Source organism: Battus philenor, unplaced genomic scaffold (genome assembly GCF_028537555.1).
Source record: "Battus philenor isolate CCGP_79_NKW_IND1 unplaced genomic scaffold, ilBatPhil1.0.hap1 SCAF_13, whole genome shotgun sequence".
Lineage (NCBI taxonomy): Eukaryota > Metazoa > Arthropoda > Insecta > Lepidoptera > Papilionidae > Battus > Battus philenor.
Window position 1 is genome coordinate 11,874,042 of NW_027181675.1, and position 72,089 is coordinate 11,946,130.

The 72,089-nt window shown below is 31.0% G+C and overlaps 1 protein-coding gene across 1 annotated transcript; it reads left to right on the forward strand.

Annotated features, from left to right (window-relative positions):
* The first annotated feature begins 8,536 nt into the window (after positions 1-8,536).
* Positions 8,537-33,678, forward strand: LOC137933500 (kin of IRRE-like protein 1). The gene is made up of 13 exons (XM_068777459.1): positions 8,537-8,594; positions 9,028-9,149; positions 16,937-17,086; positions 17,771-17,954; positions 20,351-20,545; positions 22,253-22,447; positions 22,532-22,603; positions 22,677-22,797; positions 23,532-23,672; positions 24,864-25,048; positions 25,802-25,957; positions 26,049-26,147; positions 33,530-33,678. The coding sequence occupies exons 1-13, from the start codon at positions 8,537-8,539 to the stop codon at positions 33,676-33,678; spliced, it is 1,827 nt and encodes a 608-aa protein (XP_068633560.1).
* The last annotated feature ends 38,411 nt before the right edge of the window (positions 33,679-72,089 follow it).

The window sequence follows — 72,089 nt, forward strand, 5'->3', positions numbered from 1 at the left end:
TTTCTTACTTAAAAAATGGTCAAAATTTTACTTTAATCGACCTTACAATTTATGTAGCGTCTATAGAATTTTAAATATGTTATAGTTTAACAGGAAAAACTAATATAAATTAAAAGTAAATATTGTTATTAATCACAAATCTAATTTCGCGAAAGAGATATACTCTTTAATCTGTACTGGATTATTATTTTCTAAACGAGCTTCGTAGGTTATGTTATATGGGGCGCTGCAAATGGGAAGCTCTCACGGCAGTCGTCATCCCCTCGCCTATGATGCCGGAGGGTTCGCGGGACTGGCGCGATATATAAAATCACTAAACACTAACAGATTAACTTCTGATCCGTCGTTTTTAGTTTAAACGCTAAATAATTAATATTATTATTTAATTTTTATTGTGCACATTTTTTTTAAATTAATTATTCAATTAAAAATCAATAATGGGAAAATACTCACTATTAATTCGTTTTTTACTTACATATATAACCGCTGTGGAAATTGGTAAGTAATTAGAATAATTATTTAATCACGGAAATATTTTAAATCAAATATAAAATAAAAATATTTATTTTACATAAACAATTACGCAACAATTTACTATTGTAACTAGTTTACAAGTTTTTAATATTTATCTAAGTTCAGAATACAGCTGAAAGAATACGTTGTCTTCTTTAAGTTCGTATATGGTAAAGTTATCAAGTTCAATTAAGACAGATGGCCCTAGGCATGATAAGAACTAAAAGATTTTACAAAATATTTATTCCGAGACAAACTTTAAGAACTTATGGACAAATAAATACATATTTGTTAATAACGCATTAAATTCTTTTAAACTCTTTTTTTATCTTGACTAATTGTTCAAAATAATAATGATTTGCATTATTTATTAGTTTTCGCAAAATTTTATTGCAGACACACAGATTTTTTTTATTAAATTGCAGGCATAAATTTTATATATTATCGTGCCTTTTTAATATAGGAATAAGACAATGTATAGCTTCTCTATTTGCCTTTACTGTCTAATTAAAAAAAAAACCTAATAAAACATGTATTTATAAAATAGTTATTAATGATAAACGAATGAAGTCAGTTTTCACTGGATATCTCAAGACATGATACGTTTTGACAGCTCAGAAACTTCGCTAACCACGGCGCCTTTCAATGAAGGCTTTATTGCATATTAATAAGTGTCTGAAGAATATGTAGAAACCCATCTACATATTCTTCAGACACTTATTAATAAAGTCTACTAACAATGGTGACATTTTAATGTTTTTTCACACAATACCATATTATTATATAGTTGTATTTTTATACTTAAAATTGCAATTGTAATTACTTAATGGCAACAGCTTAATTTTCATTAGCCTTCATTTATTATTCTATATTTGCGTTTTTTCTCCCGCGAGGATATCCTCCATATGTTATAGCAACTAAAGAGTTAATTTAGACTTTTACCAGCTAATAATTCCACGGTCGACTTTAAAGGTTGTAGCGGAAAATTTAAGCACTTTGCCTCATCGTTTCGGCTGTAAAACCACTGCTAGATATAGGCTTTCCCCAGAAATTTTCAAATAAACCGGCTCGAGTCGACAAGCAACCTAACACTTTCGCATACTACTGTAGTTATAAAATTGAAGGCCTAGTTCCTCAATGACGAAGAGTAGAGCTGAAACTTCTAGCTCTTTGTAAAGTAATCAGATATGACCCCGATGCCATGTCACGGGGTTTGTAGACGGGCGTGGCATAACCTCTTCCAACGTCACAAGTCACAAGTCATTTATGAAGAGCTCTGACTCTCTCTCTCTCTCTCTCTCTTGGTAGTTTGGTTAATGAGAGCTCGGATTTTCTCTCTCTCTCTATCTCTTCATAGTCTCCTCTTGCAAGGTAATATTTACGTTTTATGACTTAGTTCTGCAAAATTCTTTAAAACTAGCAGCGAAAGATCGTTTTCCATTACGACGCCAAGTCAATACAGGTTAACCGAAGCTGTGTATTCCTGTAGAATGTGCTGCGCTGTATCTATTGGATACAGGTCTGCCCTTGTATCTTATACTGTATGTGCTCTGCTATCTTTTAATAATGTTAAGACGTCACTAGTCCGTCTATAAGATGTTAGAGTGAAGACGTATCCTCTTTGTTACCATAATCATGACTTCTTGATTTAGGCCTATCGTCATACCTTCTACCATATGCAGTCCTCCGTTTTCAACTTTTGGTCAAGGATATATTAGCAACTGGAAGAATCTCTGTTTTCTCTCTGTTTTAAACGACTTTCACGACCTTCTTTCTTTTTTTACCGTCCCCGATGCGGTCGAACCATAGCTACCTTAGCTTGGCGATTTTCGGCTACATACATACATATATATATTTATATAAAATAACTAGCTATGGACAATATCAGTTCTTCGTAAATTTTTTTTTTTTAGAAATCTCTTTTTTAGATAGAATTTAAAATTATAAGCGCGTGCTGCGTGCTACATTTACTTGCCTTGAACCATCCGACGGATAGATTTGAAAAATGAAAATCTTTTACATATAATAATAAAAATTTCGTATTTTTTGAAGTTAATCCTTTATGGAAGATTTTTTATTTATAATTAAATATAGAGGACTGGGAATTTATTCTTTTCGGATTCGATCCCGTAGAGCCATGCCAAATATAACTCATTCCGTTGCTTGCGACTCTTCGGGAAGATTTCCAAGCTATAAATATTTTTAAACTCAAACTAACTTTGCGATTATGTATAGTTATTTTTTAGATCGTCCGGATTTTTTTTTGGTTTATATAAAGATTTCATTTATGTTTAAATATACATTTATCCACTACGGGCAACGTAAGACTGGTCATCGTAGAAAAATTTGAAAGACGTCTATGCCTTACAGTAGGCGTTGCATATAAGCTGATATGATATAATGATTAATATTGTAAATAACTTTTAATTTTTAATTTCCTTTCCTCTGACGTAAATACCTATTGTTCTTTGATTTATTTTCAGTTCTATCATTAAGAATAGTTTTCTATCCTTCATATATTTTTTTTAAAGTGTTTGGATTCTTATTTGTTATGTTTTACATATGTAATGTTTTGTTACAATTACCTGACTTTGTGTACATTTACTTCTGTATATTACCAATACCTTTTGATTAGGCCAATTAAATAATTTAAATTATTGTTGATTGTTACTATATCCTTTCATCAAAATAGGACGCGTCGTTTTTACAAATTGGGGCACGAATCGCGAACAAAGCACAACACTGCTTCGTGAGATGAAATAATTTGACGCATTTACCACTCCTTAAGAGTACAACGATCATTATTTTGAGTTGCTATTTACTCTAAACGTAATTTTTTAATGAAAATTCATGACTTTTTAAAACATTTAGAAGAACTTTTCAAAGCGTCTTCTTATTTAACAAACCTTTAGTTTCTGTAATAAAACCCAAACATAAAAATTAGCAAACTATAGGATAAAACTTTCGTTATTGGTATTATAGAATTATGGCGAAAATTACGCATTGGTCTATCACGTCTTGGACGCCCATCATCAAGGTGAATGAACGACCTTGTTAAAGTCATGTGAAAATATTTGATGGAAACTGCTGCTAACTTGTTCTATTGGAAATTTAAACAACAACAGTGGACTTCCCAAACAAACCAGTTTTCAAAAAGGCTAACACTGTAGTGTGCAGCTAGGCTGTACTGTACTAGAGACTGCATCAACATGTTTTAGTTAAGTTTAAGTTATACGGAAAAGCGAGGAGTGCACTTGCTACTGTATCTAGAATTTCTGGACTACTAGAAAGCCTTCGATTCAGTTTAAACAGTGGTGGTTCTTGAATGCTTCCAGTGATTTTGAATTGACTATCGATACATTGAGGTGTTGAAGTTTTGACGATACGCTTTGAACTTCGTGCGTTTGACATTTGTTCACGAAGACTTGCTGCTGATTTATATTATCGTTAAACAGCTATATCAGTAATTTTTAATAGATCCGAGCTAGATCACAAAATTAATATTTTTTTTTATACATTTTACCAGTAAATACAATAATCATTTTGAAAGAAGCTACAATTTTTTTTTACCATTTCAATAAATAAGACTTCAACTTGTTGCAGTACAAAACTTGTTAAAACACCTAATTACTTTAAAAAATCATGCAATATTTTAATATTCTTAAATTTAAAAATCTGTTTTTTTTATGTTTCTGATAATATTCTTTTAAAAATTAAGTTGGCTTATTTATTTATTTTAATATTTAAATATATAAATTTGTCGTATTATATGGTAACAATTACATATAGTAATAAATTACTATCAGAAAAGCTGAGTTATTATTTTTAAACCTCAGTAACACGTGATACCGGAAAAAAATTCAAGTTTTTGCACCTATTCAAGTGTCACTTGAAAACGTTCTGTTTTTTTATTTTGATTCGATGCTCCTCGTTCAACATACTTGAATCTATCGAGATTTATGACTACATAACTCAGTTTACCGTAAAGAATAATATGTAATAATACGTCATTTTCTTCCCACGCCCAAGTGGTAATATTAAGTCATTATAATAGAGGAATTATATTGAACATAATTAATAGAGGAATTATATTGAACATAATTAATAGAATTTGATTACGGCGTAGGCGACTGCGGCAAAAGGAATAAAAGAAATAAAAAAACTTTTCTTAGTAATGATTAGATAATTGTTATATGGTTTCTGGGGAAAGTAATTTTTTTATTTATTAATTTTCATTTAGGCACGTCAACAGTACAACATATACATTTTGACATGAATCGTTATTCGACGACTTCGGTAATTATAGGAAATACATTGATATACTTAAGAAGTAATAGCAATTCTATTAAGTAATATTGATTCATCAAATTATTTTTAAAGACTAACGACAGTTGACGCACTTCATTTTAATAACGTAGCGATGGAAATCTAAAAGGAAAATTTAACATGTATCCTTATTTATACATAATTTTTAAAAACTATTATTTTTTAAATTGATGAAGGTTATTGAGTAGACCAATTCGGACCAAATTTTTATTAAAACCCTTATAACAAGCCACTTCAGTAATTTCTTTTAGAAGTAATAATTTATTAATCGGACGTCGTCAATCCATAGAACTCTCCCAAAGATATCTATGGTGGGATATACCATAATAGCTTCGCTTGGCGGGCTAGACAATCGCAAGCTCTGGAAACTTGTTTTTGTCCAGTAGCAATACATTATAATAAACGCACAAAGTGTAAAAAATTATATAAGATTGTACCCCGGGAGTAGAACCCGCGACCTACAATCGCAAGTCTCATCCTCTACCGCTAGGATATTGGTACAAAACAATATATATGTATAATGAGATAACTTTTTGATAACGATTTTAAGTTTCGATATAGATTTTTATAATTCACTATTTTTAGGGAGAACATGGGACAGAACTAATTTTTTTAATTTACCTGGTGATTGCTTATAAATGTTAAATCTTTAAATGGGCATATAAATAATTCAGTCAGTAAAAGGTTGAAAAAATTAACGCGTATTTCAAATTAATTAGTATACATATACTCTGAAATATGGTAGATTATTTTTTTCTATTGGGATACGATAGGCCTGTAACTTCTGCCAGTCAAAAGTTTGCAGGGGCAGATAGTAAATAATAATTAATTTTATTTTGCAGCAATACGAATTTTCATGCATTATTTTCATTACGTTGTTAATTATTTCTTAAACCATTGATTTTTGGATAGAGTGTATCATATATTGACAGTTAATGATGTTTCACACTTGTAACCAATTACACTATTTATTCAAATATATAAAATAAATTTGAAATATAATTTAGTAGTCATTATTTTCTAGCGGTAACGTCAAATAGCGGTATTAAATTAAAAAAAATATTGTCTACATACATACATACCAACTTTATCGACATATCTAAAAAAGTAATTATCAGGCATTTTATTCTTAATAAATGTTTTTGACTTAAAACACATCCTTCCTTAACTTCTAATAGAATCTAAAATAACAGTTACTATCATACAGAAATAAGTTAACTTCTTTAGGTAGACCATTCATCTTTCATTATTTAATATTTTAGACTTATTTTAATTCAACTTACTATCTTGTTCTTAATTTAAACAGATAATTATTTGACATTTTTTTTATTTCTATAGATTTTTATCCTATTTATACCATAAAACCTGAAAACATTAAGGTTTGTAATCAAAACATAAGAAACATTCTTTAAACAATATGTCCACTTTATTCGATTGATTTATTACAACACATAACTCTTAAGCGTTATGTTTCCAATATTAATTATGATATCCTACCTTTCCCTACTCGATAGTACATCGCGGAAGATTGAATGCACGCCGACAAATATCAAACTGGATAATTGTGGAGGAAACGAGATTATTAGATGAAGTAGAAGTGTAAAATTATTAAAGATATGGTAGTTTTCATCACATGAAACTTGTCAAAAAATATTTATAAATCTCTCCTTACTATATTTGCGATATTATTGGTTATTGAAAATTATGGATTTTTAAACACTCTGGTCTTTTCCATTTGCAAAATAGTGCAGTATATAGATCTATACATAAGTACCGGTTGAATGGTTGTAAGTGTAAAAGCTTCACGAAGCTACGAAACTACGAAGCTACGACGCTACGACGCTACGATGCTACGGAGCTACGCAACTCGAGCAACACCGTCGTGTGAATTGAAAAATTTCGATAACAAAAATAATACTAACAAAAACTATTTGTTTTTCTTGAACGTTTAAGCATTTTTTGTCGTTAAATAATTGTTAAATCTAAATGAACTATATGAAACCACAAAAAGATAAACAAACTAATATTACGTGGTTCAGAAGGGATAGAATAACAAAAAAAGAATGTTCCAAGATCATATGCACTAATGTGGTATTGCGGGGAGATTTGTATTTTTTTTTACAATTTGACGTGACACGGGTATGCCATAGCGTATCACGTAGTGCATCGTAGCGATCTTTCAGGGAGACCTATGCCTTGCAGTGAGCGTCTATTGGCTGAAAATAAGAAGAAGAAAAAAAACTTGATAGAACGAGATATCTATTGATAATTATTTGAATAAATAATTATAACAGTTAACTAAAAGCTGTTTGGAAAAAAAAAGAGCCTACAAATGTTTTTATTTAGATAACACGGTTTTAATTAGTCAACGGTTTTATTTTATTACATAATGTAATATATATTATATATATATTTTAAGCTATATTTCCTGACTTTGTAATAATAAAATAGTTGATGAAACTTTTATATCAATATACTATTTATGAAAATATCTAATGGAATATTACACAATTTTTTTTAACAAGTTCTTTTGTGGTGTTATTTCTGTTAAAGATTTAGATAATATAGATTCGACACTTACCTTTAAATTAAGGAGGGGGACGTTACTATTTAAAAACACAGTTCTAATGTATAATTTAGCAAACATTTGTAGTGAATATTATATGTAATATATCAACTGAATTTTATCGTAAGTTATAATATTTTTATTTAATTACTAGATATGGTAAAAAGTTTTGTAAATAGTAAGTTAATTAAAAAAATTAGAGTACACGTATTTTTGTTGTTTATTTATGATTTTATTTAAAAATCATATGTTTATCATACGCGTGTTAAATAACATTGTATTATTTTTGATAATTTCCTTGTATTAAAAAGATTTTCATATCTTCTAACAGTACAACTTTTATAAACATATAAAATTCTGAAATGGACATTACAATGGCCCTTCCTTTGACGAAATCGTTTCTTCAGTATCCAAGATTATTAAAGACAAGTGTTCGTTCAACTAACATAGTTGCTACAAAGACAGTAAAAATATTCTTTTTTAGAACAAAGAAGTATGTAAACTTGATATAACTTTATTATTTAACAGCAGTGGTAGCCCAACGGTAGAATATTGAGACTTGCGATTGTAAGTAGTGGGTTCGATTCCCCCGGTATAAAGTCTTATAAATTCAAACTTAATGCATGAATTATATAAGATTGCAGCTGCTCGCAAACAAGTTTCCAGAGGATGAGCAGCATATCATAATACCACACTGCAATCGCCAACCCACACGCAAATCATGGCGAATATGGTATAACTGCTTTTACAGATATTTTTGAGGGAGACCTACATCTTCATCATATATATATATATATATATGTATGTGTATATATATAAATATAAATATATATATATATATATATATATATATATATATATATATATAAATATTTGACGATATTATTTATATCTTAATTAACAGCTCTTGATCCTTTAATTACATTCATATTAATTATTTTTACGTTGATGATATAAGTTTTATCATGTCTATGTACAATGCCTTCAACATAATTTACTATGTGTGCTTCTGGACATAGGCCTCTCTTCATAAATTTCATACAGCGTTTTCCGATAACCTTACCGAGGTCATCTATTCTCCTAGTGGTTCATGCTGACCTTATAAATCAGTTGTCTCCACTACAAAGCGTTATGGCCCTAGCGACCAACTGTTCTTCTGCCACGTCAACCTGCCAATCCGATGGAATATGTCAGTTACTTTCGTTAATCTACTGTACTGTAATTACAAAACCTTTGTACGAAAAAATTTAACATATACAACTTAAAATAAAAGAAACACTTAAAATATTATATCTGTTGATATAAGCTAAAAAATATAGAAATGTGAAAATAATAATTAGCTGTTTGTTAAATTATTGACGTAAATTTTTTTTTGGAAAAAATATGATATAGCATGACAGGCGGGTTGGTGATCGCAATGTATTATTAGTACTATAAGACTCTACCACTGGACTTCCACTGCTCTTAGTATTTATTTCGTTTTCATTTAGAATTTGACGCAGTATTGATTTCGTTACGACTAATCGCTGCAATTGTTCGTTTTCATTTTAAAGACAAAATTGTATTGCAAGAGGTTCTACGAGCATGGAATCATCTTTCTCAAAATTTTAATTTTCTTTCAGTTGCTTTACAGCAGTTCCTAGAAGTACCTTCGTATACAGAAGTAAATCCGGATGAAAATGCATTGCTGAGATGCCGCGTATCTAATAAAAGGGGAGTATGCTCGTGGCAGAGAAACAATAAGGTAAAAAACTTCTTTTCTTAATATAAAATTAATTTAAAATTTCGTTGGTGACTGTACAAGTTTTGTAATAATTCTTTATCAACATTTTTATCATATTTGTACCATTATGAAATCTATATATATGAATGTATTTGTGTCATCTAAAGTGTTGCTGAAAGCAAACCTCGTAAAGAACAGCTCGTCTAAAGCGAAATTTTTTAAAGTTTTCATTAACACATAACAGATACAAACAGAACAAACATATCAAGGACATAAATGATTTTTTGCAAACGATAAGTAGATAATACCCCTGCCAAAATATACACGTGTATCACACCAAAAATATGGTTTACCATAAAGCATTACATTGAAAGTATAATCACATTATTACTAAAATTTTGTGCCGAATATAAAACTTATTCTTGTAAGAAAAGCTATTATATCTTCAATCATCTATTAGAAGGCAACTAATAGCTTTTGAGAGTAAAAAACCTGAAGGATCAGCTTGAATTAAATTCGAATCCACTCTCTAATTTTTAGACCACCATAATTATTTTAATCAAAACATTACTAGATAAAACCCACCTCCAAAGATTTATATAGGGACTAGTTGGAAGCGGTCTGCCATCTGCATCTACTTATAACCTTTAAAAGGTTGACTGTCCACATTGTGGGAGGACATCCTCACCTCTACTACACTAACGGGTCTGTGGTCACCACTCCAAAACTATAAGATAAAAACACAATATCTAAATAGCACTGTTATTACTTTTATATCGAAACACGAGTGATAAATTTAAAAGGTTCACTTTAATTATTGCTAATTAGATGAAATAAATTTAAGTTTGTTTTTTTTCTTGAGTGATAATTAATTGAAAATTGTTTAAAACTTTATTTAATTGCTTAAACGATAGTAAGTTATGAAGGCGCTTCGATATCAAAGGAGGTTGTCCGTTAACTATTTCGTATCTTCGTAGTTGCCGGTTAGCAAATACTCCCGCAGTCAGAGAACTGATATTGACCTTTCATTTTACTGTGCAAACCATTTTATTACAGACTGTTTCGGGTAGAATTCAACATCTTCCATAACATTTGTTTATAGAGTTCAAATAGCCAAACTGCGCTTGCCAGAGACCGTTTAAAATTAATATGAAATGTATGGACTCGGTGTTTAGCATTAGTCGGTCTAACATCTCCTGAGGATGCACCGTGGTGAAACACGTGTAGAGTAGATTAACGGTGGTAGTTGTGTTTCGCATTTTTTACCGCATTTATCAGCGAGCGGGCGGACGGTGCACTTCATTGCATGACTACTACTGCATAGGAAGTAGGTAGATATTAGTTCCTTTCTTAGTTAGGATGGACTTCCGCGAGGTAACGCTTGATTCTATTAGAGAGATGTATTTAGTCAAATCTACAGATACAACATAAAGTATATATCTCTTTTCTTCATAAAATAATTTCAGATATATGGATTTAAATTGTTATCAAGAACTATGACATCGAAGGCCTCAAAATCTAGTTGAAAGCGTTTTGTATCCATAGTCTTTCGATTTTGTGAAGGTGGTCTGTCCACCTTGTAAACGTTGGGTAGGCATTCTCAGCCGCGTTTGCCCGTACAAGATCTCCACTTTAGAACTTTACATTCCTAGAGGCTATCAACTTTGAGAAATATGAAGCCTACCCACTGTCACTTCAGTTTGCTAACCCTCTGGGTTATGTAATTTCATTTCTTTCGTACAGATCTATTCCTAATTCGATCTCGCGAAAAAATCTCGAGAATAACCATGGCTGCACAAAGCGGATTACAATTTAACCTCCGTCTCAGGAAACAGGTTTATTCTCTTCCTATGTTCTCTTTTTTTGATCTAAAGTCACATGAATTTTTATCATTTACAGATTCAACGGATTTGAACGAAAGTGCGCAGAAGGTTTTAAATCTAAATATCGTTCATTTACTAAGAACGATATTTAGGTTCGATATCGGAGTAATTACGGATTGGAAGAGACAGAGGCTTTCGTTCTATAGTGCAAATACTTTTAATTGCGATTTTTAGTGTAGTAGTTTTTTCATTCTCTCATTTATAAAAAGTAGAATTTAGAAGTAAATAGAAGTAGGAAACAAAGTGAGCCTTTTTTAATGACATTTTTCAACTTAAAATACAAGTAATAGGGTTTCTAATACGTTCTGATCTATATATATAGTCTACAACAAACTGCGCTTCTGCTTGTTTTGTAATTATTTCTACAAACTTCAATAACACCGTATTTGAGAAATTCATTTCAAAGCTCTATTATCACAATTAACAAATCTATTTCACAGTAATATGGTTATTTTATTGTTTTCTTTAGATGAACTTTTTAAGTTGACTAGATAATATCTGGTTTAGCACTATTACACAAGAGTTTTCTTATTATAACTATTTTTATAAGAGTTACTTTTAAACAAAGTATTTGTGAATCCACACATAGAAACCATTGTTTCTATAGTTTTCAGTATTATTTGTTTCTGTGTGTAAAACCGTACACTTAAACTTTATTAATTCTTACCGTATCGGAAATAATGTATATTTTGTCAGCTTGGTGTACCACCTTAACAAGGTTCATCTAATGTATAAAAAGCTCATTTAGTATTTTATTAAAAATACCAGACTGAATAAAAGGTGGAATCTGATAAAATATTCGATAGGAATTCCAACCCTGGAGAATAAAATCCACGCTAAAGGAGAATTATGAAAGTCTACAGTAGCCGGAATGTAGAATGCTTTTTATTTTATATAGAAAAATAATAGTTTATATTCAAGGTAATATAAACATATTTACAGTTGTACCGAGTAGAGGTAAGTAGTCTAAAGGTTGAGAACCGATTAATATAGCATGGGTTATTAGGTTAAATATTATATATATATATATATATATATGGAGCCTCAAATAGAGTAAAACTTATAAATATTTTACGAAACTTTATTAATAACTACCCATGCCCGCGATTTTATTCGCGTGGAATTCAACAAAAAATATATTTAGTTAATTAAGTTTTTACTTTTTGTATAAGAATTTTTCTAAAATAAAAGTAGCTTAAGTTATTCTTTATTACATCAGATACCTGTCAGCATAGGTTCCCTCAAAATCTGTCCAGCCATTACAGAGATTAGCCGGACTAAACCAAAACAGCTTTTTCAGCTTTGATCGGTGGTCATTTTCGATTAACATTTTGATTCATTACGTAAAACCCTTTTTTTATAATTAGTTATAGAATAATATATTAAAGAGGCAAAGTCGATAAAATAAATTCATTATAGAAATGCTCGTGGGGTCGCAAAAACATGTTTAATGTGCTGCAAGCGACCCGCGTGTTGATCATCCCTGCATGATATTTTAGTCTAGTGCGCGAGTGTGTACGCTGCCTATAGCTAAGTAAAAAAGTTTATCATTGCGGTAATCGAATTATATGCTCACCCAAAGCAATTTTTAAGTGGTTGCTAACTTTTAATAAGTCATTCTACTATGAAGTAACGTCCATACCATCCGATGGACTATTCATGCGTACACCGCCTGTGGTACACGCTGCCTGATAAAGCATTCATGCGTGGGTTACATGTAATACATATCTATGAGCCATTCAACTGTGGGCTATTGTTTGTACAACTATCGGAAACATTCCTTTCCTCTTCTTGATACAGGTTTTAATGTATAGTTAAATTCTAGATTTTTTAATAACATACTTTTTGAACTCTTCGAATTTTTGATTCACCAAAAATTTATGAATAGAAACAATTAATTTTATTCCTACAACCGGCATAAGTAAATTCAATTGTTTCTCCCTTCATTAATTTGCCATATCATTCGGGCGATACAATGTACAATAATTTATTGTTCTCTAGAAGACAAATATATCTAAACATCACACAAATTATTGACTCGGTGTTTGGCACTGGTCGTTATAACATTACTCCTGAGGATGTACCGTGGAGTGGTAAAATATGTGTGGAGTGAATTAACGGCATTTGTGTTTCGCATTGTTTGCCGCACGCTCATTTATCAGCGGGCTGGCGGACGGTGCACTTCATAGCACGACTACTGCTGCATATTTGAAGTAGCTAGATATTAGTTCCTTTCTTAGTTAGGATGGACTTTCGTCAGGTAACGCTTGATTCTATTAGAGAAATGTATTTAGTCAAATCTACAGATAAAAAATAAAGTATAAATCTCTTTTCTTCATAAAATAATTTCAGATGTATGGATTTAAATTGTAATCAAGAATGATGACATCGAAGGCTACAAAATCTAGTTGGAAGCGGTTTGCATCCATAGTCTTTCGACTTTATTATTAGTCCCTTTCTTAATCACACAAATAATGTCAACAAGTACTAAAGCTAGGTCGTTGTCACGAAATAACTATATAAAAAAGATTATTGTGACTTTTTATGCGGTGGAAATAGAAGTGAGACGTAACAGGTGGTGCAGAAGGAACTTTATAAATATATATTATATACTTCATCGTTTATGGACAACTAATTCCGTATATATCTACTTCATAAATGTCAAAGCACAGTGCTATTTGTGCCCACCTGTAAAAATTATGTCACGTTCACATTATGGTATTACTACAACTTGCTGAAAGATTTAGACTTATCAAAAGCGAACACCAGTTAATTTCAACGGACTTTCAAAGCAGCATTGGCAGAATCTTTGTCAATTGGGTTAGTTAGGGACAGGAGTCTTAACGGTGATGGTGGGCACCGATTCATTGCAAGAAGTCCTTCTGAAACCAGGACGTCAGATCCTTGTACCAAGCCTGGCCTCTTTTTACAACTCATATCACCCGAAAATCATACTATAAATCTATGCAATATTGAGAATTCATGTCAAAAATGAAGTCTACTTAAATCCATATCTCACTAAAAAAATTTTAATCCGCGTAAAGGTTACGGTACATAAAGAAACGTGAAATAAAAACTTATCGATAATAACGAGACGAAACAGAAAGTCAAAAGTCTCTTTGGGCAATGAACTCGTCCTTTTCAGTCATAACGGATTCCTTATTAAGTCGTTCACTTTGTTAAGACGAGCTATTGTGGGATGTTACGACTCCTCTCTACAGAGAAGGTTAGGGTTGAAAAATGTCTTTAAATCTTTTACGATACTAATTCAATATGCATAAAAGAATCATTTTTTTTTATAAAAATGTAAGCGGTTTTTATTAATTTGTGCATTTACTATTTAGTTCACACTTCACATTCGATCACTTGTCAGTGTAATTCTAATAAATAACACATGTGCTTAGTCTTGTTATAAAAAGCAAATACATTTTTTTTAATTTACATAATATTTTTTAGCATTAAATTATGTTAGTTTAACATAAAACTATTAAAAATTTATAAAACCTTTTTGAAGTGTAGTCCATTGGCAGCAATACAGTCATTTGAACACTAAACCAGTCTTTAATAGCAGCTCGCTCCTTTTTTATGTGAAAATTCTTCACTACCAATCGTAGTTTATTTTTATAGATTGTTTTAAGGACTCCAAATTATCGTAGTGTTAAGATCAAGCCTTACTCTCTGAAACTAAATCATTATCCAGTCGATTAAAACCAGGATTAGATGACGGTCAGTCTTCAGCTCTGATGATGTACAGAAATATGATGAAATATTATACCTTTTGAGAAAAATGTCATTTTAATTCAATCCCTATCTTAAGACGTAACAATCTAAAATAATTTTTATTTTTGTCGGAAACTTATTATTGATTATTCACAGCGATGTAAAAATACATTGTCGTTAAAATGCAGTTAATAATGTTTCATAGCTTTGATGTAACAGAATACTGAGAAAATTCTCTTGGAAGAATTTTGCATATTTCCCTAAGAATCTCGAGCTGAAAAGTTACGAAGCAAAGTCAATCCTTAACCGTCCAGGTATAATTGCTTCATTATGAATACATTAATGTTTACAATTTATGTAATAATACCATTGTGCTATACTATTCATGTTAGTTTTTAACATATTCATTGTCGACTGGATTTAGACATACGTTTTTAGATAAAAAAAATTGCCCAAAATATTTATTAAAATAATGAACAAACATTTTATAACAAAACATGAAACGCATGCTAACAAACTCAATGCTCAATCACTTACGAACTTAGATTAGAACCGATTTCAACGCCTAATATATGTGTAGATATTTAACAATATTTATATGTCTGTATATACATATCATGTCATATATGTGTATGTATATTTGATTATTCTGTGTACTATAATTATTTAATTAATTTGACACGACCATGCGCACTGAACATCACGGGCCTAAGAAAGACCGCATCTCTTCCGCAGTTCTGTCTAAATAGGTCTGCCTGCATGTGCAAAAACAAAACATACACATATACGAATACCATTCCGTTCGAGATATCTAAGAAAAAATTATATCTGTATGTATATTAATAAGTAATATGATGTTTTTTTTTGTGTATACTTCCATAAGATATGTCACTATAATTATTGTGTGTAATAACTCTATTTTTATTATTATTATTTTACGTCTTTATTTTACATTTGTAATGCAACCATCTTTCCTAAATGAAATAATTGTTTCACGATATGTCATACGCTGTCCTTTTATTCTCTATCAAAATTCTCGATAACTTTTTATAATCAATTAATTTTATAAATGAGAACTTCGGTAAAAAGCTTCAAATATTATTAGAAACATTTTTAAAAATAATATTATTATAGTAAACATTTTAATATATTTATTTATAAATATTAGAAACACAATTATGAAAATAACTATAAAATTCAACAAGCATAATTATTATAAGGACTGTCATTATAATAATAGATGACTGCCTGACAAGAGCATTTATCTTTTGCTAATAAATAAATAAAAATAATAAATAACCAAATAAATCAATTGTAAAATATTTAGTAGTTAATAGAAAAAATCAATAATAATTATAAATCGACATTAACTTTTATGTTTAAATGTATACACCGGTAATTTGAACCCATATCAATAATGACAAATACTAATCTGCTAGCCAACAGCTATTCAATTTGATGAAGTAAATATATTAATTAACTGTGGTATTATTAACATCACATATTCCTAAGTTATTAACTAAATAGATTAGCCAATTAGCTGAAATATCAAATCGGAGAGTAAACGTTCAACTCCGATTAAACTTTGCGGACAATTCATGCTACCTCACTTCGTATTTGGTAACTTGATCCGATTATTGTAAAGAGATTATATGTGATATATGTTGTTCTTGATCTTTAGTTATTCCACGCGGAGAAAGAATAATTTATTGAACAATATTTATAATTGTTATTGGAAATAATTTTCAATTTTCTGCAACTAAAAATATACATAACAATAAAACAGAATTATAACAAACACTTTCCTTAAAGATTCAAGAGCGGCTCTTATCTACTTCCATTCTTAATTTGATGAATTATAAGTTTTAGACAGTATGGCGTCTCTAAATTGGATAAAAATTTGAAATCTCTGTAACAATCCATTGGCAGTGAAGAATTTAAAAGAGTGTGTGTTATTAATAACTGGTCCCAACTTTTAAAGGACTGTATTCCATCCATCAACCAATGGAAATAATTTTAAATGAGCCTCATAGATTTTTATGTTATTACAATAAATAACTAACACGCTTTACAACCATAAAGTGTACGGCTACGGCTGTAACGATGATGATAATGGATGAAGGATCCCTTATCACTCGAAGAACAAAGTGAAGTACACATTTCTCTAAAATAAAACAGTTATTACAATTTGACTTTTATTTTTAGCCTGTAGGTATGCATCGAGGCAAGTACGAATGGGCGACCCCTCGTACAAAAATGAATGGCGACTGCACTATTCTGATTCGTAGTGCCAAGCTAAACATGGACAATGGCAATTGGCAATGCCAAGTAACTCCCAGCAACTTCGACATGCAGGTTATAAATGTAAACAATATTATAATATTTTATATATTTATTCTCATTATACACTTGTACAATTAACGAAATTACGGAATTTTATTAAAATATCGAATTACATTTAAAATAAGACTGCTTATTGGTTTTAAAACGACTCCAAAACAATATTATAAGAATATTCTATATATTTATTCTCATCATTTAACTAATATTTAAATCCCCTATCTGCAATTTAAAAGACGTTTAAGGTGGTTATCGCTCGCCATTACAAATAAAATATGAGAACGTTGTTATTGTGTTTAAAAGAGAAATTAACTATTATCAAAAACGTTTATTTATTTTTAATCTATAATAAATAGAAACATATTACATTTTTATTATATAGTATAGGTATTAAAAAACGAAGAATCCTTGATAATGCTTTCTGTAAATATATATTAAAAAAATATTCATATTTGTACGATTATATTCTCTACACTCGAAGAGTGAACAAAAAATAAAAAAATAATATACAGTAAAATATGTAACCTGTGTTTTAATTAATAAAAGGATTTACTACGAGCATGCTCTCTCAAATTAATATTATTATAAGACAATTACATATATCTATACCTATTTCAAATACAAAAAAATACACAATGCTATACAAAAATATCCAACTGATGTGTAAGATGTAAAAGATTAATTAGTAATCTATTTTAGGACGCGCTCTCTAGCCCTCCGGCAGCTCTAGTTGTACGAGCTGAACCAGAATCACCGAGGATTATCTTCAACGGAACCTTGGTTGAACCCAATCAGAAAATTATGTTGTCAGCTGGAACAAGAGCTACGGTCGTCTGTGAGGTCAGATATGGAAACCCACCTGCTCACGTCGAATGGTATCTAGGTAAATATTTCATAATAATGCGCTTTCTGCATTGACATTCTCCTAATACTTAACAAATTCTTATAACAGGTTGTCAAATATCTCCCTTCCACTTTTTTGCTCTTTATTCAATGCTTTATAAAAAGTGTTACAGTGATCGGATTTAGTTCAAATATGCGCCGTTTTGTTCGATAATCTGTTTCCATCTAGACGGCAACTTCATAATACCTCCCTCGTAGAAGCCCCCCTCCTTATTTGCGAAGAACTCGGACAGCAACTTTTCACAAACCTCTTTTGAGTTCAACTTTACACCACCAAGGGCGTTCGCCATGGACAGGAACAGGTGGTAATCACTTGGCGCTATGTCCGGGCTATATGGTGGATGTGATAAAACCTCCCATCCGAGCTCCCGTAGCTTCTGACGAGTCATCAACGAAGTGTGTGGTCTGGCGTTGTCCTGGTGGAACACTACACCCTTCCTGTTGGCCAATTCTGGACGCTTCTGGTCGATCGCCTGCTTCAAGCGGTCCAGTTGTTCGCAGTAGATGGTAGAATTAAGCGTCTGGCCATATGGGAGCAGCTCATAGTGGATGATTCCCTTCCAATCCCACCAAACACACAGCAAAACCTTCCTGGCCGTCAATCCCGGCTTGGCCACTGTTTGGGACGATTCACCGGCCTTCGACCACGACCGTTTTCGCTTGATATTGTCGTATGTGATCCATTTTTCGTCGCCAGTCACCATCCGCTTCAAGAATGGGTCGAGTTCGTTCCGTTTCAGCAGCATATCGCAGGCGTTGATTCGGTCCAGAAGGTTTTTTTGCGTCAAATCATGCGGCACCCAAACATCAAGCTTTTTTTTATCCAGCCTCCTGCAGATGGTTTAAAATGGTTTGGTGACTAACTCCCATCTCCTCGGCGATGCCACGAGATGCCACATGCCGGTCTAACTCGATGTAGTCCATGATTTGCTCGGTATTTGTCGTCACAGGCCTTCCGCCGGCTGGCTTATCCATGGTGTCGTTTTCGCCGGCTCTGAATCGTCGAAACCATTCCTCCGCGGTTCGAAGTGATAGGGTACCATCCCCCAAAACACCATTAATCTCACGGAACGTTTCTCTAGCGGATTTGCCTTTAACGAAGGAAAACTTTAAAATAGCGCGAATTTCGGCGTTAGTGAACTCCATGTTTACACGTCTATAACTGTTGAACGCAATATCCAAACTAATAATGCATAGCGTCGTTTTGTAGGTTATGTCAAGACCTTTCAAATTATGTATAGTATTGCCAGATACGAGCTCTGTAGCGCTTTGTACATAGCCGCGAAATTCAAAAGACAAAAAGGCGGAAGGGAAATATTTGACAACCTTTTATGTACATTGTAATAGAGCAAATAAAAACAAGAAACATCACAAATGAAGAAATTCGCACATGAACCGATCTAGTACGAAAAATTGCTATTCAGAAAATCGCAATGTTTATTAAACAATTTTTTAAAAGACATTTATAAAGAAATTGGTACACGATGATGGTTGCTTCGCATAACATTTTTATACAATACTATTTACGCGTCATAATTTAAAATCTCATATCAAGGAAGGTGACAGGTGCAGATGGTAAATATAAGAAATATAAATAAACACGTAACCTCTAAATTTTGTCTTTAAAAAGTTAACAAATCCATCATAGGTTTGAAAGTATGCATAAATAATAAAGTATGTTTAAAACCTTACTTTTCTTAATTTGGAATTTAAAATTTAAATCATATTATTAAATAAATATTATTATAGAATTTTATAGTTCTTATTTAATCGAAATATTTGTAAGATAATGGATACCTAAAATAAAGCTTGAAAACTTGGCATCGGTAAATAGTTATTAGTTGATTAGTATTCTATTACATCTCCTTTCTTCCATCAGACTACGAAACGCACGGATTCACGACATCCGTACAAGGTTAAAATCCCTTCCACCCGCACTAAACGTTTCGCTGCTACTTTTATAGTGCGAACAGCCAAGGAGTGAAACTACCGACGTCATTACTTTCAGTCATTTATAACTTAGAAGTCTTTAAGACAAAAGCGAATAGTTTTTTTTAAGCAAACATATATTGTCGTAGACCTCATCATCTCTTAGTACCAAGCGAGACAGAGGTCAAATGCTTCAACTACAAACGATTAATTTTATTTAAAAATATCAACTACTGGATTTCTGCCCCGCTCTTCTCAACTGATCAGTATTCCTAGCACGTGCTAGAATACTCACGCATTGACTACACTGACCTACTTGAATTAAGATGTTTTGAATTTCACTCGTAATTCCAGCGTGTGCTCGTGTTGTATTTTTTTGCATACTACAATAGTGCAATCAAATGTTCAGTAAACAGTTACTTTTAATTATGGACATGGTTCATTTAGATTCGGGACGCTTGACACCGCTTAGTCAAACAAATACATCGGAAATGGAGAAACCAGATTTGTGGACTACTCGCTCGATTCTGGAGATTGGGGCTACGAGATTTGGCTACGGAAAACAACTGGCTTGCCGTGCCTACCATCCCTCATACCCTGTGCCTCATTATCGGAATGCCTACGCTTTGTTAGATGTAACCTGTGAGTTAAAATTATATTTTTATTAATTACGAAATCTGAATCTAATAATAATAGTGAACATTATTTTTTAATTAACGATTTTTAATCTAGATAACTTATTCATTAAATTTTGTATTTACAAATTTTGTATTCGAAAAATCTTCGTTTTTCCAAAAACAACTTCATTTGTAATAAATGCAGTTATAATAAATGGATTTGGACGATGTATATCTTTCTTGCGACCGATTGCCGTTTGAACCGAAAGGTCCTCTATTGGCGACCGCTAGGCGATAGGCGCGGCATGAATAGGCACCCCACTAGGTAAACCAAATAGTTAAAGGTCGCAATAAGTCGCTGGATATGGGCATCACTAGGCTGATCATTGTGGCGAACTTTGAGGCCTATAGTGGGCATCTACCGGCTGATATGATGATGAGAATATGTTGAATATTATTTTCTCTCATTCCGAAATTTGGTAAAAAGCAGGCGAATCAAAATGTGCATGTGTTATGACCTTGTACGTATTCATGGTAAGAAATCAAATTTCTATTAGTACAATAATATAAGACAAAAAGACTTATTACCGCGGTAAACAAAATTTAATTATCGATGTATCAAATTTTCTAATTTACTAATTTTGGCCTTTACAATTAACTTTCGTTGGTTTAATAGAAGATAGTGCATGATCTTGTACCGAGGAATGTTGCATAACATTTTTTGACAGTAAATTCAAATAAAAATATATCTGGTATCCCAAGATCATTTCTGAAGCGAATGACACGATATACCAATACCAGATTCAAAGAGTGTTCTCGACGTAATTCTCAGCATATAAACAATATAATTTAAAAAAAAATAATACGCGCATAATTGTTATTTTTAATTTTTATTAAAATAAATATTTAGTCAACGTTGTTTTTGCATAATTTAAACTTAAAATTCAAATTCTGCCACCGGACACCCTTTTTTAATGTTACTATCATTTGTAGTTATATTATCATTAGTCATATTATTTATATTTTAAATCATAAAGTATTTTTCAGAAGCAAAATTAAACAAATTTAAAAATTGACTGTTGGTTAACAATGCTTTACCTAAAGGTTAAAAACAACATTACATTACTTTAATAAAGATATATTCACCTATTTCAATATTTATTAAATATTAAATATTGTAGGACAGTGTTTGGTGTTTAAGAATGTTTACAAATTAAGGACTCTATTTTGGAAGAAACAGATGTAGGAGTCGTTAAGGGTGTAGAGAAACGCTGCCCTATATATGTATTTGATTGGGACTCCGTCTTGGCCCAGCGTACCGCGAGCATTACTGAAATTTAATTGCATTCTAGTATCGTTTGCGTATATTGTTTTAAAATTGATCACAATGCGAAATACTTATATAGTCGTTTGTGAAATTTAATTCTTTAAAATTCAACGTGTGAGCTTAAATTATGTAATTTTGTTTTATTTTAAGTAAGTATATAGACACGTTGAGACTTTTTCAAAGACTTCACAGATCTAAGGCATTTATTATCATTTTAATAGACTTATTTTTACATCAATAAGATATATATCGTTATCATATATTGAATAAAAAAATAATTTGGACTTTAGATACTGCGGTAAAAGGTGCTTTTAGTTTATTTAGCTAATTTATAAATTTCGGGTGGTAACATTTATTTTAATATATTATTATGTACGAGTATTATCATTAAAAAATTTATTTCAGATGTCCCTTTAGTCTCCATAATTGGGGCTGAAAAAAAAGTTCTTGCGAATCTAGAGGAAGGTATTAGCACTTTGTCATTAGAATGCAAGGCCGATGGAAATCCTGCACCAAGTGTATGGTGGACGAAAGATGGACAAGAAATAATGTCCAATGGCTCTCAGCTCTTGATAGTGCCTGTGATGAGAAAGCATTCAGGTAGAATTAAAACGAAAAAAAAAATTTTTTTTTCTTATTTTTTAATTTCTATATTAATCAATTAAACTGTAATATCGTTTATAGGTATATACGGATGTCAAGCCAAAAACGACTTAGGTACATCCGAATCGGTTAAAATTGAAATAGACGTTAAATGTAAGTATTTATTAAAGTTATATATGTAAATTTTTTTTAATATCATATTTATTTTGTTTTCGTGCTGTTTTAGACCCACCTCGTGTAATTTGGGTTGGTCCGAAGCTTCGCCTCGATGTAGATCTCTATTCGCAAACAACTTTTGAATGCATTGCGAATGGGAATCCAACACCGTGCTATGAATGGTATCATTGGTAAGTTTCAAACAAGTGCAAGCAACAGTTCACTATTCAATTGCTAATTTTACTTGAAGCAAATAAAACTTTTTTACCTTTAAAATTCAAATGAATAAACACCTTCGTTATTTATTCATGTATTATTTCCATATTATGGTCGCCTGGTAAAAACTGCCTCGTGTATTAAGACCGCCCATTGTAATTTTTTCTTTAATATTGTGTAACTATGTATATATGTATATTTTGTAGCGTGTGCTATAAAAAGTATTAAATCAAATTAAGCTTCACTCGCACTTTTATATCCTGAATTATTTTTAACAAAGGTCACTCCTGTGTAAGTCATCACCAGATCGGAATACTGAACTTCCAAGAAAACCGGACAGAAACTTAACAATTACTCTTTGATGGGTCAAATAAATGGGATTGAATTAATAATATACTTTTAATTTTAGATTTAAAACTAAGATATAAAGGTCTACGATATCTTTTGGAACTTTATTCCATTTGCATGCACTCAGAATAACTTTGTAATGTCAGTAAGTAAGGTCATTACTATGATTTTTAATTTGTAATTGAATCAAAATGGTAAAGGAAAAGTAATTTAAACTAATATGGATAAAAAGCAGAAGTCACACAGTTCGCCAAAATCAAAGGAATTTCATTGACCGAATTGAGGTCGATGTATTTCCTACAGCTGAAATATTATAGATAAAAATGTTATGTGTCCATTAATTAATAAAGTGTGTTTCCAGTCCCAGAACAATGGATACCAATATGTGCTTAGATGGTTACATAATAGCGTCGGAAGCACATCTCTCACTCTACAACGTGACGTACTCGCATCGTGGATCATACGTGTGTATCGTCAAAAACCAAATTGGAACAAAAGAAAAGTAAGTTATTAACAATTTTTTTCTACATTGTAAAAAATGTGAAGGGTCAAGTAGTTAACAGATGTTTCTAGTTGTTACTTCTTTTTATTTATTGTATTTTTTATTGATATCAAACAGCAGCCGGTAGAAAATTAGCCATAGATTTGTAAAAATTTCGACATAAAAATTATCTATCCGTATAAAAATGAATGTATCTGTCTATCTGTATTCTATAGATTAAAAAATAACATTTTAAATCCCCGTGAAAATCTAGCAAATTATTAGGCTACGTGGCCGGGCAGATTTTCGAACATAACTTTTTTTGTAATTTTTATTATTAGTCAGAAATAGTGTGAGGTATGAAAACTGTCTTTTTTAAATTAAAAATATGAATAATTAAACACATGAGATGTAAACGCTTACACCTAGTTTTATTATAATTTTTTAATAAAAATAAATGAACTTAATAAGGATATTAAATCAACGTGAACAATGAAAACATACAAAAACGAAATAGATAGTTCACCGGTATCGTAAATAAGGAGATTGTACAAAATTTTGGATGATAATGTCATTATAAAACTAAGTTGTAAATAATTAAAAAAGGTGTAGATTTAGTAATAAAAATAAAAGATATGAAACGAAACCTTGTTATAACTAAAGTGTATAAGGTGAGAACAGCTCCGTCGCACGCGGCGAGGCCGTTTTGTGCCGCGTTTAAACGGTTGGTACTGTGTTCGCGTCGACTGCGCGAGTACAAGGCGCCACTGTTATAAAGATTAAAAAACGGTGTCATATTGTATTCATTGGGTTTTACCTCTATCGCTGGGCTACAACTGCTCAAAAATTAAAAAAAAAACGATTACTTCTCTCCAAGTAAAATGCATAAATTTATACGTATCTTATGTATGTTAACATGTATGTAAATGTAAAATGTATATTTTACTTGAAATATGTGATTTGTTTTTTTTTTATTAAATACCCCCTTTACTGCCCTTTCCTTCATGTGTCTCATCTCCATCCAAAGGTCCGCCTCTTGTACCATCTCTGCATAAGTTGTTTAACATATATTTCTTGTAGTTGTTATATATACTTTTACATGTATTTTTTTTAATTATTATTTTCGTGTACAACTAATTTACGAAAAAAAAACTGGTTTTATTGTACATTGTTTTTATAGATAGACCTAATTAATTTATTGTACGTTCGTAGAAGTCATCAGTCAAAGGCCATAACGTTGAATGTCTCTGGACCGCCTGCTACGAAGGACGTAGAAATTGTTCACGGATGGAAAAGTAACATGGCTCTGTTGAAAACGACGATCTGTGCTGAACCACCACCGAAAGCTGCGTATTGGGTTAGAGACAAATTGCGTTTTGACGTGCCTTCAGCATATGGTAAGTTATTATCTCATAGTCAACACAGCCCCTCCATTCAAATTACCAGACCTCCTCAAGAAAAAATCTAGGGCGGAATCTTTTGATCAGTTGGCCCGGCATTGTCCTAAACCTCAAGGCAAACAAAATTTTGTAAAATAAAAAAAAGTGAAATTATTGAATTAGGTGACGGAAGAACGGAATAGGAAATGGAATGAAAGGGTAAAACAGACGAAATGTGGAAAGTAAAGAAAATAATGGAAGAACTTAAGATGAAAGGATATAGAGTGTGGAAATAAAATAGAATGTGAAAAAATTTAATAAGCGTAACAAATGACCCTGTACTTCCACAAAATAGGAGAGCGAGAAGCCCCTTATAGCGGCGGCCATGTAAAAAAAAACCTCAAGACATTTAACGGTCTGTGGCGCTTGGGCAACGACTTGAAATAAAATAATGTACCAATATAATTGAGTAAAACTTCCAAATTATATTGTAAATATGTATAAATTTTAGCTGTATTTACCCATAAGAGAAAATTGTATAAGAAAAATTGTAAATAGTGATAAAACTATCGTGCCTCGTAGCTGGGAAAAGAAACATCCGTATCAAATAGTGGCAACCCTCTCCCAACTATCTGCGTTTAGTTAAAGCGAAAAAAAATATTGTAAATGAAACACTAGCGATACAAAATGAGAATTAATAAAAAAAAGTCTACACAGCTTAAATTTCTTTTTGATTTTACGTGTACAATTAAGAATGGTGTATTGTTTTAGATCGATATGAAGCAACCGAAAAAGAGTTATTGGACGGTTGTTATTTATATACTTTAATTGTTGAAGATGTTACCCCGGTCGATGAAGGAAATTATAAGCTTTACGTGGAAAATGACAAAGGAATCACTAATTATATCGTAACTATGTTGGTACATGGTAAGTCTTAAAATATATCACGATTGTATGTCATTCTTATATATGTTTAGATATTCGTAGAGAACTGAAATCGTATTAGCTTCTGTTCCAGAATCAACTAACGTGGCGCCTATGATAGCAGGGGTGCTTATAATTGCGACGTTGTCTCTCATAATAGCGTTCTTTATCGTGTATTGCCACAAGAAAAATGGTAAGTCAATCATTTTAATACCTTTTTACTTTTACAGATTAATATTTTTACCGGGGTAGGCTAAACCACAGGTATGTTATTTCTGGAGATTCTTAGATTTAGATCGAATAAATAGATCACATCTTTTATCAGATTAAGAGGCCGTCCTGCATATACTAGGAAGTATGCTCGGAAGCTGCACTAAGGCTCTGTAGTAAAGACATTTTTACCTTTATACTCATCACTATATCTTTAAAATCACAAAACTTATAAAATTTTTCTGGAAACCTTTCGATATCTTATTGGATATTAGCTAAGAATGAATTTTACTAAATTTTACCCAAAACGAATTTTTATGAATGTATAAAAAAGCTATTTTTTATGCTCTCATAAATTTTTCCCAAATTGTTTATGTTAAAGATTATGTTTTTATTATTATTTATTCTTTATATTTTATTAATTACGTCCACTAAAAGCAGTGTGAGATACGCGGACGCGAGGCTGCTTATTTCTTCATTTTCTTTTGTATTTTTCACACGAATTGTTTCCGAAGCCATCAAAAATAAAAAATATTAACTGGGCGCTAGTATCCACTAAACCGGAACTTGAATTTGAAAAAACTATGTTATTCATCGGTACTATCATTTTTTCAGTCATAGGCCATTTTAACATCTTTCGACATTGACCACCTTGATGGTGGACGTTCTATTTTGTTTTTCTGTGGTTTTTATTCCAAAACGTTACAATCCTAGTGGCCATTTATTACATGTTCTATTTGGTCTACCCAAAACCAGTTTAACTTACCGTTACACTATAACTTCGTTAAATAATTTCTATCGTCTACGGATCTCCTCCTTCCTGATTCAGTCTCGTAAATAAATCCCTAACATAGCCCTTTCTATGGCCCATTTAGTGTAGTGTGTTTAATTATGAAGACCACAAATGAGCGTTCATTTTTTATTATTAGTATTTAGCATTTAAAGTTCAGTGTAATATTTTCGTTTGAATTAATACAGTGATGTTTTTTCCCAGATCGCAAAGAGAATTCTGTGGTGTTTTACCGGTAATTATTATATTTTTTTATATTTAACTAAAGTAAGTTAATATTAATTTATTTTCAGCTTTTGAACGAATTAAATAATTATCGAAAAAAATTCTGCCTCTAAAGAAAATTATTTTTTCGTATAACTATTTTAATAATCTTCCAAACATAATATATGTTAATATAATTGCAAACAATTAAAAAAATATATAACTATTAAAACGCAAAAAATACAGTCACAAAAGAACTGTTAAATTGGTTCTATTTTCAAACTGAATAATTATACCGTGGCCTTCTAAATTTTCTTTCTTTTTCCTTAAGTCAGTACTGTTTAAAGCCGCACGGCAATTCAAATTTGCGAGACCGTTCATCGTAGCAAACTTTGAGGGAGGACTATGCCTTGCAGTCCGCGTCTATCGGCTGATATAAGATGACATAAGACTTGAAAATAATTGTCTTTTTATTCTATTTATCAGCACCAAATATTTTAAATAGATTACATATTTCTTCATCATGAATTTTATATTTATGGTATATAATTTTCATTTTACAGTAGCTCAACAAAATCCTCACGATCGGAAAATGAGTTCCCTTATAACCGTAATGCTTGCTGCATCGAGGTGAACAACAGACTAAGACGAGAGTACAACGAGAATTATGCCAACGATTATCCTTCCGCACATCCCTCTGGCTCCCTCTCTGACCCTTCTGGTACCCTTTAAAGTCTACACAGGTAAAACCAACTAGACATTAGCGAAATAAATTATAATAATAATACAAACCTATGTTTTTTACTACAATAGATATCAACGTAAAATAAATGTAAGTCCAAATTTATGCAATATTCTCTTCTCTATTTTTTGGCCCATTATATATGTATTTAAAAAATCTACTTGCAAAAAGGATATATATGCATAGTAAATATATGCATATTTTCTTTATTGTAGCACTCATAGACATAAAACTTTTAACCAATATTTTTATTGCATTTTAAAAATTTTCTAGAAAATATTTTATAAAATTACAACTACGAAAGGCAGTGGTGGTCATTTATATGTAATGCGGTCTTTATATGTTAATAAAAAAATAATTTCCATATATTGTTAAAACGCATATTTATGTGCGCTAGCGCAGCTCGAACTAGTCGACATTTTTTTATTATTTTTGTCAACCAAGCAAATATTGATTTAGATTGATAATAACTAAAATTAAATCAAATAAAATATTCTAAACGAAACATTTCCATTCTTATAGAAGTGAACGGAATTGTAGCACTCGTCCCAAGGAAAAATAATCGTGTACCATAAAGGATTTCAAATAAAATTTATACGATATACTATCAAAATCTTGTCTTGTAATTAAATTAATGAAGAAAATAATCACTCTTAAATACGCTTTACTTTTGATAGTAGTGTCAAAAGTATTTAAAATGTTGGTCGCGGCAGCTAGTAACATATTCTTATTGAATGTACAAAATACGTTTTATTTATTTATATTTTTTTATTATAATGCGAGAAGATAATGAAATTTAGCATTATGAAGTCTGAAAAGGAAATTAGCTTTAATTATTTTGCATTACGGGAACGACTTCCTTTATTTACTCAATATTGTTAATTTAACGTATGAAAATATAAAAAATTACAAAATATTTGTCATTGTAGTTCATTTGTAAGTCTTTACTACATTACGTTTCTCTGGTACTCCCCAGAAATTAGTTTTGCAAGGAAAAAAATAGCTCAAACGGCAAAAATATTTTCACGCCGTTTAAAATAGCAATTTAAATAACGATAATTATTTTAATGAAAGAGCTATTTTTAAAGAATATAAATCAAATATATATTTACATGCTCAATTATTAATTATACAAGTTTACTTGTTTTTATATATTAGTATAATTTAAAATAATAAACGTCTTTCTTATTAGTTTGTCCGTATTTATGTTACTAAGCACTTAACACATTTTAACCTTTTTTCTTTTTCAGCTAATAGCGTTTTTTTTTTAATTTCGCTCTCCCGAGGTTTAAGTGGAACAAATGGCACACTGCTCTACTACGTGTCAAACAACAGCGATCCTTAAAACTTCGGTGACGCATAATCGGATGACATTCTGACACATATTTCGTGAATTGTTACTTTGTTTATCTAAATATTTTGAAATTATAACAGATAAAAATAATATTAATAGATAAATCTGATCTAAAATCTGAATTTAACTTCAACTTAACATCTTTTTAGCTAAAAAAATTCTTAATTTAAAATTAAAAAAATATAAAACTGACGACCTATGAATTCTAACCGGCAATGTCGACCTTCGTATTTATTCATTAAATCAAATTATATAAAACTGTTAAATATTACATATAACATTCTGTTCTATGTGAGAGATATACTAATTGCAGAGTTTAACTAATGTTAATTGATTCACTATTCAGTGACATTTAAATTCTAGATAAGATATTGTTAAGTAATGCAATGGATAAAATAAAAGTCCACAAAAATGTTAAAAAAAAATATATTCGTGTTTATGATCGATTGTATTCGTAGTTTAGAAAGTTTAAAAACATATATTCTAAAATATGTTAATCCATAATAAATGTTACTCGAGCATCGAAAAGGCTTTTATTTCTTATTATTTTTCCTGAAACCTTTGATCAAGACGTTCTTAGTCGATCCTCTTTAAGACATTACATTATTATATTATAACTTACGTCAAAGAACCTTAATTAACACAAAACAAAATAATAAACAAAATTGAAGTACTACATAAAAAGGTAAAAGAAAACACAATCTTTTATGCAATTATTTCTTAATATCATCACGTATGATTTTTTAGCTTTGAAGAGTTGAGTTTCGTAATAGGTGTAAAAGATTTAAGATGAATATATTGGTCATTTGACAGCAAAATGCTCTAAAGTTTTGGCACCAATTTTTAGTCAACCTGCATATAGTTTTCACTGTGAAATATATTACATATTTTTATTTATATTGAAGTACGGCAGGCTATAAACTTCTGGCAGTACAGTCAACTGGAACAGACAGTAAACCATAATTAATTTTATTATGTAGTATTCTGTATTTTAAAGTGGAAGCCGTAAGTTAAAGTGAAAGAGGGCGAAACACATACAACACTAGACGATATGTGGTTGAAAATTACTATAAACTAGATTCCTTTATTCAAGAGAAGATCAAAAGGTAGACCAGCCAAAAGATGGATTGATGACTTCATGAAGATTGCGGGTAATTCATAATCAGGGTCCCCCAAACAGAGAGCCCTGTGAAATAAGGCTTATGTCGCTTCAGACAACCCTTATAGAAATATTAATGTCAATCAAAAAAGTAACTGCACTAAAAATTTGAAATACCAAACTATTGTATTTGTCGTGAAATGTAAGTATATCTTAATAAATTAATAAAAATCCACATTTTTAAAATATTTTTTCGCACAATATTATCATTACTGTATTTCATAATCCTGATACTATTGATATTTGAGCACTGGTAGCCGTGTGGAAAGAACTGAGACTTGCGATCGCAGGACGCGGGTTTGATTCCCGGCATACAATCTTATATATTTCATAATTTGTGCATTAATGACATAGGATGTTTATAAGCAAGTTTCCAGTGGATAGACTGAAGTATTGTGTATAATATATAAGGCACGCAGAGGATACTTATGTCGGATATATATATTATATTGGATTCTCGCTAGATTTATTCCTACCTACCAGACTACCGCTACTCGAATTATTAAATTATGTATATTTATAATATTATGAGATATTGTTTACACATAGACTACTAAGTTTTCGTCCTTCTTTTGTTTCCATACACTAGTTGTCTCTAGAAATTCTCTGAAGTGATGAGACGGCTCATTGTACTGTTAGTAATTTTCATGTTATTATAACTTTGTGTTGTTCTATCTGGATTTACGTGAACAAACCTTTATAAAAGTTTAAATATTGAAATAGAATTTATAGTAAATATAATAATTAAAATTTAAATAAATAAATGGATAGATAAACTTAAATGCTATCGTACCTACTGCCTACCGAAAAATCACACTGTAACGTGATCAAAGGCTTTAAAAAAAAATTGTAAAAGGCGACGTCAATCAAATGTCCAGCCGCGTACACAAAGCACGTGCCGGGCTGGTGTTACGTGGCAGACGATATACGTTGCTCGCTTTGTTCCTTTTACGAAAATATCGGTGCTCGATTTCAGTTTTTATACGGAAATTTATTTCTTTTTAAGTTTTTCCTCCAATTTTTTTACAGGAATCAATAGCAAAATATGCATTATTTATTTATTTATATACATAGATCTATCAGCGGCTCTTAAAGAATATTATAATTAAACATTAAAGCTTTAAAAGCCTTACGCTGCGCTTGCCGATCTGTGGTTTCGACACAAAAACCTTATAAGGTTTTTGTGTCGAAAACGTCGAACCTGATCGCTGGGTATATATACCCAGCGATCAGGTTTTTCGGGTACTATACCCCTGACCACTGCTTGCTAATTAACCATTATATTTATCATTATATTATATTATATTATATTATATTATATTATATTATATTATATTATATTATATTATATTATATTATATTATATTATATTATATTATATTATATTATATTATATTATATTATATTATATTATATTATATTATATTATATTATATTATATTATATTATATTATATTATATTATATTATATTATAATTATAACAATGACCAACGTACCAGTAACAATAGTCTACATGGGTTCCTAAATGTTAAACTTACCACATATAATCTAACAATCTTTTTTGCGATGTTTTCTCCATTAAATATATTATACATAATTATCACGGTGTTATATTTTTTAACTTGCAAAACGATCTCATGTCTTTATACCAATAAAAATATGTATCAAAAGTGACAGTCTTTGTCACAGATATGCGTTTACTCAGTTAAATAATCATGTATAACTGACTATTCATTTAACAACGCGCCGCAATACACGAATCTGCAGTATAATAATTAAGCGAAAATGAAGCAATAATATTAATGATATTTCACAAAGCATCACGCACACATACGAAGTTATAATGTAAATATAATCCGCTACACACACCAGTACGTATAAGCTGCAGCCAGACGCGTCGCCATGGCAACTGCCCGGGCAAAGCCAATGTAATACCTCCGGATGCTTGCAGGAGTTTCAAATGAAAATTGTGGAATTTGAGCCCTTTATTGTCGAATTGTACAGCTATCGGAATTAGTGCAACCAAATATGTACGTAGTTTTCGAGGGTAAAATGTATTGTTTTCTAATCAATGATTAGATAAAATTTACCACGAAATTGCTTTTATTTTTTTTATATTTGTGTAAAGAATAAAACAGTGATTATGTTCACATGTATTGTATATCTTACTCGGTTTACTAATACTAAAATTTATTTCAGTACAGTCAAATTATTATAGTATATAATATATTAAAAATTACGTAATAAGCTTTTTAAATATATGTGTATATATTATTAGAAATCATAACCCAAAAATTAATGTAAGACACTTTTCATGTATTTGGTTATATAATGATGGTACTTTACTTTTCGTTGACGTCAGTACCTTACGCTACTTGTTGTTTCATCTCTTGCTTGAAGTGTGCAACAGATGACTTTAAACGGAGTAAAATATTCAAGCAAAAATTGATTTACTAATTTGTTCGTATGCTCTTTGCATAGTTATAAAACTTGCATACTTATAGAGTTTGTATTTTTTAATGTTTACACAAAATCGATTTAAAAAGTAAAATATGTATAATTCATATTTCAAGTTGTGAACCAAATAAAAAGTTAATTATTTCTTTTCGTACAAAACTTTCGTTTTGTGTAGGATTAGTCTGACCTTCTTTGATTAATTGTTCCTTGATTATGCTCAATTTAAAAATGAAAACCTCCTTCGCTTTGGATATATTAATATTCTATTTATCTCTAGTAAACAGAAAAGGAAAATATAGCAGTAGAGGCTACAACTATATGGGATACATCCACGAAAAGCATTCGAACTAACCAGCACTGGGTATACCGCGAGATGTCGAACCCATAGTAAGGGCAGCAAGGCGCAGTTTAATATGCAAAGTTTAAATAAGTTCAATTAGAAATACAGTTTAAAAAAGGAACATATTTCTAACTTAAAACCAAACCGTACCGAACTAACCGCAAGAAATGAATTATTTGCACAAAAACCAATTCGCAATTGTTCGTTTTTTCTATTTTATTTAGTCCAACTCTGTATAAATTGTGAAAAGTAATTAAGGCATGGCGAGGAGACCTTTCCAATTGCAGTTTCAACTATTGAATAATCCAATTTGTACAGCGCGCGGACAAACTGAATGCCACGGAGAGCACAAAGATGCGGAATTAATAAACGCTCTGGCCAACGCTGGGGTCGAACTTGCACCCCTGCTTTGTAAACATACCGCCGGAGCAGCAGCCGTTCAATCGCTGTTTCAATGCGAGGCTTAATTTGAACGGGACAGGTAGAATTTAATTTCGATTGATGTGGCGTTGCGCGATATCCACACAGAGGGACCTTACAGAGATTCAAATCTATAGATTGATGCTTTATTGCAAAATATAAATTATTTTTTATACGTAAATTTTTTGTCCATATGTATAGGTGAATTATACATATTTTTCTCAGTGTTTTTGGTATTAAAATAATACTTTTTTGTGACAAATATTTATAGTTTGTTTCAGTTGCATTCACAGATAGCTTTTATTGCAGATAAAATCTATAGATAGAAGCATAGTTCTAAATCATCAACATCATTTTAGCCGGATTTTAAGAGGCTGTCCACTGCGGGATATACCTACCCTTTAGATTTCTAATAGAACGGAAATAGCTTGCATCCAGCATCTCCCGATGATTTTAAGAAAACAGTATGTCCACCTTGTGAGTGGACGTCCGATGCTTCGTCTCTACTCTCGAACCTTAATGCTAGTCTGTTCTAAGGGCTACGTTATATGTGAATACAAGGCTGTTAAGTTAATGGTTTTACAAGTTAATGCTTCCTGTTCAGCTCGAATTGTTTTCCAAAAAGATGAGTAATAAACATAATACATGTATCGCATCCCGTTGATATGTAGTGGTGAAGAAACACAAGGTAATAAAATCTTAAAGATGTCCAACATGAATGAATGGAAACACGCAACCCGCACATAACTGCAGTATTTGCGGATGGATGAATGGAACGGAATGGAAGAGAAAGATAGATAGAACTGTAGAGTGAAAGAAAGGAGAGAAAGATAATATTGAGTATGGAAGAAGAGAATGGAAATAAAACAGATGTGAAAAAATAATATATTCTATCAGTGGTTTTTTGCTGAGGCATAAACAAAAAAAATAAGTCGATGCAGTGAAAACAAACGTAATGATTCACTGTTACTTGTGTTTAAACATGAGTAACTACCAGGTAATATAATATTACAGGCTAGAAGAACTGTTCATTTGAATATTGATTATATTAGATGATGTTCGGGGTTAATAACCTTTATGGCTTAGCTCAGGCGTACTTATTGCTTCGTTGACTAAAATTGTTAACAAAATTATCATTGCTTATTAAATTCCGATTATTTATATATGAAAGAGTTTGCGTAACTCCTTTATAGTATAGGCCAATTAATAAATTTAAAATTTTCTCAGATCGCAGATAAAATATGTAATTAAAAGGTATACAAAAAAAAGTATTGTCTTTTACATGAAACATGTTTATTGTAAATCTAAACAAAAGTTAAGTTTTTTTATGCAATGATGCAATAAGTCTTTCATATTTATAAGTAAAATTCATGTGTACATATATCAGTCATTTTAAAATTCATACGAAACGGAACAAATACATATTTTTAAAATATAACCACTCTCCTCTTTTGTACACAGGATGATTGTTTATAGTTATAAAAGCAAAAAATTGTTTAACGTATAGTACCTTCGTTGAAAATTTATAATTCCAGAAATAATAAATAATGTCATGTAATTAGAAAGAGCGTTGTTATATTTCGAATTACTACATATTAAAATTGTACTCCCTTTGGGGTCCCAGTGCCTCGGATTGGATTCAGTCTGACCAAGCTGATCAAAATTGACCTTTATGGACAAGAGAAAGAAGGCTGATTGAAACCGAATTTAAGCATATTAAAATTGTACTACCTGAAATTATTAGTCTTTCGCATTTCAATAGAAAAGATTAATTAATATATCAGAGTGATATACATGTTGAATGGAAATAGATGTAAAACCTTTTTGCTCTCAAATGAGCTGTATATTCACTACTTTAAAGCTTTTACATCTATAAGCGAACAATATACAATAGTTTGTTTAAATGTTCATAAAAATGATATAGTTTTTATTAATTTTTAGGTTAGGATTAAAAGTCAGGTATCTTACAACGAGTTGTAAGTGGTGACATATATTCGACACAGTTCAAGACCGAAGTATTAAGAGGATATGTAAATATTTATTTTTTACTTATTTTTTAGTAACAACGTTGCGTATTTGACAGAATTTTTTTTTAAAAAAATCACAAAAACATGCAACAAGGAGTATCATAAAAATCAACCTTACGACTTATCATTACTACGAAGGAGGTATAAAAATAGACGTAATCAATAGCACTTCAGAATTCTCGACAGAGAAAAACATCTTTTACGGGGAAATCGTTAGCTTTGGTTGTTGTTATTCTCTTTTATGTACAATTTTTATGTATTATCTATTTTATAAATTTTGCTTATATACATGTAGATATATAATATAAAAATACATATGTACATGTACATATGTACAAATGTATATGAGATTAACACTCCTAAACTAACTCATTGCGATATTTCTAGAAGCTTCTAGAGATTTAGTTAATTAGCAAATTTCTTACATCGGATTCAAGTCAACTAAGAACGGATTTTAGGTAATTCTACCAGTAATGGAACTGAGAAGGTTCAATGAAAATGCATTTTTTCAAACTACTTTTCCCAGTACAAATCTCGTATAAAATATTTTTAAGCCCACAGTAGATAGTGCGAACCATAGAATCAAGACGGGGAAAAAGTAGTTTAACATAAGCCGCTCTCTGTTCCTCGTGGTCGCCGTAAGTAACGGAAAAAAACATTTTTATTGCGTGCTCCGCGTAGATTGAATAAAACGAAATATTTTGAATGAAAGAATTTAAAATTGATATTTTTAATGTCAATCCTTGTGCAAATACATAAACTATTTCTTTGTTTATCCAATTTAAGATAAGAAAATTTTAGTTTGTTCACTTTATAACATATCCCTTAAAGCTTGTTGAGTAACTTATTTGTAGGATTTAGTCCCTTTTGTTCGTCTACACTATCTAAAACCTGCTAAAGTAGAAATCTTGTAACGAACTCTGGTTGTATGTCTCATTTTATCATGTATCTAGTTTTTTTTTAAATTTCCTCACTCTGTAAAACTAAGAAAAATAGCAGTAGTTTTTTTTTTCTTTATGTTGTGGTCTTTTCAATTGGCTATGAGAAATCTGTAAAAATAAAAATTTATCGCCGAAGATTTTGCTGAGGGCAAAACTAATAGAGCATTTTTTTTTTATTTTAGTTATAGACGATATATATTAATTACCGAAAATGCGTACCGGGTTTTGAAATTGTAGGCATCGTTGCTAGTGGTAGTGATTCGCAGACCTCATAGCCGCTTGAACCTTAAAATTCTGGAGTGGAAGACATAGGCCGGCAAGCGAAGGATAAGACTTTCTCCCGTAAGGCGGACAAATGACCATGGAGAGATCGTCTTTTCTCCCATAAGGCGGACAGACGACAGTGCAGAGATCATCGGAAGACGCTTTATGCCGCTTCCAACCGGTCCTACTTTGTCTATGAAAAAGGCTTATGTTCAGCGTTGAACTTCCTATGGTTGAAAGCTCTGTATCTTCATCCGTAATTCTGTAAAACTTTTTTAATTAATTTTATTGTTTTAAGATATAAAAGCGTATACCAACGAGTATTGGTTATCTTTAGATTGATTTATCACTAAGATAAGGTTGCAACCATATTAAGGTTAAGACGTAAGTTGGTCGTTACTATCCGACCCTTTACGAAATCTATAGGGAAGACCGATGTTCAGCAGTAGACGTCAGCTTAAATGATGATGATGTATTAAAGAAATATAATGTGGTTTCGAAAGCTTTGGAGCCTAGCAAATTAAATAAACAAATTAAAAAAAGCTTCGGAACGTAGCAAATTAAATAGATAAATATAGAATATAGAGAAAGAATGTTAAGAGCTGTTTCTCAGACGAGAAGAATACCGTTAATCTATTTGTTTATATGCAGCACACAAGCAAGTGTAGTCTAAATGATCTTATGTTACTTATAAGTATGTATTAGTGAGATATAGACCAAGGAAGAGGAACACGAGGCCCGCTGGTCGTTTGGGCCCAATAAAAATGTTTATGCAGAACGGAAATTATTTTTGAATTTTTTTTTATTTTTTGTCGACTTCTTATAATCAAGATGTAAGTATAAAATAATTATATTAAAATGGTTATACACACTAAACCGAAACAATTAATCCTGAATCTAGCCTCAGCAATTCCGGCCGACATGGAAAAAACAGCACCAAATATCTCATTAAAAATTTCGAGTAAATTCGTTAATCTGTTCTCTTTTTGTTTGGTTTTTCTTATAAATAAAGCTTAGTTAAATAAGTGTACTTGTGTGAACTTTACGGCCATCCAAAATTTTTTTTAAATTTAAATTGGCCTGTATGATTAAAAAGGTTCATAGCCTCTGATCTAGGCGTTAACATTTTGTAAACAAATTATTAATAGGCAGTATCATAACGATTGACTAATTACTGATATTATTTGATAATGTATCTAATAAAGTCTGCCCCTGATGTTAATTGACGCCTGTTCATAACACCTCGATCCTCATGCGCAAGATTACTGTGGATCGATAAGCCATGGTAAGAGCTTTAATTGGGACTCCTTTACGAGATAAAATCATGAATGTTGAAATCCATAGACTATAGTATGGTTTTACCATTTTCAATTTGTTAAAATAATCGTTGTTATAATCTGTGATATTACTTTCATTATACAAACTAAGTACAATTTAAATAGTGAAAATATTCGAAAGCATTAATTGTATGTAAAAGTTTGTTGCTATTCCACTACTATATGAAGAGATAGAAAAACATATCGTTGAGGTTTAAAAAGATATTTGTATATGTATAGATGTATTTTTTTTAAATTTTAATTTGTTGCTTGTGTGAGGAATTGAGGAATTGAACGCTTCTGTTGGGCGGGAAGCTTTTGCTTCCGCCCTACCCGAAATAAAGCCGGAAAACAGGGGGAGTCCCTCGCCAGTCTGGTTCAATGCCGCTAACCGTCAACATCCGGGCTAAGTGAATTTTGAAACTAAAATAAATCTTTTTTATAATCTATACCTATTTTGTGATTTACAAAAGATTTGAGAAAGGTGTGTAATGCTACCGAAATTGATATCGCTTTTCATTGTAACTCCGCATACAATGACTTGAGTTATATGAAAGCAAAACGTCGAAGGTGAGGAAATGCAAATACGAACGAAATTTTTCGTACCTGAAAGTGTAATTTCCAGTGCAAATGTAAGTAGCAACTTTTTTACAATTTAATTATTATTTTACTTACTTCATAACATTAATTTATTGTATTATAATTCATTATATTTATTTTAATGATATATAAAGATATTTAAAATACATGATTTATATTATATATAAATATCATTATAGGTGGTAGTAGTAGTCAGTAGTATATACAACATTAGATATTTTATATCTTCGTCATTATTTTCCTTCTCATTTTCATTCTTCTTTTCTTTCTTTTTTATGAGTTTTACTTATTGCACCTTCATTCATTTATCTCTGCACCCTTAAGCGTTTAACTGGTAAAAATGCTTTCGGTATTATGTTCGCCGCATAACTTACATTATATAAGAGATATTGAAATGAATAAATAGTTAAATACATTAAGTATGTATATGTCCCTTATTATAAATAATTACTATTTACTAAAAATAGCTCTTTTTGCAACAATTTTAATGTGTTAATTGCTAATATATTATTCATTAGTCTATTAATTGGGTACTATTAGTAATTATTGGTAGAGTATATTACAAATTGTTTATAGATTTTTGTATATTACATTTATGTTACTAACTAACTGTTTCATGTAATTCATTTACTAATTTTACTATTATCATTTATTATAAAGCACCCTTTACATTACCCTTTACGACAATTTTATCATAATAATTCCTTATTTTTTAATGGTATTCTAATAATAAATGATTTATTTATTGTGAAATGTAAGTTAACGCAAACCGCCTGCGGTGACAGCCAAGCGTTCGAGGACTGAGATTTTCGATCATAGGTCACGGGTTAGATTCCTGGTATATCTTAAAGAGTTCACACATTATGCATTATTTATATATGATTGCTATTGCTCACATACAAGTTTTCTTGAGTGTGCGCAGCAGTGTTCTCTGCGAACCAAATCACCACAATTACAAGCTTTATAGCTTAGAGCATCGACGAAAAGTTACCAGTATATTGGGATGGTATGCAAACACTCCATTTTGGAGAGTGTGCGTCGGAAGTGGACCAAATAATTCCCCCGTTTCCTTTCTTCTATCGGACAACATGATGCATGGATACAAAACATCGGTACATTGGTTGAAATCTCTTTCTGCCGCACTAAGCGACTCGACAGTTCTTTTATAGTGCGAATAGCCAAGACGTGGAAACAACCGGCGTCATTATTCCCAGCCAACTATAACTTAGGAGTCTTTAAAACCAGAGTAAATGAGTTGCTTCTAGGGAAACACGACAGTTCTTGGGCTACCCGCATCTAGCGATTTGCTATTTGATGTATTTAATGTTGTGCCGCTGGCCGGTCTAGGCTTTGTACTTTGCAATGCTTGTACTTTGCTTCATCGAAATTGAGCTCGTGGAAACAAAGGTCCACGAACTAAATCATCCAGCGACTTCCCGCGACTTTATTTATGTTCCCGGTCCCGCTTGTTAGGAAACTACCTACGAAGCGTCCACCGGCTTGTGGTCGCCACTCGAGAACCATTCGGTCCAAAAGGCCATCGGTTACATAAGCGATGAGCCCCGCCCACTATCACTTAAAACGAGCATATATATATATATATATATATATATATATATATATATATATATATATATATGCATATATAATATAATATAATATATATACATAAATACATATATGTATATATATATACATTTGCATCTTTCTTACTTATGTATCGTATTATTATGATTTTTTTGTTATTCATTTTTCATTATTTATATTACTCACTATGCGATATTATTACTAACTGACATTTATTTGTCAAAATTCGCGCTAATTGAAAATTATTAATAGAGAATATTGTTTGAACGCCACATAAGAAGAGTCTTCTGCACTCGGCTTCGACCACAAATTGCATTAGTTTCTAAAAAGCCCAGTAGTCTATTCCAGTTAAAAAGACCTGCTTTAAATACTATCAGAAGACGCTAAATTCTTATTTAAAAATTGAGATTGTCATAGCATCAGTTGTTCATATCACTAAGTAACATTCTGATTATTTTATATCTGATTCCTTAAACTAGTACATGTAATAAATCTGATAATTCACTATAGGTTTATTTTCCTTCATAAATATATATTTATTAATGTAAAATATTAATATCACTTGTTTTATTAAAAATGTCTTGTTTTGTTACAGATTTTTTTAAATAAATTACTTGTCAAAATGTTATCATACGACATCACAAGTAGTGTTTAATGCAAACAAGAAGAACGAAGAAAACTATTATCTATGTCATTAATTTTTGATTCATATTCTCTACAATACAATTATTAAAAAAAATGGGTAAGTAATGACCATGTATTTTACTATGTTTAAAATAATTGTAATTTTATATAATAATTTGTAATTTAGGTCAGTTGCCTGGAGATAAATCGGCTTTTAAATACTGAGAATCTACAACAGGTAAAACGCTTATTCACAGGCTCAACAATCTTTATTTGGGTGAGGAAAAACAGGTATTAATTTTTGAAATTTTGCTGAGGAACGGACTTATTTAAAAAAAATGATTCTATAAATTTTTATTATACTTTTAAATGAAAAACTAAATATATTATATAACTGTTGTCTTCGATCACTATTTGACCAGATTTTTTATTTGTATTTTTCTTTGTTAGAACTTTAAACATTAGGTCCAATTTGTATGTAATGTAATATTTGTGTAACACAAATTTGCGGACTAATGTATCGTTATATATTTTTTACGCTAACAATAGTATGAAATTATTGAATTTCCAAAATAGCAAAATGTAAATATCCAAAACGTAAATTGTCAATTTCTATTTTAAGGTATTCATAGTGTAAGTTTGTACACGTTTTTTAATATTCCTTTTTTATTACCACTTTTGCCTATACTTTTCATTTTCACTTTTAGAAGCTCCTGAAAATCTAGATAGATTCATAGATTTTATGTAAAATATTTAGCTGTTTAAATGTTTCGTGTCATTAGAAAAAAATACGAATTTCATAGAATTTGACATATCTATAAAATAATTGAGTATATAAATAATAATACGCTTTTAAGTTAAATCTGTATAAATTATAATATGTAAAAAATTAAGTTAAAATTTCAAACTCCACATTAGGTAAAATCGTAATAGAGGTCTTGAGAGTTTCCATTATTTTATTTGGGCCTCCTGTAATCCTTTACAGCTAACCGGCAGAAATCTTTTATATTGGTTACATCTGTTATCATTTCTTTCTTCTTTACGTTTTTATTCTTCTATCTTTTTATATTTTTCTTTATTGCAAATCCTTGATTAATTTTTTATCTATACGGCACTTAATTATTACTTCTTTATTATTTACCTATATTGCTTATTTCTAAATGTTAATCTATTTATATTGTTTTTCAATTTACTGCCACATTATGATAATCATTTCCTATCCTATATTAGTCTTAAATTATGTAGTAATTCTGTTATCTATATGTACAATGTGTGCTTGCCTTCTATATACAACAAACTATTCATTACGTCGTCATTGGCGTCGTTTCAGCCCATTTTTTTATGGCCCCGCTATTGGGGGCCTCTCGTACCCCTATCTTAGGTGGGACAGGGTCTTTATTGGCAATTTAATTTTTTTCACATAATTTTTTATTTTCATTCTCTACTTTCATTCTTCACATAATCTTTCATTCTATTCTTTTATGCCACAATTCTGCTTTCTTTCACTTTTGCTCTGTGTCCTTTTATTCCTCCCTCATTACTTGTTACATTTTATCTTTTTTCTTTCATTTACATTTTTATCACACTTTATATTACATTTGAGTTACATTATATCACCTTTTTTCTTATTGCCTATTTAAATTTTTTTTTTTTTGTATAACTTTTTTTAATTATTTTCTTGCAGCATGAGTGGAATTCTTCCCTAGTTTCCTTTCCGCCTATCAGGGAGGCTATTGTCTCCTCCCTGATTTTAACGCCAGACCGGCACTCGAATTCGAGCCGGAGTCCCCCGAATGCGGGACACTGGTGGATCACGGGCTGGTTCACGCCCGGTTCACAGAAGCACGAAGGGTCTTCCTTGAGCTTGAACCTGTGGAGGTACTCAGAGAACCCCCGTGCCCCGTGAAGAGGTGGGCCGAGACCGCGTCCACCTCCGTTTCAACCCATAGATGCCCACTGCAAGGCATAGACCTCCCCCAAATATCTCAATGGAGGGTAATACCATAACCTCGCTTAGCAGGCAGTTTGGTCGTGGTGTGGTTTTATAGTGTGGACGCTACATCCCATCCCCTTGGAACTTATTTGTAAGCAGTGGCAATTCTTTATAATTAATACACAAAGTGTGAAATATATTAGATTGTATCCCGGGTATAGAAACTGCAACACACAACTGCAAATCTCATTTCTTTATCCCTAGGATACCACTGCTCATTTAGAGAAAATATGGGAACGTAAATTTTGGATTTAAGTGTTCGTCTAACTATTATTTTTATTTGATTTTGTTTTGTGTATAAAATATTTTTAATTAAAATTATTAATCTTTTTTATAATTTTTGATGTTTAAACATAATTTATTTGTCGATTATTTAATCGGTATTACGTAATACTCACTGTCTTATTACGTTTAAGTAACACTTTATTTTGTACCATATTTTCAATGTTATTATTTTATGTCTACTGATATCTTCGTCGGGATTTCATTCAAATTATTATATATATATATATATATATATATATATATATATATATATATATATATATATATATATATATATATATATATATGTATATTTTAATCAAGTATATTTAATTTTACACTAAAAATATAATTATCACATTTTAATGAACATAAATTATTATATGTAATTAATAATTAAATTTACTTATTTAACGTTTTTGTGTTAAATTTCAATGTGGTTTTTAACATGAATTTTTTAAACACAACTTTTAAAAGTTTTTATAAGAACTATCAAAGCAACCATGGTATGATCATATATAATAAATATTTACATCTGAGTTAAGGATGGTTGAGTATAGGCAGCAGCGTCTTATGCGTGCCATAATACTACACTTCGAGGCCAACCTGCCAACCCGCCTGCCAAACGTGGCATTTATGGTATATCTCCTCATAGATAAATGAGGTAGGCCCATGACTTACAGTAGACATTTATGGGCTGAAATGAATTTACGTATATTGATTAATCATACAAGTTTCAATTAATTAAAAAGTATATACATATAAGGTTTTACTTTGTGTTGTATGAAATATAGTTTTATATATTATATGTGGTATAGGTTTATATGTCATATATGATATAGTATAGGTTATATATGGTCACAAGCATCAAGATTTTCTCACCGATCATTAAGGTTGTTGGTGCTAAGGTATTTTGTTTAGTATTATATTTACCCTGTTACTTCACACAGCGTGTGGGATTTCGAAAAAAAAATTTTTCTTCGCAGTTTAAGAAGAAAGTCGCTGGTGGCTGTATTACAGCTTAAAACTTGTAGACCAACAAACTGCGTAAATAAATTATAAGTTAAAAGTAATATTCGTAACTAATTACTTAATTAAACTTAATATATATATATATGTATAATTACTTAATGCTGTCTGACAATCCAATTGTTTAATAAGTAATGTAGCCTTAGCAATAAGCAAAATTAATAATAAAACACTATATTTAAATGTAAATACACCTTAGGTAATAAATACAACTTTTATAATGTGATGTAAAGGAATACTTATGCGATATCTCTTTTAATGTAGACTTAGAAACAGTTCATCTTTACAAATATAATATGAAATTGACAAGCCAATTCATTATACTATATTTATGAAGAATTTTTTTAGTGTTGTTGCTGTCATGTTATTGAATGCATTGCCAGTAGCAATAATATGCACAAATTAGCTGTCAGCTGTTAAAAATGGTAAAAGGGTTTCGAAATATGATGTTGATTAGCAATTATACCTAGATTTAAACATATATATATGTCTGTATATATAAGTATTTGTGTACAATAATACATGTATTTGTATGTATATATACTAAGATTATTATACTATGAAGTGTATATACTATTTTTATGTTTTCTTTATTATGTACACCCTAATCCGCCATTTCCTTCATGTCTCCCATCGTCATTCAAAATTAGTCTGGTAGAGACCGCCTCAATCGATAAGACCGCCTGTTGTATCACCTCTGCATAAATTAAATTATGAGATATAATCTTTTTTTTTAAATTTCCACTTAGATGTATTGTAATATGTAGTGTATTATTTTGGTGTACAATAAAATGTAAATAAATAATTAACCGATAGATTTAATCAAAAATATATTTAAATGTTAGGTTAGGTTAGAAACAAGTGATATACTTGTTTTCAATTTATATATCTATGCTACATTATTTTACCTATTTTAATGCAAATATTAATAATAAATTCTCTTTAAATATTCTGAAAACAAGAACTTTATTTATGTATATTATATTCACGTTTAATGTTATGAAAACACTTTATTTTTTATCGCTTACTTGTCTGCGTTTATTCACTAACTAGACTGATAGAAAGCGTCGGTGTGTTCAAATATGGAGCACCCAGACTCACAAGCTATAAGCTCTAGCCCTGAAGGACCTTGGACATAACTGTCGGGAAAATTCATGACATTACTGTTCAAATTTAATTCAACTTATAGTTAATTACCTAATACAGTTTAAATAATTAGAAGGTAATAAAACAATAGATAATAATTGGGGAAAAGAATCGCTTAACATTAGAAATTTTGCACTCCAAATAAGGTTATAATAGAAAGACATTTTACATAATTTTATTTTGTTATATTATGATTAATTTTTTTTTATGTTATTTTATTATGTCCTTTTTATTTGAACCTTTATTCATTTAATGAAATATTATATATAATTATTGATTAGATCGTTGTAATTTAAATTAGAAATTTCAATCTTCAATCTTCATCTTTCGTTCAATATACAGAATTTTATTTGTTCACATTGAGCTTAAAACTGGCAAAGGCTTTTTTAATATTTCAAAAAACTTTTTAAAAATATCACAAAGTAGTTGCATGATATTTACAATAATGATAACGCCTATTCCCGATCTACAATTTTAATTTTACAATTACATGACCATAAACCTATTACTTTTTAAATATAAGTTTGTATAAGTACTTATATGTCTTTATTTTATATTATATTCAGTAAGAAAAGGACTAATATATAGCTATTTCCGCTATGTAGCAGTAGACTAGTCTCTCTGTGTTTGGCACCAATCGGTGTAACATTACTCCTGAAGATGGAGGAGTGAAACACGTGTTGAGTTATTTAACGGTGGTAGTTGTGTAATTCACATTGTTTGTCGCATGTGCATTTATCAGCAGGCTGGCGGGGGGTTGCACTTTATTGCATGACCACTGCTTTATAGCGGAAGTAGCTATGCATTAGTCCTTTTCTTACTTAGGATGGACTTCCGCAAAGTAACGCCTTAATTTAAAAATTTTAAATTAGATATATATTTATTTATTTATATTTATCTTATTTACTATCTTTTTAGTGCCTCTTTTCGGTTAAAGACGTTCTACAGCTATTTCTAAACGTTTCTATCGATAGCTTTTCCTTTACATTAACTTCTGGTTAATACTTTTATATCCACTAATCCTTTATCCTCCTATTTCTGGGGCACCGCCCTTAATTTTTCCTTTTGGTCCTTTCCGTGTAGTCATCTCCAATCTTTTGTTTCAATATATTGCTATATGTTCCGCCCACTGCGATTTCTATTGTAAAGCGATTATAATTTCAGTCTTTCGTCTAATTATATTTTTGCTGCAAATATTAATAAGGTAGTGTAAATATAAATGAAATATGAATTCCCATACTACAAGTCAATTTTTAGATATACTGTAAATATTTATGATATTCTTGTAACTTACATTTAGAAAAGTATATATATTAGATAAATTAATTAACATTTATATACTTATGCGGGAGTGTCTCAGTGGCGTTTTGGTCTGATATCAGCTTCATCAAATATCATATCATTTTGGTAATTATAGGAAACTTCCAACTTCGGTGAAACTACTTAGTTTATACTAACAGCATAAAATGTCTTGGTAATGCTCAACGCTACGTTTCAAGCGACAATTGGGTGATGTGAATATATCCACTAACAAGACCCCTTACCTTATTCATATACTTTCTATTATATAATTAATTTTTAATAATCAAGTCCACGCAATAAATGCGCACACGGCAACATATATTTAAATTTATGTGTATATTTTAAAATAAGATTTCATGTAAATATTACATACATGTTATACTCATTTTTTGCACAATTTATCATATTGGCAAGTAACGCTGTAAGGATGCGTTTACAAAATGGGGAGAAAATGGCAGTCTTCGTCTGTCGTTTGCACGGTGCGAACGCTTCATATGTTTTTACGTAAATAGTTTATTTTTAACAATTTTTTATCTAACCTGTATTTTTTTATCCTTTGCATAAAATCTTGTCCAATCTGTGACATCTTTGTTCAGCATGTACATGGGTAAATCAGGAAAAAAACTGATTGAGTAAACGCATCCTTACATTTACAACTATTAACGTCTATTCACTTCTTCTATTTATTTCACTCGCTCATAGTGCTATTGAAAGTGCGTTATATAGTATCTGCCTAAGTTATACTGTAATATTAACATCATCAATACTCATAAAGTAGATACCACTGAACAACATGGTGCTAGCTAGTGTACAGTAAACAACATACTTTTTATATATAAGTACAGTCAAATGCACATAAATCTAAATATTCATAAACACAGAAACTTTTATAGTTATTTTATATCATATTAAGTGCAGTAATTACATTTACTTTATATTTGGCTTTGTTATTAGAGATTTAGAAATACACCTACCATTATATATATTTCATAAAAATTTCAAATAACTATTAGATTTATCTTTAGAGATACTTATAGGCTTGGTATTTTTAAAAATATTTTGTATTTTTAAACGATCTCTATAAACATAATTATAATCTTTTCATATAATAATACAGATTTTACTCATCTTTTTGTATTTAAAATAAGAATAAATTGTAGCAGTGTAAGAAATGTAAATCCAATGTTTGTTTATATATCCGCCAAATATCATTTTCGATGTAATTCCAAGAGTGCCGATATTGTACAAATGACCAAAGGATGTATAAAGAAATCTTAATTTATATATTATCTTAATACAAAAGAGTACCTTGATATTTTTAAACATAATATATAATAAACTTAATATTTGACTCCGGGATCTTAAGGTTTTGGAGTATAGAAACACGACTCACAAATACAGCACAGAACGTGCAAACACATAAGGTGAACAAACAAGCTCTTTAATATAGACGGACGCCCAGTTTTGTTGGGAATTTTGGGGTATATCTATGTACAATGGTGGACATTCTACGGCTTAATTCAAGATAGAGATGATGAATATATTAATAAAATTTTAAATTTCTTTCCAAAAAGAGGTTTTACAAATAAGATTTTAAAAAGGTTTTTTTCAAGAGTTTATATAACCTCGGCAAATACCTTTATACTTAAGTAAATAGTACTATGAAGAGGTTTATAACAATATTAAAATAAAATGTGAGGTCAGCTACAACACGCCGCAAGTAGTGAAATAAGTAGCTGGTTCCCAGAAGTTTCATCTCCATAAAGCATTTCAGCCGTGAACAGCGTGCGCTCTGTGTAATGGATTATTGAAGGCTATTAGTAGTTTTAACATATAGAATTACTAATAGCCTTTAACATTTTAATATTAACAATTCTAGATCTTTACTCTATGGTAACACAATTTTTATTATATGTTATACTAGCTGTGAATGCGACGTTGTGAGCATGAACTTTAAAAAAAATATTACAGTTTTTTTTCGTATAAGAATTTTTCAAAAATTAAAGTATCCTTAGTCACTTCTAATTACATGAGCTATATAGTATATGTTTCGTCAAAATATGTCCAACCATTCCAGAGATTAACCGAAACAAACAGACAGACAAACGAAAATTTAAAATAAATATTATTTTGTATATATGCCGTATATTTTCAAAACAAACAGTCCTATTTTATCTATTTGTATTGATAATGGTAATTTGACTAATATTATTGTTAAGTCTGTTTCTTTTTATTGCTATCTAGACATACACACATACATTCTATGCATATTTACGCTTAACCAATTATCTATATATTTAGATTAAGGAGTAAAAATAGAAAATATTTTCCGAATGTATTCTTGTTTCACTTCGATAAGTAATGTAATAATTTTTCTATTACTCATTGTAAATGAACACTTTGTATAAATTTAAGCATGTTTTTTAAAATATATATTGATGTCTATGTCGAAAATTCAGTGTTTTATTTATTACATAATCTAAATAGTTATATATGTCAATACTAATAAAAATGTGGTGAAAAAATATAAATTTTGCGACGACGTACACACTTTAAAAAAAGTTGCATAGATAATATTTAAAACAACGACTAGAATATTATAAAGTTAAATTTTAAGTTATCTGTGCACAATTATTTCTCGTCCGTTACCTTACGTGTTCTTCGTACGCATGGGGATGGATAAAGCAAAAGACAGTTAATTGAACAAAGAGAATATGCTCGTACATTTAAAAAAAATATGCGAACAAACTTTTATATGAATAGAATATTAAAGAATGAAATGTGAAAGTCGTTTGATATAGCTTATACACTTTTAAACATGTTATTCTGAAATGAAATCTTTGATAAGAAAAAAGAGGTTTTATGAAAATATTTATATTTAAATTTTACTGATGCTCTGTTTTACAGTATTGAAGTAGACCAGATATGTTCAATTATTGAAATAATATACAAATTTTTATAGTCTTTATTAATGTTAAATATATAATTTTCCTATCAATTTTCCACTTGACCACTCACCTACGGCGCTAGTCGGCTACAAGACTTTAGTCAAAGCCAAGCGTCTACTTTAGAGGTTAACCAAGAAATTTTAACCTGTCTCTGCAATTACAGTTTCTTATAATTACATTCAGTAAACAATACGTCGTATTAAGATGATATTGTAGTATCTCGTCGAAATAATGTAAACAAAACGAAACGATATAAAACAAATAACTAAGAAAGGGACTAATATCTACTCTACACGTGTTTCACCCCTCCACGGGGCTTGCTGAGGATGCATTGTTAACCGCACGCGCATTTATCAGCGGGCTGGCGGGCGGTGAACTTCATTGCACGACTGCTGCTGCATAGCGGAAGTAGCCATATATTAGTCCTATTCTTAGTTAGGATGGACTTCCGCTAGGTAAGACCTGAATCTATTAAATATAAAAACAAATGCTGTCTTAATTACACTACAAGTTATATCCGCCTGTAATGTGAAATAAAAACACTCTCATCACAAAAGTGTTAAAGACTAAAACGGACTGTGTCATGGCAGGTAAGAGCTGGCAGTAGAACCTGTGGCCTTGGACTATAGTAGGCGCTTGTACTAAAGTAATTAATTTTACTTAAAATATCTAATCTGTCCTATTTCAAATAAAGGCCGATAACCAAAGACAACAAGAACATGATTTTTTTTATTCTTTTATACATGGATTAGTAAAACTGTGTAATACAAATAAAAATCCACCTGATTTTAATGCGGGCCCTTCTAAAATCTTCTTAACCCATTGTGAAGGATGATTACTATAGTTATACGAAGTACACAATAATTGCAATAAATAAATATCAAAAAATTCTTACTAGTAAATACGCAGTATTAAAAAAGGTTATGTCTTTTTTTCTAAAATGTAATTTGGTGACGAGGTTTTTAATGATTATGCTATTTTAACTTGGCCCTTCTAAAAGAGTGTAGTGCTATATTTAATCACATAGAGAAAAGAAAACTTCGTTATACTGCAACAGTACTATACGCCTCGGGACTTTTACTTGCAATTAACTTTATTTGCGTCGTGCGTTGGAGTATTTAAATTGGATTTAGTATTGCATTTACACTTTGGCAATATGAATAAATTCATCAATTTATTTTAGAGTTGTATAACAGAGACTTGCGATCGTAGGTCGCGGATTTGATTCCCGGGACAAGATCTCTTATATAATTTGCACTTTGCACCAAACGCCACCCAAAAGTTTTCAGAGGATGAGCAGTCCTCTGCGTACCATAATACCACACTGCGATCGCCAACCCGCCTCACAAGCGTGGCGATTATACCCCCATAGATATCTTCGGGGGAGACCTTTACCTTGCAGAGGGCGAGTATGGGTTGAAACAAAAGACAAATGAACAATAACAGATTATAAATTAAATTTACATACTATGTCAAATAGTTATACTGCTGATTGGTTTAAATATTAAAGCTTTATAAATGATCATGTACAACATGTATAGTAATCACTCTAAAACATGTTATATTATTTTGTTATTTCTATTGGAATATAACAGGCCAATAAATTCTGGCCGTACAAACCCTACAGGGACGGCTACAATAATTAATTTTAATGTGTATATATGTTTTAATATGTGTGTTTTCCCTTTTTCTATATTAAAATTACGTTCTGCTTTATTTCTAAATAAAATGAGCTAAATATTTTATACCTTCTACAGCTATTTTCAATCAGTCTGTATTCAGACGTTCAACCTAAAAAGCATACGACATTAATAAAATGTTACGCGCGCAATTAGTTTAACCTTAGTAGTATGGCCAAGGACGCGGCTCTAAAGAGTAAAAGATGACCTGAATATGAGGAATGCCCTATCTCATACGTCAGACGACAGCTTAAGCTGGGAACGCTTTCCGAATGGATTATCAGGTACATGAATGTAACGACGGCATCGACATCGCGGAGTTCTTCCCGCACGCCGCCGCGGCCTACCGTGCGCTCCGTAGCAAGGAGGTAGCGATCTTGGCCCAGCTCTTCACGGGGCACGGGGGGTTCTCTGAGTACCTTCATAGGTTTAAGCTTAGGGAGGACCCCTGGTGCTTCTGTGAACCGGGCGTGGACCAGACCACGATCCACCTGGTAACAGAATGTCCCGTATTTGAAGGGCTCCGATATGAGACCGAATGCCGACTAGGCAAAAAGATAGAGGAGGCAACATTTGCCTCCATTTTAATGGAAAAGGATGAAAGAGAGTGCGTCCTCAAATTCTTTAGGAAAGTTGCACAATACGCAATAGACAGGAACAAAACATAGGTGGATAAAACATTGTAAAGTTATTAAAATAGATTCATTGATATTAAACAAAAATTGTTAAATTAATCCGTGATAAAATTAATGTACACGAGAAAATAATTAAATCAATTAAAACTGTGATACTGTAGTAGAAATGGATAACTGAAGTGTTTGAGGATGTACGAAAGGAATAGAATGATTGAGAAAGGAAGATAGAATTGTAGAATGATAGAAGGGGGAAAAAAGATATTGTGTACTACTGAAGACGAGAACGAAAATAATTCAAGTGAAGAAATTATTAAGAAATACAAAACCCTGTTCCCAATTAAATAGGGGGAGGAAGGAGAGGTCCCCAATAACGGGGGCCAAAAAAAAACCTTAGTAGTATAATGAAACGTAAAACATTGTCTCTCAATTCGGAACTCATTAATGACTGGTAGGTGCTCAGCGAGCAAGAAAGAGTGATATTTTTGTTTGATTTGTAAACTATCGAATCATTAATGAGATCAGTAAAGAAACGAAAGTAAGCGAGATAGTCCGGCGAGTGGGTAATATAAAGTGGTAATGTAAATAAAGTAACGCCACATAGCGCGAATATTTCTCCACACGGACGATAATCACAATGTCATAGGGTTCCAGAGCGAATAAAATTTACTAGGTAGCGCAGCACGAGTGGTCCACTCACAAGGTGCATAGACGACTTGTTAAGATCGTCGAAAGATTGTAAATACAGCTCGCTCTGTACCGTGCTTAATAGAAATCAATGGGAAGACAATCCAGCAATGAACATCATACGACTAAAGTGATGATGACAATAAATATGTTGTAAATAACAAGTTAAAGAATAAGTTTAAGTAGAGAAATGTAAATCAAATGTTAAACCATTAGTTGAATACTGTAGAGTATAATACAAAATGTTTGAAAACTTGACTGTAAATAAAGATGCCATTATACTACCTCGACAACCTTCTATAAAATACCTTATACTAGGTAGCCTTATAAATAAATACGAAGAAGTATCAGCGACAAATAAACAAGATAAAAAAGGGCGGTACAACGTTAATGGATTCTAATTAGTATTTTTCAAAGACGTATTCGTAGTCTAAACAAACAAATGGAGGCTAAATTAATTAATTAATGATTACCAATGAAGACTACTTAAGCAAATAAACATTACTGAAGGCTTTGTTTTCCTTGGAATTATATGTTTTTAAAAGAATAATGAGAATTGGCTTCAGAATTATTCTTCATTTATTTCTTTTAAAAATCTATTTCTTTTCGTTGTTTTCAAGTCTGCCATTAGTCTTTACTTCTAAGTAAACAATTTAAAATAAATAAATAACTCAAATTCTGGTTTGCATTTGTAACTAACGCAATAATTTTGTTGTATGTCAAATAATTCCTAGCAGGCCTTCGCACTATCAGTAAGAACAACAAACTGCTAATTTTTTCTAAACATATTATCAAGACAATAGACTCCTATGAAGTTAACATTTATATTGTATTTATACTTGAGAAATGTAACCTATATTTTAATATAATTATACTCGAAACAAAATGTGATAAAAACACCAAACTAACTAAATAAATAACGATTTTCGACAGGTTTTGTTGTCTCGTTTAAAGTATAGCAATACTTATGCGACAATGCTCTTCTTTGTTCATATTAAATTGTTCACGGTAGTATCAGGTAGTTTAATAACTAAACAAATGACAGATAAATCAATAAAACCATAAGGCTGCAATGTATGTGTACGTGTGTGAAAAAAGTATTATATTATACTATTACTATATTTAATATTGTTTTATACTACTGTTATAGGGTAATTAGTAATAAATTAAAAAACTTTAGTGAGTGTAAACCTCATTCACGTTCCGATTATTATATAGTACGTTCTATTCAAAAATCAAAAATGGATTATTGAGTACGATAATTTCTACATATTAAAATTATTTATAATTTTTTTATCTATATCTAATTTATAGCTGCCTCTGCAGACTTTGTACTTCTAGAAGTTATTAATTTATAGCGTTTAAATAAAAAAAATTAAAGCCACTTTCCAGAGTTCTTGCTGACTAATAAGCTTTACATTCACCTCTTTAAAACTTTTACACCCATAACAAATCATACTGTGTAAAAAGAATCAACAACAACGAAATGATATGAAACAAAAGAAACGATTGACATTAAAAAATATCATTCCCTATTAATTTGTATGTATTTATACTTATCTCAAACTCATAGCCCTCAGTGTGCCGACGGCAGACAGGCCTCGGGGTATTCGATAGGGGAGCCCCACCGGACCCTAATGAAATATCTGGATTCGGTGTACGACTCGCAATTAAATACCCAAACTATGTAAAAGCTTTCCACTGGAATTGAATATCACAATTAGTGTTTGTTGTTCATTGCTGTAATTCGTCTGTTGGAGTTTTTGAATTGCTCAACTTCCTCCGCAAGCGCGTCAAACTTTTGAAGCTTTGATATCTGAAATTCATTGTCTCGAACACATCCTTTCGTCTCTATTTTTTGTTCTACTTATATAAAGCATAAAGCTCTTGTAAATACCTAAGTACTACTGTTATTTTAAATAATAATCATAATCAATATGTCAACCGATAGACGATCACTGCAAAGCAAAGATCTCTTCCAAAAATCGCCGCAATGACCGATCGTGTATTGCCATCATACAGCGACTTCCCCATCAGTGGAATAGTGGGTGGCATAACCAAGTCGCATCTAGCCGCTCAAGAACCTTTCGGCCCCAAAGGCCGTTTATACGAAAATTTTTTAAATTACCACCATAAAATTAAATTACCATCCAAGCATTCAGAAATAAGTATAAAACTAGATATATAAATAACTTTTAAAAAATACTACCAATAGGTTAATTACTGCGGTACACGATAGAGGAAAGATTTAACGTAACTAAAAAAAGCGTCTAAATTTAAAATTGGAATGGGATAGTGATCACGCTTCTAATCATATATTTATATAACATTACACTCAACCGCTGATTGTCCCCTAGTGACGACAGATTGTCAGCGTGACAACTGACAACAACAACACAGTGTATTCAAAAATTTTGTACATCTCCTTTAGTCTATATTTTAATATTTTCTTTTTTACTATGTCTTGACATGAAACAAAAAATAATTGAATAAATCAAACCTTTTATTACCTTAAATTAATTATGAAGGCCAAAACTGAAATAATTTATTACTTAATTTATAATGAAATTTACTTTACTATTAACGTTAAAATAAAACATCCTGTTGTTATATTTCTTAAAAATTTAAACTTTTATTATTATTATAAGGATATAACAACTTAAAATAGATGTATAAAATTCACTGTGCAAGTATAAATTTTTATTACAAATTAGTTATTTATCGAAATAGGCACACGCACTTTTTAATCGTCAGTTATTTTAACATTACTAGTTGTAAGATAACACCGGTTCGGAATGCTGTACTGATGAAAAGAGCCGACCAAAAACTCAACAAATGCTTTTTTTAAATGAAACGTAAAAAGGTTCGTTGTATAATATTAACCATGCAAATGAGTCAACAAACCAAGAAAAATGCAATGTTATATAATTAATTTATGAAGTGTGAAGAGTCATATTTTTCCGTGAATTGAACCCGTGACCTAAGCCCGCAAGTCTCACTTCTCTTCCTATAAGTTACCACTAATTGCTCTTTCAACATTTTAAAGTATTATTTGATTAAGTCGCTATAAAGAGAAGAACGCTGATAGCAATATCCACATTTTATAACTAGCATGCACGTACTTACATATTTACACTTTTTACCACTGGTGTAATAGTTGACAAAGCCTTCTAGCCATTTTCTACCAATCAACCCTATACTGCTTTTTAAAATAAATAAAAAATATTTTACATTTTATCTAAAGCCAACTTTCTAATTAATGTCAACTGTTTTGGATGATGTCATCAGTAATTGAAATTTAATAGACGTATAGCAACTTCATTCGCCTGCACGGTAGCGGAAGTGCGGCTAAATTGAAACGTCGGGCACAATAGAACTTATTATGACGATGGTTAGAGCAACACAGCCTGTTCAATACTCAAAGCGGTGTAATTATCTCCACAAATTTAGATAGGGTGTAGCTAGGAAGCTACGGAACTACGACGCTACGAAGCTTCACAGCTACGACAAAAACATAGTAATTATGTTCTGACAATTTAGCTTGAATATCAATTTGATTTTCTTAGTAATATTTATCTACTTATACTTACACTACTTGACATAAAACCGGGTGTACAAGATTCGATGATAGATTTTCCTATGTATTTTTGTAGTATAGATAGAGATATATAGATATTTATTATATTTATTATTACATAAATAAATTTTTGCATCGTATACAACGCTTTGGCATAAGCGTCTTCAGAAAAAATATTAACCCCAGTGTCCATGGTTAGAATTAGCTTGTGACATGGGCGCCGGGAGTATTTCAAATAATACTATCATAACAATTGAGAAAACACAACTAGTAATAGTAATTTAAAAGTAAAAAACGATAAGAAAAATTTCTCATGGAAGTATGTGAGTTGAATAAAAAAGGAATAAATTTTATATCATTACAACAATAATAGTCATACGGAAATTAGTATTTTAACGTCTTATCTTTAAATCAATCAAATATAGACACTTCTGTAGACTTTGATAGAAATGTCAAATTATTTTTTTTTAATTAAATCTATTTAAACAAGACAGAGATGCTTAATTACCTTAAAAACACTTAAATTATCATTAGTATTAGTGTTTAATATTTTTTAACATAATAAGTATAATGGCAACTGTAATACGTAATAGGTCATCACCATTTTTATTTCAGCCATAAATTGTCTACAGCTGGTCATAGGCCTCTCAGAGGATTTCTAGTAGAACCGGTTGGAAGTAGATTGCATAATGCAGATGTTTTGTTAACCTCGTGGTTGAATGTTCTACACTTTGCTTACTGGTCCATAGCCTCCACTCCAAACCTGAAGGCTCTCTGTCAGTTCTACACGCTATGTAGCAGTATGTCGTAGCGTATCGACATACGCTACGGTAAACGGTGACTTTCATTCATCTACGGATCTCGTCATATAGTGAGATATAATTCAAAAAAATTACCTGACTATTTCTTTTATTCCCAGTGTTTTGATTAAAGAGAGTAATTGCATCATTTGACATTTTAATTTTATTAATAAAATAAACACGAAAGTAAAAACAATGTATCTCGATAATAGATGTCAAGATCCATTCAGTTTAATCCTATACTATTCTACGCTGTAATCCAAACGCCAGCTAAAAGGGCGGATGTGCTAATTCTGTTTCTCTCCCCGATTCAATGAATTTGAATGCGGATATACTCTGTTCCAAACACTACATTACAATACCATAGACATATTGTTAAATTTCATTTTGTCATTAATCTTTATTTGAAATTCTTGTAGACCACGGTCTAATTATTTACATTATTAATACTTTTGGCAATTATTCGCTTTTAAATTAAAATTTACTTTGGCGACGTTATACTTAAAGAAGATGACATTATAAAGAGTCTTATTGTGCAGAGTAAAATGAATGACTCAAAATTCTATACGTTCGAAACATCTTGAAAAGATAAAATTGACGAGAGGCCATACAATTTTCCCTGTAACGACGACTATCCAATAGCACACGACTAAAATAACGAATTACACAAAATTAATATAAAATTAATGTAAATAAAAAAAACTTCAATTTTAAAATAAGAGACGTATCTTCAAAATACTTTATAAAGTTTGTAAAAAAATTTATGACTAATATGTGTTACTAGTAATACCTTTTTTAATTATGCACTGAAATACGGTCTCTCTGGGCCTGTTCAACAACCTCACAGTCGCTCGGGGTAAAGAGGATCGTAATGAGAGGTTCTCTATCAAATCGAATCATAAATAAGTACGAACAAAAGCATCTGTCGTAGACCAGCAAAGTGGAAAATAAAAGTGGCAGTGAGCCCTACAACCTACATAATGCACAAAACATGTAATTACTAAGGGCCTTAACTTTCACACAACACCAGGTGGATGAACAGACGTTTTTGTTAAGATCATCGGAATAGTGAATGATAATGAAAACCACTTTCAATCAATCCTAATAGAAATCTACGAAGAAGCTTATCAGCTGTGGATATCTCACTGCTGAAATGTTTATGAAGATACATAATTCAGTGAACTTTTTCATAGAATGTTTTTTCACCTTTTCCTAACTAAAACATTACATACTAAAAATAGTGAACCATACTCATTAAGGCTTACATTAAAATTTTAATTTTTATAATTCATCATATATTTAAATTGAGTAAACATTCTTTATTTTAATTTAAATATTTTTTATTGTGGAAAATTCCGAGACGAGAGCAAATAAAAAAAGGTTAACGGAAATGCTGTTAGTAATGAGGTTACTCGTCGAGGAAAACGGAAGCTGGTTAGAAACGAGATCAGAGCTAAAGCAATTATATAGTTTTAAAAAGCACAGAGTATGTTAAAGTCTAAATATTTTTTTATACTGGAAAGTGACTAACTATTTTATTACATTATAAGACTAATGTTAATGTTAAATATTAGCTCATAAGAAATACTATCAATCGACAAATATACACTATGGTGGTTCCGAAATTATTTTCGGAAAGAAAAAAAAGAATTTATTTAATTATTCATCAACTAATTATCTATTTTTTTTGACTCTATTCAAAAGATTTTGCACACTATTTTATAACATCTGTGCTGAAAGTGGTTCGAAGCTGGTCGGAAAAACGCACAAGGCTGCGATGTCTTTGTCATTGTCTATTCACTTTTCCAGCTATCAAAACTTTTTCTGAGTTGTCACACACAACATATGTCAGCGATTCAAAAATACTTTGTGCATATAGTAGAAAGAGGGGTAGACTCTCCGAGTTTCATATCCTCGGAATTTGTAACATTCGCTAACAGCACCACAGTACAGCAACACAGCTTTACCGCCACATGACATATACAAAATTATAAGAAAAGCTCAAACTTACTTCAGTACTTTTATTAATCTTTTAATTTATTATAAAATTAATAAAATATCAATATATATGTGATAAATATTATAGTGAAATAACATTAAAATTATATTTAGTACAGGATGTAGTGGGTGAATAAGGGCAGTTGAGGACCGTGTATGGTGGAAGACATTGACTAAAGTCTATATTCATTTATAAATTAACTTTGATACATAGTTTAATTTTACTCGTTAGAAAAATGAATAGAAAGCGCCCAAGAGGCTGCAGCCACACGCATTGTTCTAATAAGGTCTAATCGAACCACGCTCAATACTACTGTTGCTGAAGCGATAACTTTCCAAAAAGGGCTAACTAGACGCAAGATCGAGAAGGTTGTAGATTTTCAGTTTTTCGGAACAGAGTATTATAAATAAATTTAAACTCTCTACTACCATTACTGGCTACTTGTAACGAAACAGCATGACTCTAATCAATAATTTTCATACCCACGCATCTTGTTCATGTTATTCAAAAAAGGATTTTAAAACAGGTAAAACAAATTTCAATATCCTTTGAACACGAAGCTGCATTTGATGAAACTACGCGTTATCGGAAAACGTATTTGCTGACACAAGGCCGCTGGTACCGGAGCCCGGGCGAGCTACCTGAATACCAGGAATTGAGAGGTCACCTCTGCAACTAATTGGGTCACTGCATGCCCTGTGGGCTACGACAAAATTCAATTTTTATTAACAGGTTAATATAGTTATATACTGGGAGTAAGGAAAGTAGGTAGAAATATGATTTATGATTTTAGAAAGCGAGCTGTATTTTAGAAATAACAGAAACCAAATTTATCTTATACGGGCTAATTGTTTGTCGCTGTAAAAAAGGGGTAATATATATCATTTGTCAACCAAATATTCTAAACATTTACACCTATTTTCAATCACACTATATAAAGGGGAACATTCTGAAACTCTATTAAAATGTGACATGCTAAGAATATCTTCTAAGAGTACAAAGCTTATAAGAACAGAAAGTAAACAATAAATTATTTTATTGTATAATATCTTTACGTAATTTATTATTTCTAAATCATCAGCGTTCAACTCGCATTGACAAATGAGAAATAATAATTTATCGAAATTATCGTCTATATTCAAATTAATTTTGTAGACGTTGGTTCTTTTTAAAAATTGTTAAAAACGATGACCATTATCAGAGTAACTAGTTCTAGATCTCTGTTCTCTTATCAACTGCTAATACATATATCGGTAAACGTGCACCCTTATACAGGATGTGTGACCTCCACAATTCATATGTTAGTGATATTGATATATTCTCTTGCTCTCTTATATCTTTTAAAAGACAATTTCATTCGAAGTTATTGTATATACACAATACAATTCAAAACCTTATCGGAACGCGACGGCTTGCTGTGACTCGTAATTATTGCGGTGTGATATGCAGAATGCGCTGGATCATTGATCCCTATTTAGTAATGCTTTTCTTTGGTTTGTTATTATTTGACTTTGATTCATTAAATTTTCTTAGTGAGATAGTTATAAGGTAACAATCATAACTAATTTTATTTTTCTAAGTTTGTATTTTCTAACTGCCTTTTGTTGCTGTTTATCTCCAATAAAGTAAATAAATAAATAACCAAATCAATCTATTAAGTTTTAATTCGGGAGACAATATTATCATCACCATTATTATTCCAGCTGACAAACGTTCACAGCTGGACATGAGCCTCAGACATAGATTCCCTATAGGACCCTAGTGGTCCTGCGGCTTCCATTCATCATTTTTTGATGATGTTAACAAGGTCGTCTGTACTCTTTATGGGTGGATGTCTACGCCTACGTTACGCGTACAGATCTGTGGTTTTTATTCCCAAACCATATAACCGTAGCAACCATCTGTTCTGCGCGCTATATGTCCAGCCCATTGTCACTTCTTACTTCTCCCACATCTTACTAGTCAGCAACATTACAACAGAATAAACACATTGTAAAATTATATCAAATCGTTAAGATATAAGACAAATAAAGGTATATGACACTCGCCCATCTGACCTAGGCCAGAATAGAAAATCATGATTCATACTCTGTAAAATTTTTGTTTTAACGGTGGAAAAATTACAAGATTGATAGCGTATACTAGAAGTCTAAGTATTTTTTTTTTACTTAACTCAGCTTGTTAGTGTGTGCTTTCATTAAATTCACGGAAGCGAAACACTTTCAGGTCAAGTCTATGTGTACTTGCTCCTGAATATGAATACACGTATACTTGTAAAAAAGATAATAACTAAAATGTGCCCTTACTTTATTTTACCTTTATAAGTAATGCATTCCTTAAGAAAAGTCGACTTTCAAAGTTTCTATAAAATTTTAGTAACGTTCTTTCCGTTGGTGTATTAAACAAAATTTACCCGAAAACCGTTTTTTTATAATAACTTTAATGTAGTGAATTTTCGGTGTCTAATATTATATTTCTTCTTCATCATCTTTTCAGCACAAAAACGCTCACTGCAAGTCAAAAAGCTCGCCCTTATATCGCCTCCGACTTACCACGACCTTAATTATGTCTTCGGTCTATCTAGTAGGGTTCCTATCCACTCCGCGTCTACCTGCTTGTGGTCACTAGTAGAGAAACCTTCGGTCCCAACGACTACACGTGCGATGTGCTCAACCTACTGCCACTTTAGATACGATCTCCTCATTTCTAATTTGATCATATTTAACTCTTACCAGACGCCACGTTTCGTATGCTTAATCCTCACCAGGTTATAGTTATTTTTAATTAATATGAAAAGAAGATATTTATTTATTATTCCTTTCAATTTAACCATTTACTTAAATAAATATTTATTTTCTGAAAAAGTAACATTTTCATTTGTTTATATATATTTAATGTGTAGTATTTTTGAATCAATCTCCAACATGAGATAATGGTTTTCTTTTTCACGTTTCACAATAGTATAGTGTTGTTTTTCTTCCTCCAGGCTACTTACGATTAGAACATTTTAAGTTATGTTAGTCCTTATGTTTCCCTGTACCACCAGATTGCAAGATATGTAGTTTCCCATCCAACCTCCCCTCATTATCTGATGTTGAACATACTATTAAAATTAATAAATTGAATTTTATTAAAAATAGCCAACACCAAAAAAATATTGATATGCTGCATAAGGTAGATGCTTTGTTAGTAATGATAAACTTAAAAGACAGCCGTATGCGCATTCAACAGGCAGCAAGTTTCAACATGATCCAACTTGTCACCTCACACGTGCTATACGACCGCTGTAAAGAATTACCGTCGTCACATCAGAGGTGACTTGCGACCGAGGGGTTAAGGTTTATACATATTATTTTCATTTAGTAATCTAAACTTTTTATACTTTGTGCAATTGCAGACTAATTGCCGTATAGACATTCTCTATTCATTAAATTAGAGGGTACAAAGATGACTAGTAGGAAGGTGTGTAAATATCATGATAGAGAAATAATACAAAACATGTTTTAAATATCCTCGCTTTCACAATAAACACTGACTTAAACAGTGGGACATAATATATACATTAATTATACATAAATATATATACAAGTACAGTGAAGAATACGCGTTTGATACAACAATTCCTTCCTAAACATAATATGCCTCGCCTTAATCTCTCGCAGAAACACACACCGCACACACAAGCGCGAATACATTACACTACTTTAGCAATATAATTACTTAGTCTTGCCAAGGATATTGTTATGGAGAAGACATGATATATTTATTGTACTAAACATTTAATATTATTATCGTTTGTTTGATACAGTAATATAAAATCATTAAAATATTTTTTTTGTCTTATAAGCGTTGAAGCCAAATATCAATAGCACTCTTTCTAACGGTAAATTCTTCACTGAGAATGATAAGGATTTTCTAGGAACTCTAAACTATCATGGCGTTTAGAGCAAGATTTACTCTCTAAAACTGACCATAAATCATAATCCAGTGGATAAAGATCAGGACTAGATGACGGCCAGTCTTCAGCTTTGATGAAGTCCGGAACATTTGTTTTTAACCAAGATTGAATAGATCAAACCTTATGACCCCGCGCTGAGTTTCGTTAAAATAATAAATCCTGGTCATGCATGTAGAATGCCATCAATTGTTGTTTTTAAGGGGACTTAAATGCGTTTTCAAGAATAATATCATAATAATAATAATATATTTGTGCCGTTACAGTTTCATAGCTAACGCCTCCACCAAACCATTACTGAACTCAAATAATACCCATGTTGTACTCTATTAACCAATTGCAAAGATTCTTTAGAGTTTCCGATATAAATAAAGTCATTTTGTTTGTTAAAATATTACTCATTTGTTTAAATTTTCTCATCTGCAAACAAAATTTTTCTGTGACCTTTCTTAACGTACCGCTTAAGTTATGATTTTACCTTTCTTTTTTTTTTAGGTAATAAATTCTCTTATAGGCTGCAAGTTATAGATGCTATCTTTATTTTCCGATATAAAATCTTTTCTGTCAGGATTTCTTCGTTCGCTTCGTTCGTTCCCTTCTCACCCCACTCCATTTCAATATTACACTTTATTATATATTGGCGTGAAAATAAAAAAAAACACAATGAACTATTATATAAAAATGACAGATTGCAAATTCAAAAGTATTTTTGTTTATTTTTAACCATAACAATATTTATGGCCTTACTAAGTATTTATTATTATAATAGGTAATATAATAGCTTATGTAACATAATATGGGTTAAAATAACTAAAATATATTGTTTTAATTTAACTCGTATAAAAGTAAAGTAGTATCAAATGCGTATCCACTATTTACAACAATAATTATCCGTCACTATGTTACAGGATTGCTCTAACAAGGACTTCCCGTTGATACACGTATTAATTAGTGTCACCATAGGGGGATCAGTTGCATACAACAAATCCGGGTCGATGTAATTGTTTTTGAAGGTAATCACTAGGACATTGGCGGCGACCGCAAAGAGCCAAGTGAAATGATTGTCATTGAATCAGTGAAATGCGTACGGATTAAGCTTGGCGGTACATTCATTATACGGCGGGCATCAAAGAATCCCAATTAAAATGAATAATAATCTGTCTGACATTTTGGAGGGACAAATGTAATAATAAATATAAAGCGAATACTTTTTATGGTTTCGGATAGATTAATAAATATAGTTTCAGATAGAAAAACATTTGTAAGTTTTTATTCACTTATTACTTATAACTTCGTAAACGTAACTTATTTGTCACATTTGTTTTCTTCACATTTAACCGTCAAGTCGGTGAAATGTCACGAGAAATATAGAGTGAAAAGATGGTTACGCTGCAAAGAACAAAATAAACACTAGTGTCAGGGGCAGCCGCCTTTATTAAATGTAAATATATGTATATATATATATATATATATATATTTATTACCATTCGATGAGTTTAGGCTTACTTAGTAGATTGGCGAGTTGAAATGGCAGTGACAACCAGAAAAAATGGTCTATGTAACTTAGTTACATGGAAACACATACGATGATATTGAGGTCGGCAGAAAAAGTTGGATCCAGGTCACTTCTAGTCGGTTCTACTTAAAATGTAAGGAAGATGTTACGGCTGAAATAATAATTATGACGAACCATTCTTCATTTATTTATTTTTTTAATTTGTGTTTTATATGGAGTAGTATCACTCTCCGCTTCCGTAACAATCTCTATTACTCATCTTCTTTCACATTTTCTTTCGTTTTCTTACCATTTACTTACATTGACACCTCACTTCTCTTCTTACGCCCTTTTCAGTAGTTCACAGTAATTTCTATTTTTATTTTCATTTATTTCCTTTGAGTTTTTACAATTTTGCTTAATTTTGGGACTCTTAAATTTTTGTTACTTTACTTCTGCGTCCTTTATTGTTATTAACAATTTGTTATCTTGTGTTTATTTTTACCCGGCTTACGTAACATATTTGATGATGTTAATTATGTGCAACAAAGTATTTTGTAGATAAAAAGTTTACATATTTATGAGTTTATTAAAGGCCCTTATCGAAGTTAATTTGTATGTCCTACCTACATAGATTTAGTACAGACTAAGCTTGTCAGACGGTTGGGCGGTTTTCAATTACTTTCCAATCTCCCGAGTGTCTAAGCAACACATTGTCATATATTCCATTGTAACTTGAACTCTGCAGAGTGTAAAAGCGCAAGCAAATCCGGGTGCAGCATAATTCTGCTCCTCTTATGATTGAAATTACATAATCGGATTAAGGTTTATATTACACAGGAGATAATATTGCAAGTAATTCCTTTGCTATCGCTAAGTAATGCCTTTAGAGGTAAAAAATAATAAGACTCTCTTTGTAGTCTCTATCATAATGTACAGTACAGTACAGTACTCTACAGGTAAACACGCTTACAGTCTCTAACAAGATAGAAATGTGAAACATTACACCGCTCAACCAGATGAAGGGTGTTCATTTCGCGTTTCTCTCTACTCAAAGAAGCCTCTTTTCAAATATGAAGAGCAAAAACAACGCATTCAAGTAAACAATGTTAAAAAAATAAGTAAACTCAACAAACCAAGGAGTATGAACATGATTTATCTATTACAACAAAACAGGAATTAGAAGATTAACGTAACCGCCAAGCTGATTGTCAAGTTGAAATGACAGAGGACAGATCACATACTTCGCAGAACTAATAATCACTGGAACCTTTAGGTTCTGTAATAGAGACCACGGGTCTGCAAGCCGTCACATGACGTCTACCCACAAACTAGATCGGAGGCTGCTTTCAACTGTTTTTTTTTTAATTGTACAAAGTAAAGTGATGATGACGCATTAAAGTTAGACAAGTTATTAAAAGTTAAACACCGATATGAACATGTTTTCCAATTGTCCGCCCAGATTTAAATATTTATTGTCTCTAGAGCTTAAATTCGTGACTAAGTACTATTTTTTCCTGCGTGTATTATACCGTGCAATCTAATCCCTGAATATCACTGCTACTGCCCCTGCGGTACAGACCTTGCCTAGTATAGGTAGCCACAATACTCACGTTAGCACACTACATTATTATAATTGCATCTTTAATTTTCTAATATATTGTGGTTTTACACTACATAAAAAATGAGAATAAGTACTAAATGTATCTGTCAATATATAAGCAAATTTGGAACGAATTAACGGCGTTCTAATTTAAAAGTAAGTTAATATTTTAGTATTTTATAACATTACGATTCTTAACATCTTCATAGTAAAAACAACATCTGTTGGTTGCAAAAATTATAATTTACAAAGACAAGTTAAACACAAAAGTTCAACTATATAATTTTAATTCTGGCTTAAGTACGTACCATGTTATTTTAAGGTCTGAAGTTTACAGTATATAGCTCAAAGACTGTAATTCTAGACTAGAAATTGATTTTTATATATACAGTGATTACTAAAAAAAAACTATTTTACTATCGGAAAAGTGTATGTTTAGCGACCAAAAGACCTTAGATCTATGAATGCTCGATGTCGCGTTCAAACCATAACTTCGTCGAAGACCGGCACAGAGACTGTACTGCACAACGAACTTTCAAAAATGGTCACCCCAAATGATTCCATAATGATACATCGCAAGAACGATCAAAATTTAAATACTTCTGTACACAGAAGATTTTGACAATAACAACGTAAGTCATAACAGAAGTTTCAAAAATTAAAATTAATTTGAATCTTTGGGTAAATCTGACACATCTAAAGCGACCCATATGCCTAAAATCGATTTCGGTGTCACTGAACTCGACCTACTTAAACATCCTTTGAGGTAGGTTTGAAACGGGACCCTCCAATAAAGTACAATGCCAAGGTTAAACAGACCCTTTATATTCACCTCAACAGACATATTGTTTTGATACATCGAACTATGACAAAAGATGTTACAAAAACTGTTTTATTCTATTTATTTATTGTTGCAAAGTTAACCAGCAGAAAAATTTGAATTTAATTATTTATGATTTTTATAAAAATAAATATTTAAACAAAATGATTTCTTTATAAATATTACATATTTTTATCAATCATCGCAATGCCCATAAAATCGGTAATCTGTCTGTAATTCAGCTATTCGCGGCTCGGAACTGTTGAGAATAGTCGATCAGAAAACTTAACTGTTGCTCTTTTTAAATACAATTTAGGTATTTTATGTAAAGTCAAATCTTCGGAAAGATTGTCGCAAAGAAACACTTATTTTGCAAATAACGATATAATAATGACCTTACTCCTTACTAAACATCCGAAAAAAAAACGTTTATTACACAACAAGATTGCGTCAAAATATTAATCCATGATCTCAAGGCGAGCTTATAAAGGTTTCCGTCTTACAGACAAACTCGAATAAATGAAGATCAGTTTTCCCGGAAGCTGCATTCTTGTTGTTTCGCGGAAAAGTACAGTATTCGACTAATTGGTTTCAAATTACATAAGAATTTTCGAAATCTGTTCCTAAGAATTTGCTGGTGCATTAGCTGCTACATTATTTTAATTTTTTATTATTTTATCATATTGCTATTAATTTTGACATTGTTTTTTAACATAATTATATTTCCCCTTAATATTATATATCCCTCTCTCTCTCTCTCTCTCTCTCTATGTATATATATACACACATATATATATACATATATATATGTATATATATATGTATATATATATACATATATATATATATATATAGGGCGAGAGAAAGAGAAGCGATGGCCCAGTGATGGAGAACTGAGACTTGCAATGTGTTTCCCGGGTTCAATAGCCGGAATACAATCTTATATAATTTACAATTTTTGCATTAATTATATAGGATTGCCGCTTCTCACACCAAAGCACCGTATTGCAATCGTTAACACGCCTGCCAAGCGTAACCATTATGCTATATCTCCATAGATATTTTTGAGAGAGGTTTATGCCTTGCAGTGACCATCTATCTGCTGAAATAACGACGTAGTATAAGGAAATATTGCATTATCATCAAAAATAACAAAATTAAATTGATCAATTTCACTGTCGTCGCCATAGTCAACTTTAAAAAATAGATGCCTTTGATGACACTTTTTCATTTACTTCCATTTCTATAAAAAGTTCTTTACTCATATGCGGGCCATCCATTACTGTAATAGGTGACAATTGTTCAACTCTTTTATCAACTACTTGTCGAACCTAACTAATATTTACAATTTTTTTATATACTTAACTAAAACTTATATCACATATTAATTTTAGAGGCAGGTCGTAGCCGGCATTCGAATAAAAATAATATTATTTATATAACAATTAAATTTGATAAATTTATTTTGTGTAATCAAATTTTTGTTATTAATATTATAGTTCTCATTTATGCTTATTATTTAATTGAATTAAAAAATTATTGAGTTTGTTATATAATATATAACATCAATTTTCCTGTCAATGTGATACGGATTAGCTTCTTCCGCAATAATACAAATGTAGCTATAGAAAATAAGGTCTATAAAATCCAGAAATTGCAGCCCAAATCCACCTATTATTAAATCACAGCGCCGTCATACCAACGAACAGTTATTAAATGCTCAACCCTACATAGTTTCACTAATGAACTGTAAACAAATACCGCATAGGTTTACCGACCACGCATACCTTTGTCGGTTATTTTGCAGAACATAGTTCACGTTATGCGCTATGCTTTTGTTTCGAAATTACACGAAACGTCATTAAAATGAGATATAGTCTACTTATCTCATCAATAGAGCTTTAATTAACCTTTTTCGAATATTACTTTTAATTTAATAAATCGGACTCGAAAATAGTACTTATCGTATCTATCTGGTCCACTACAAAGCACAGGCCTTCCCCAAAAATAACTTTTGAGGATATACCATAGATATAATTAGTAAGAAAACATTGTTGCCTATGCTGGTTTTAAAAGCCTGCATCTAATTACAGTGTTAAAACATACAGTAATTAACATAAAAATATGAATTCGTTTAAAAATGTCAATCAATTGTTTTTCAAATCACTGCAAGGCATAAGGCACTTTTTTACATATCTAAGAGGAGATATGCCACAATCGCCACACTGTACAGGCGGGTTTAAGACCGCAGTGTGGTATTATAATACGCAGAATTCGTTGCTGCCTATCCTCTGTAAGTTTGTAAACAGTGACAATCCTATATAAGTAAGGCACAGAGTGTGAATTACATAAGATTGTATGTAATCGAACCCACGATCTGCGATCGTAAGTCTTAGTTCCCTACCGCTGGACTATCATGTAAGATAAATTTTACACTTTATAAATATACGTATACTTACGGATAACAATATAATGATAGTAGGTTCATCTGCAAGAGATCATGTATAAACCGCGGTCGGAACACATGCGAATATAGTACATAGTTCATTTTTATTAAATTTATTGTAATCAGGTATTGTCCCGTGATAATAAGAACCAATGAGATGTAAGATTCTAGAATTGAAAAGTCTTAGTGATAACACGTTCTAGGTAAAACTCTAAACTTAGGGAGCTTTCATTAAAATAAAATTTAACGACTGATGCATATTGTACATGCTTATATTATTACACTAATATTCGGTGCATTTGCTTAAAATAACAATGAAATGTATATTTTTTATTAATTTTTATATGAGATCTCAGGCATTTATATTGGGAAACACAAATAATTAGCCTATTTGGCAAAAATCTCTAAATTAATCAAGTACTTTTTGAACCAATGAAAACTTAAAAACAAAAAAACACGAGAATTTAGACAAAATTTAATTATAAATATGTAGAGAATAATTTAGGGACTATGTTCAAAATCATTAAGATTTTAGAAATAAAATATTGCATGTTCTAGGCATATGGCTTCTCCACGGACTGTACATGCGTATTTTTTTTTTTGCAGTCTTTCTTATTTAAATAAGAAACATACACAATCTACATATCCAGCGTAAGAAACATCTGTAGAAATATATATTAGGTTGCACTCAATTCATCAACAACATTTACTCCAGCTTTTGTTGGTTTATAAAACGTCTCTAAAGCCTTCATCAATGTGGTGAAGAGTGGATCTCATGTACCACTTTTACAAAGCTTTATTTGATAGAATCTTATCTAGCAACGACGACTTAGTCGTTCACGATTTTTTGTGACATTTTTTATACTTTATTATATTATATTATATTATATTATATTATATTATATTATATTATATTATATTATATTATATTATATTATATTATATTATATTATATTATATTATATTATATTATATTATATTATATTATATTATATTATATTATATTATATTATATTATATTATATTATATTATATTATATTATATTATATTATATTATATTATATTATATTATATTATATTATATTATATTATATTATATTATATTATATTATATTATATTATATTATATTATATTATATTATATTACATTATATTATATTGTATTACATTATATTATATTATACTATCACGATATAACTAATAAATTTCTGAACTCCCGTCCTAAAACCTTATTTATAAAATTGATTTTTCAGAACACTTGTGCTATTATTGTGCACGTATATGTGATATACATATAATTGTTTTTAAATACAAAATCATACGCGAGTCAATTGTTTCATCATATGACGCACAACAATGCGTATTTTAATTTAGTTCAATTTCGTATTACTCGTGGACAATTAAGCAATCGATATTTGTAAATATTTATAAATTTTGGCACATTGTTTACTCTAAAAACACGGTTTTTGATCGGAGGTTTCACAACTTTGTGCCCTTCGAGTGATCCAGAAATAAACTAACAATGTTCTCGCTGCCTTTTATCCTGCTTTCAGGTTTCGCAAACACTTTTGTATGTTTGGAATTGCGAAATATTATTGCGATATACCAACGTGTATAGCTCCATAAACTACTAAAAATTAGAAACTCAGTAATGAAAAAGAAAACCAATTATTTATTCTTGATATTTAGGTAATAATTGTAATGTATATTATAATATGTTTAAATTCCTCCATCATGAGACGTTCAAGGAATTGTAAGAGAAAGAAAGAAATAAAAAGACAATAAAATTTGAATATGACTGTTTAACTTAAAAAAGGCGTTGAGATAGTACATTCGTAAATAGCCTCCTAAAGTGACGATGGGTAGTATCAATTTTCATCAGGTGACAACCCTGCTTTATCAGTCACTAATAAGAAATATTAATAATATTTTTGGTACCCTTTACACTATACAAAACACACCGGAAATATATCTCTAGATTTAGTTCGTATTACTAGATTTTATGCCTTTTTATTTTATGCCGCGTTTAATAATTTATTTCAGGTTATCATGCTGCCTTATTGCTGTCCGGCGTAAAACTTTTGAAAAATTCTTTAATCCTTTTCACACTACACGAAACGCAGCGAGTGTAACTTCATATTTGACTCATTTTCACTGCCTATGTGACATCAGATTAATCGTTTTCATCAGGTGACCTTGTTGGTAACCGGTTAAACATTAAAAATGATATCTACCGTTGTCATATCACACGAAACACAGTAAATGTATCTCCGTACTTGGTTTATATTAAAGAAGCAGTAGGCACGCCACATAACGTTCAAAAGAGATGGACTAGCCCAGACTCCAGAAACTTGAGGCCTTCCCCTCCTGACTGGGGCCACTAGTTTTTGGAGTAGTGACCACGGACCAGCGAATACAGTTTAGGAGATTCACCCTAAAGATGAACAAAGACTTTGTAAACGTCTTCGGAAAATACTAAACGCAAACCTCTTCCTACCGCTTTTATAGTAAATATATGGAAAAGGCTTCTATCCAGCCATGGCTATACTATGGCTAAAATGGTGGTAGTGGTGATAGCCATTATCACTGACTCGTATTAAATATTTTCTATCTTTGTAAAACATGAAACAAAGCGGATGTATCTCTATAGTTCGAACTAATTTAAATCTCAGCAGACCGTAAAAATCACGTTAATATGTCACGAGGCTGACTGATTAAAAAAT

What these genes read in the sequence shown, in the direction of transcription:
- LOC137933500 (XM_068777459.1), top strand. Translation starts at nt 8,537, where the DNA reads ATGGCCCTAGCGACCAACTGTTCTTCTGCCACGTCAACCTGCCAATCC. An exon ending in CAAATTGGAACAAAAGAAAA is followed by an intron (nt 23,673 to 24,863) that starts GTAAGTTATTAA and finishes GTACGTTCGTAG; the next exon opens with AAGTCATCAGTCAAAGGCCA. An exon ending in GTATTGCCACAAGAAAAATG is followed by an intron (nt 26,148 to 33,529) that starts GTAAGTCAATCA and finishes CAATTTGTACAG; the next exon opens with CGCGCGGACAAACTGAATGC.